The sequence below is a fragment of the Pan troglodytes genome, chromosome 1 (genome assembly GCF_028858775.2).
Source record: "Pan troglodytes isolate AG18354 chromosome 1, NHGRI_mPanTro3-v2.0_pri, whole genome shotgun sequence".
Classification (NCBI taxonomy): Eukaryota; Metazoa; Chordata; class Mammalia; order Primates; family Hominidae; genus Pan; species Pan troglodytes.
Window position 1 is genome coordinate 108387043 of NC_072398.2, and position 72089 is coordinate 108459131.

At 42.6% G+C, this 72089-nt stretch overlaps 1 protein-coding gene across 1 annotated transcript; it reads right to left on the bottom strand.

Annotated features, from left to right (window-relative positions):
• Window positions 1-2246: 2246 nt before the first annotated feature.
• LOC104004057 (leucine-rich repeats and immunoglobulin-like domains protein 2) lies at window positions 2247-46997 on the bottom strand. The gene is given in 18 exon segments (XM_063808499.1): window positions 2247-3491; window positions 6067-6357; window positions 9155-9304; window positions 10729-11178; window positions 12846-13127; window positions 15768-15817; window positions 16426-16533; window positions 19654-19722; window positions 19860-19931; window positions 21366-21446; window positions 23762-23905; window positions 24110-24253; window positions 25394-25537; window positions 25667-25810; window positions 26585-26719; window positions 26870-26944; window positions 28773-28838; window positions 46524-46997. Coding segments are annotated over 18 exon segments (2754 nt in total). The 5' UTR covers window positions 46763-46997; the 3' UTR covers window positions 2247-3381.
• Between the last annotated feature and the right edge of the window lie 25092 nt (window positions 46998-72089).

The following is a 72089-nucleotide window of genomic DNA, read 5'->3' on the forward strand; positions in this document are numbered from 1 at the left end:
CCTGCACTCTGCCATGAAAATGACAGACTTAAACCAATCCATACCTAAACTATAGATCCTTGAGGGAGAAATGGATGTGCGTTGTATAATACTGAGATTGGGGAGTTCTTTGTTGAGCAGCACTGTTTCAGCAAAAAGGTGACTAATACAGTGACTCAACACAAGGATTTCATGAGACTGGCTACTACACATACGGTTTCCAAGAAAGGATATGAAATAAGACCTTACTAGCTAGTATTCTAAGAAATGTAAAGCAAAATGAGATGGTGTTACATTATTTGTATACTAGCTAGATATAGAACTAAAATATAACTATCCAATTATTTACAAATTAAATAAGAAAAAAATAAAAGGAGAATTTCTAGTGCTTTTGAGGCTAAGATAATAAAATTAGAAAGTCCTTTTATCCCAGGAAAGTCGTCTTTAGTCCATTCCTGCTGCTATAGCAAAATAGCTTAGACTGGGTAATTTGTAAATAATAGAAATTTATTTCTCACAGTTCTGAAGGCTGGACCAAGATCAAGGTGCTGGCAGATTCAGTGTCTGGAAGAGCTTGCTCTCTGCTCCCAAGATGGCTCCTTGTTGCCACAGATGCTGTGTCCTCACATGGCTGGAGGGACAGAGGACAAAAGGGACCAGAGCAATCCTTTCAACCTCTTTTTTAAGAGCATTAATCCCATTCATGAGAGTGGAGTGTTCATACCTTATCACTTCCTAAGACATATTCCTAAAAGGCCCCACCCTGTAGTACTATAACACTCGGTATTAAGTACTAATGTATGAATTTTGAAGGCATACATACATTCAACCATAGCATAATTCAAAAAAGGAGAATGATAAAGGCAGAAAGCTCTTCATTAAGGCATTATTTATAACAGTCTAATATCAGAAACAGCATAACTATGCAATAGTAGAATATTTTAAGTAATCTATGGTCCTACTAATATTATAAAATATTGTACACTCATTAGAATAATAACTATGAACTTTCCCTAAAAACATGGACAAATATTTACTAAGTGAAAGAAGGAGAATATAAACATATACCTAAGCTGTAATCGTAATTATGTAAATAGATATTTAATATATATAGATAATGACTAAAGGGAATTTGGAGAAATTTAAACATTTGTGCTGTAGCAGTGGTTATATGGGTGAATATTTTTCTTCTGAAATCTAACGCAAAAAAATTGTTCTTTTGACAATAAGTATAATTTTTAAAACAACAAGGAAATTTCTCTTCTCAAGAATATACCCATGTGTGTAAGAAAGAGTTGGTGTTTGGATTAAAAGATGCATTTTTTAAAGAGTGGGAAAAAAATGCAACACATTTTTAATATTGAAGATCCCTGGGTATTCTGAGTAATCTATATAACTTTCTGTATTTTTCAAATGTTTTTACAATGAATGTGCTATAAACTTTTGAAAAAAGTTATTTTAAAAATACATGAACGTATTTTCTAGCGTCACTTCTGAGACCCCACAGCTCACCTAGTTAGTGCTATCATTTCTTGAATCCAGTGAGCTGCCTGTAGACAGAGTTCCTCTCCACAACTCGGTAGCCCATAATTTGATTTGAGACAAAGCTAAATACAGCCCCAACTTTGGTAGGAAGGATGGGAATCTGACTCTCCCTGCCTTTTCTTCCCCCCCATCAGAGGCAACAGGATATTCTTTTCAAGACAGGTGGCCTGTGAGCCTTGTCTAAGATCAAACTGGACCTTGAAATTTTTCCTGATAACATTTTGAGCTCTGGAGCAGTGTGGTCCTACCAATAAATCAAGTGTTGGAGGAGTCTAGACTAGGGGCTTTTTAGACAGTTCTGCTAAACCTTCAACTGTTTTGTTATCCTCCCCTCCCCACCCCTACTTTGTACTAGTATGTAGGGGAACCAATCCAAGAGATAACAGACAGATGACAGGTTCCCCCAAGAACACAGACTCCCCACAGTCTCACCAATACCCAGGCATGCCAGGTTCTTCCTGAGTTAAATGCCTAGGAGGCCTGAAAGAATAAATTCATCCTGGAGAAGTCTTGTGGGTCGTAGCTTTAGAAATTCAGGGAACATATCTCTGGGGCCATCCAATGGAGAACACAGCCTGTATCAGAACCTTAGCAGAGACTTTGGGCCTTTTGGGGTCTCAAATTTATCATCTCTGAAACAAGTACAACGAAATTAACATTGCCACATGTGGGCACTATAAAGCCTTTTTCAAATAAAAAAACGTCAGTGATAGTGCTAATAATAACAGTGATTATGTCATTTAATAAAACGGTCTCATTTGAAAGCTAAAAAGGAGCTTCAGGGTGGCAAGCACTCTAATTATAGTATGTCTGCCTTGTTTAAATCTTGATACATAAGTACATGGTACAGGGCCTGAGGCAATGCCATCTCCAAAGAGCCCTTTTCCATGATCTTAAAACAGTCACAAGGGAGTGTCTAGCTCCTGATGGCTACTGTCTTGAGGCTTTTCTAGTGTTCTGGGAGTCAGGAAGCTTCTCCCTCCTTGAAGCTATTGGTAGAGCCCAGTTGCTGGCAAAACTGAAAAACGAGGAGGTAGAATACCCTAAAACAGGAGATGTCTGAGATACAGGCAGCTAATAGGGCTGTAAGGTTTTGTTGGGATGCTTCCCTTCCTGATGAAGGGTCCTGTCTCTGGATTAATGGTGATACTGGCATGTCACATCTCTAGGAAGACAACATCGTGTTCCATGACCACGTAGGGTATACATCTGCATTCAGCCGGGATTGCTCCTAAACCTTCCTAGACTCCATCTCTGGCTCTGGGGTTACCTGTGGGTGGGGCGATGCAGACACACAAGAAAACCACCTCTACAAATTCTTCCTGTAGTTGGTTGATTGTATTCTAAGACCTTCGTTGGGATGGGCGAGGGACGGGGCTTGGTATGGCGTCCTCTAAGCTCTCTGCCCTCTGCCGTCATCATTCATCTGAGCCAGCGAGAGAGGGGTCGGGGAGACGCGAGGGTGGTCCAGGGGGCGTGCAACCTGGGCCGATTCTGCCCCAGCACACTGGTTGTCGGGAGCCCCGCCTCCGCTCGCGGTTGACAGCTCAGCTGGTGCCGAGCAACTCGTGCCAGCCAGTCGTGTCTCAGCCTGGAGAGTGCGCGCACCGCCGCCCGGGCAGCCGCTGGCTCCAGCTCACGAAACAGCCCCGGGCGCCGCGCCGCTCTGAGTCCAGCCTCCTACTGAGAACAGTCCCTCCCTTGTGCGGGTCGCACGGCTAGCCGCAGGTTCGGCCACGTCAAATCCATTTTCTAAAAAAGCAGGGAGCAGAGCTCTCTCTTCGCCGCCGACGCAGAAAGGAGCTGGGGAGGAAAAAGCTGCTGCTTTTTGCGCTGGAGATTCGTGGGCAAGGCTTCTCATTTTCCCAGTTTCAAGGAGACTCGCTTGAACCCGGAAAGCGGAGGTTGCAGTGAGCCGAGACCGTGCCACTGCACTCCAGCCTGGGCGACAGAGCGAGACTCTGTATCTCAAAAAAAAAAAAAAAAAAAAAAAAAGTGAGCCTAACTCAGATACTTGCAGGAATGGTTCTGGCAGGAGTAAATGATCTAATGTGGGACATGAAGTAGTAAATGCAAAATTAATTAATAAGTCTCTGCCCAGATTTCATCCTGAAGAGTTTCATGCGCCCTCACTACCATCTTGAATGTTCCAAGTCCTACTAAAATTAAAATCAAAAGCATGATCCTGTAACCTGTGGGACATAATCTAACGTGGGACATTAGATTATTCACTCCTGCCAGAACCATCCCCGGGAGTATCACAGTATACTTTGCCTTCCTCTGTAAACCTGTAGTTCTCACCTCCTACCCTGTCTCTTTTTTTTTTTGAGACGGAGTCTCACCCTGATGTCCAGGCTGGAGTGCAATCACTCAATCTCAGCTCACTGCAAGCTCCGCCTCCTGGGTTCAAGTGATTCTCCTGCCTCAGCCTCCCAAGTAGCTGGGATTACAGGCGCCCACCACCACGCCCAGCTAATTTTTAATTTTTTTAGAAGAGATGGGGTTTCACCATGTTGGCCAGGCTGGTCTCGAACTCCTTACCTCATGATCCACCCGCGTCAGCCTCCCAAAGTGCTGGGATTACAGGCGTGAGCCACCATGCCCAGCATGACCTCCTACCCTATTCCAGTGCTCTTCCATGTCAGGCTGACAGAAGGATGAAAGCTGATGAAAAGCTTGGATGGACAGGAAGACACACATGCTCAGCATTACTCTTCATGATTTAGAAAGAGTTTTGTTTCAAATGCCAAGTGGTTATCAAATGCCTAATCTACACAATATAATGTATATTTCTTTTCCTGGGCCATGTGAGACAGGGGACACAAGCCCAAAACTGCGTTCTCACTTATGACCTTGATCATACCTCATAGAAAAAAACACCCGCCAAGTGAAGCTGAAATTAAATGTTTACCTGCTAGAACAGCAACAAAACAAAACATTTAAAACTCTTCTCAGCCAGGCATGGTGGCTCACGCCTGTAATCCCAGCACTTTGGGAGGCCAAGGCAGGCAGATCACGAGGTCAGCAGTTCGAGACCAGCCTGGACAACATGGTGAAACCCCATCTTATAAAGATACAAAAAATTAGCCGGTTGTGGTGGCACATGCCTGTAATCCCAGCTACTCAGGAGGCTGAGGCAGGAAAATCGCTTGAACCTGGGGAGGCAGAGGTTGCAGTGAGTTGACATCACGCCACTGGACTCCAGCCTGGGCAACAGGGCTAGACTCCATCTCAAATAAAAAAAAAAAAACTTCTCGGTAGGCCGGGCACGGTGGCTCATGCCTGTAATCCCAGCACTTTGGGAGGCCAAGGTGGGTGGCTCACCTGAGGTCGGGAGTTTGAGACCAGCCTGACCAACATGGAGAAACCCCATCTCTACTAAAAATAGAATATCAGCTGGGCATGGTGGCACATGCCTGTAATCCCAGCTACTCAGGAGGCTGAGACAGGAGAATTGCTTGAACCCGGGAGGCGGAGGTCCTGGTGAGCCGAGATGACATCATTGCACTCCAGCTTGGGAAACAAGAGCGAACCTCCATTTCCAAAAAAACAAACAAAAAAAATCTTCTCAGTAAAAACCATCACCAAATTATGCCCAAATTTTATTATTACTATTTTTTGGAGACAGAGTCTCACTCTGTTGCCCAGGCTGGAGTGCAGTGGCACGATCTCAGCTCACTGCAACCTCCATCTCGAGCTTAAGTGATTCTCGTGCCTCAGCTTCCCGAGTAGGTGGGACTACAGGCATGCACCACCATGTTAGGCTAATTTTTGTATTTTTAGTGGAGACAGGGTTTCCCTATGTTGGCCAGGCTGGTCTCAAACTCCTGACCTCAAATGATCCACCTGCTTTGGCCTCCGAAAGTGCTAAGATTACAGGCGTGAGCCACTGTGCCCGGCCCCCCATATTTTATTCTTTTATTTAAATAAAGATCGGAGAAAAATTAATACCCTATATGATACCGGGTGCAGTGGCTCACACCTGTAATCTCAGCACTTTGGGAGGCCAAGGCAGGCAATCACATGAGGTCAGGAATTCATGACCAGCCTGGCCAACATGGTTAAACCCCACCTCTACTAAAAATACAAAAATTAGCTGGGTGTGGTGGTGCACGCCTGTAGTCCCAGCTTCTTGGGAGGCTGAGGCATGAGAATTGCTTGAACCAGGGAGGCAGAGGTTGGCATGAGCCAAGATTGCGCCACTACATTCCAACCTGGATGACACAGTGATACTCTGTCTCAAATAAACAAATAAATAGCCTGTATGAAACCTTTTAAAAGCTTTTTGTGTATGGCCTCTGAATTTTCAGTAGTGTGATCCTGTTACCCCCACAAAAGTTGTTTCCATCCTATAGATGAAGACTTCTTTGTAACTCTAGTATGCAGAAATCTCTGGCTATAGTTTATACCATTTAACAATGGCCAGTTACTCCTATATACCCATCTGCTTGCTTCCTGTCAAATGAGAGCACTACCTATATGATAGAAGGAAGAGTCAATTAGACAAAAGTAAAAACAAAATAACAAAAATACATCCCTTACCACCGCTCATCTGTGTGGAGGGAAGTTTCTTCTCACTTATCCTCTCATGGTTGGTGGGAAAGGCAGATGGCTCTCTGTTGGCTGACAGTATCAGGCTCTCTAGGGCAGTAGTATCCTGGGGAGGATGTACTAAATATGTCTCTTTAGGCATTTGGACCATGAGGCTGGACAGTGTCTGATCAAGAACGTCCTCCTCAGCAATATAGGTGTATGGACAGTATTCTCGGGTCCTGGAGTAGATGTTGGCATTGTCATAACAATCTGAGCAAATCACCCGGGTACCAGTGCCACCTAATAACAAGAAAAAGAATCTAAATATCTTTCTGTTAAGGAATTATTTTTTGCCAATCATCAGTTTTCTTCAAAAGTTGTCATCATCATTGCTAGCATGTATTGAGCACTTACTTTATAAAGTAGGTGAAGTTTCAAGCCATTTCTGTGAATTGATTCATTAATCCTCACAACATCCCTATGAGGTAGGTATTATTATTATCCCCACTTTACAGATAGGGTAAACTAAAGCACAGAGAAGTTAAGTAACTTAACCAAAGTCATACCGCTGCCGGGTGCGGTGGCTCATGCCTGTAATCCCAGCACTTTGGGAGGCCGAGGCGGGCAGATCACAAGGTAAGGAGATCTAGACCATCCTGGCTAACACGGTGAAACCCCGTCTCTACTAAAAATACAAAAAATTAGCCAAGCGTGGTGGCGTGCGCCAGTAGTCCCAGCTACTCGGGAGGCTGAGGCAGGAAGATGGCGTGAACCCAGGAGGCGGAGCTTGCAGTGAGCCGAGATCACGCCACTGCACTCCAGCCTGGGCGACACAGCGAGACTCTGTCTCCAAAAAAAAAAAAACAAAGTCATACTGCCAGAGTGAGGAGCAGAAACAGCCATTCTGGCTCCAGAGCCCATGCTCTTGAAAACTACACTGAACCATCTCTGTCTATCGTGGATAGACAGATCATGCCCAAATTAAGGGAGCAAGATAAGGCTGGTACTGTGCTACAAGACACATGCTTGGCTTAAGCAAACTAAGTCAGAGAATAAGGAGTTATGATGACTTCACTTCATGAAAAACCATGTTACTTTCATGAGTCAAGAGGTTAAGTAACACCAATTGCTACAAGCATCCCTAGGGAAAGCTTCTGACAATGAGAAGTCCTGCCTGACAAGTACACGGTTGACAGAAGTATAGGTTTAACAATGAACTCCCTGGATTATTATGTGCTTTGAAAACTGAATGATGAAGGAGAGAAGAGAGAATGAGAAATAAAGAGTGAGTTACTTATTCAAAATCATGCAACAGGCCAGGAGCAGTGGCTCATGCCTGTAAGCCCAGCACTTGGGGAGGCCGAGGCAGGTGGATCACCTGAGGTCCGAAGTTTGAGACCAGCCTGGCCAATATGGTGAAACCCCATCTCTACTAAAAATACAAAATAAGCCGGGCATGGTGACAGATGCCTGTAATCCCAGCTACTCAGGAGGCTGAGGCAGGAGAATCGCTTGAACCCGGGAGGCAAAGGTTACAGTGAGCTGAGATGGTGCCATTGCACTCCAGCCTGGGTGACAAGAATGAAACTCCGTCTCAAAAAAACCAAAAAACAAACAAACAAAAAAATCATGCAACAGAATGTTAGAATTGGAAGACAGTGAAAAGTAATTTAGTTTAACCCAGAAAGCAGTGTTATTTCCCACATACTTCAAAGAACAGACTTTTAAGTATTCTTTTAAAAGTCAGAAATGCCGGCCAGGTGCGGTGGCTCATGCCTGTAATCCCAGCACTTTGGGAGGCTGAGGCAGGCAGATCACAAGGTCAGCAGTTCAAGACCAGCCTGACCAACATGGTGAAACCCCCGTCTCTACTAAAAATATAAAAATTAGCCGGGTATGGTGGCACGCACCTGTAATCCCAGCTACTTAGGAGGCTGAGGCAGAGGAATCGCTTGAACCTGGGAGGTGGAGGTTGCAGTGAGCTGAGATCGTGCCACTGCACTCCAGCCTGGGTAACAGAATGAGATGCTTTCTCAAAAACAAAAAAAGAGTCAGAACTACTATATTTTTCATGAAAAGCCAAAATCCAATTTATCAATTAGATAAAGTTCTGTTGACACCCAGCCTAAAAAAGTCTCTGAAGAAATGGAACAAATCTTCCATTTGTATAGTATTTGAAGTACCACACAGATTTGCTGAAAAGATCTGTGAGAATCTTGGGGGAAGTGCTTTACAAATTATTGTCTCTTTATTTAAAAATTAGAAAAGTAAAGCTCAGATCTTAAGTAACTAGCTTCATGGTCACAGAGCTGGAAAAAGGAAGAAGTATCAATTAAACCCAATTCTTCTGTCCCTTAATTCATTCAGTTCTGTCACTCCCTATGGGAGCGAGGCTATGAAAAGGGTGGAGGGAGAAGAACTCTGTGTATGGGTACGCATCTCTACGTGTTGGGATGTCAGGTTCATTTAATTAGAGAACTCTTTACATCTCTCTGATGTTCTCCAGTATATGCTGAGAACCATTGCTACCATTTGTTGATTTCTTTTAGAGGTGGGGAGTCTTGCTATGTTGTCCAGGCTAGAGTACAGTGGCTATTCATAGGTGCACTCACAGCACAATACAGCCTCGAACTCCTGGCCTCAAGTAATCCTGCTTTAGCCTCGTGGGTAGATGGGACTACAGGCATGCCACCATGCCTGGCTCCTAGCTACCTTTTAAACTTTACTGAATGTCTACCTGTCAGGAAGAGAAACCAGCCTCCCTTGGATGTGGTCTGAAGGATGCCCACGCCTGAAAAGGGTAAGAAAGAGATACCTGAAAAAAGTTTGCAGAATATCCCTTTCCTATAATTACACAAGTTTGGGAGCCTCTGATGTGTACTCTGATCTCTTGTTTAATGTGTTTCTCCACTCTGTAAGATGATTTTCATATCCTTTTAAGACTTTAGTCAATTTTCATCCTATTTTGCATGTGGCTAAATGCTTTCATTAGGTATCTTACTTTAAAATATTGCTTCAGATTAATGGAGAAACTACACACTGAAAAGTAAACTCAATACAATAGGCTAAAATTGTAACCATAAACAACAGTCATTACCGTCAGTGCCTTTGTGTATATATCCATTGGCAGGAGGCATAAGTTGCTGATGACTGCCTGCCTCAGAGTTGCTGTAGCCTTCCTGTGGCTCAGACAGCATTCCTTGGGAAGACAAGTAGCTGGGAATGTCTGCAGGCAGATTGAGCTCCTCTGTAAAAGAGACATTTTTAACTCTCAAAGGTAGGCAGTTGAAGCCAACACTCAGAAGACTATTTTGCAAATGTGTTCCACTTTGATACTATTAGCAAGAAAAACTGTACGTACCTAGGACCGCAACAGCTCTTGGTACTTCCCCTAAAACTATTTCTCACTAGAATTCTTCTCAAAGCTTCACTTTAAAAGTTTCATTGAAAGAAACAAAACCTAAAGGTTGAAATCTTATCTACTGCCACGCTTTCATAATCTATCTGCCTAGATTTCTTTTCTTGCAGGATTCCAGGGTGAGAGGTGTAAAAGACTGACCTCAATGATCCAGTTTGATATTCAAGGGAAAAAAAGAGACTGATCTCAATCACAAGGGCTCCACTCTTCCTTACAGCAAAATTATGATGAAAAGGAGCCTTAGACATTAAAGAGAATGCATCTGTCATGCGTTTTTAGAAGTAAAGTTCGGCCGGGCGTGGTGGCTCACACTTGTAATCCCAGCCCTCTGGGAGGCCAAGGTGGGTGGATCACAAGGTCAAAAGATTGAGACCATCCTGGTCAACATGGTGAAACCCCGTCTCAACTAAAAATACAAAAATTAGCTGGGCATGGTGGCACACGCCTGTAGTCCCAGCTACTCGGGAGGCTGAGTCAGGAGAATCGCTTGAACCCGGGAAGTGGAAGTTGCATTGAGCCAAGATCATGCCGCTGCACTCCAGCCTGGCAACAGAGCGAGATTCTATCTCAAAAAAAAAAAAAAAAAAAAAAAGTATTTACAAATTCTTAAAATTGGTCAGACGCAGTGGCTCATGCCTGTAATCCCAGCACTTTGAGAGGCCAAGGTGGACAAACTGCTAGAGCCCAGGAGTTTGAGACCAGCTTGGGCAACATGGCAAAACCCGACTCTACTAAAAATATAAAAACTTAGTCAGGCGCGGTGGCACATGCCTATAGTCCCCGCTTCTCAGAAGGCCGAGATGGGAGAATCACCTGAGCCTGGGAAGTCAACGCTGCAGTGAGCCATGAATGTACCGATACACTCTGACCTGGGCATTACAGTAACACCCTATCTCAAATAAACAAAATTCTTTCCTCAGAGAGGTTCTGTTATGAACCTATTCCTCAAAGAGGTTCTGTTATATCAAAGAAGTTGAACATTTTAACAACAAAAACTCCCTTCTATCACATATCAGGTAATGTATCACAGCTCTTCAGTTTTTTGAGGGGGAAGATGAGGTCTCGCTATGTTGCCCAGGTGGGCCTTGAACCCCTGGGCTCAAGCAGTCCTCCCACACCTCATCCTCCTGAGTAGCTGGGAGTACAGGCATGTGCTACTATGACCAGCTCTCAGTTTTTTATATTGTACAATTAATCCTATACTACATTCTTGACTGAAGTACAAGCCATAGGTGTCATGTGGGTACACTTACCTGTGTTTGTGATACTATAGTCTTCATTTTTCCTTCTCATGTGGTAAATAACAATGACCCAGATCAAAGAAGTGCCAACAACACAGCAGACCACAACAATGATGACAATGCCAACTGTGGTCCAGCCATCATCTTCATGCCCAATGCTACTCTGGGAAGAGTCACAATTGGGGGATGAAATGACATTTAGGTAAATGTGGCCACGTTCTGTCCCAAGGGTGTTAGACATAATGCAGATATATTTCCCAGCATCTTCTAGCCCGGCATCTACAATGATGAGAAGCTGATTGGCTGCAGCAAAGAAATGTCGTTCTGTCACCAGCAAAGGCCCATCATCTTTAGTCCAGTTGAGACGAGGGGCAGGACTCCCTCCAGCTATGCACTGTAACACCGCAGTTTCACCTCGGGTTACTGTCTTATCCTCCAGGGGTCTAATAAATGAGGGTGTCTCTAATAGGAAAACATTTAAAAAAAAAAAATGAAAAGTTAGGCAATTTTATTCCCTAATTCCTACTGAATTAGACCAATGGGGGTATAATAAAATGAGTAATTTTATATACTCATGGGAGGATTAGAAGTTAATGTTTCAGAACAAAATCCTGAAAAAAGCCTCAATCTTTTCTCGATAATTCCAGCTTAGGCAAGCTATCCTAAGAAAGAAATTCAGGGCAGCTGCAATAGCTGGAGGGGGTGAGCAGGGGTGACCCATTAAAAAAGATTAAAAATAACTAAAAAAAAAAAAGAAATTCAAAGATTTATACGCAAAGATGTTTACTGCAAAATGTGTAACTTTAAAGAATAAAGAAAAATATTTTTAAATCTAGCAGAAAAATGATGAAGTAAATTATAGTCACATGATCTTTTACAAAGACTTTAATAACAAGGCAACTTGTGGTACAATATTAAATGAAAAAAATGTAGGTATATTTGACTACATAAAAGTGAGAGGGGAAAGTCTAGAATATGCTAAAATCCTTAAGTATTTGAGTGACTTTCCTCCCCTTTTCCTAATTTTCTGTATATCTTAACATTTTAAGACAATAAATGACTTATTTTTCTAAGACTGAGGCAGGCGGATCATGAGGTCAGGAGTTCGAGACCAGCCTGACCAACATGGTGAAACCCCGTCTCTAAAAAAAATACAAAAATTAGCTGGGCGCAGTGGTACATGCCTGTAGTACCAGCTACTCAGGAGGCTGAGGCAGGAGAATCACTTGAACCCGGGAAGTGGAGGTTGCTCTGAGCCGAGATTGCGCCACTGCATTCCAGCCTGGGCAACAGAATGAGACTCTGTCTCAAAATAAATAAATAAATAAATAAATAAATAAATAAATAAATAAATAAATGACTTCTTATTTTTCTGGTTATACAAGTAAACAATACAAACCAACAAACTTAAAAAAAATAATAATAATAACTGACATCTAGGAAAATAGAGAACTGGAAAGTAGAATTTACCCTGGATTTCAGTTCCATGAAGAAAAGTATTGTAATAAGGAAGAAAAAACAAAACAAACAAACAACAACAACAACAACAAAAAACCCAGGCTAGCAGGGGAAAATTTTTAGGAAAAAAAGGCATTTTACCAGAAATAGGGTTAAGAAGAACACACTGAAAAGGAAAGCAGAAACTCTAACCAGAAAACACATCTTTTTTTTTTTTTTGGTATTAAATTTTTTTTGAAAATGAACTAGGAGCAAACAGTTAAATAATCTTAGGTTCCTATCAAGCAATAAGTGAAGCAGCATCAAATGGCTGGGATACTCCTAAAAGAACAGTGGAACTCTCAATGCAAACTCACTGAATAGTAAACACACCTACATGAAACAGAAACCTTACAGAGAGGGACTTAAAAAGATAAGCTGATAAAGGAATTTGAACTTTCAATTATTGTGACAAGGATGCCTACCTAATTTTGCCCTATGTATTTTCCCACATTTCAGTTATCTGACCCACTAATTCCTAGACTGACATAACCTTGCATAAAACTGTGAAATAAGATAAAGATCTGAGAATCACAGAGGTAATCTCAAACTTATTTTTCTTGCTCATTAAGACCAAGAGTAGCTCCCAAAGACTCCAACAAAAGCAGGGACCCACGGAGCAGTAAACGTACCTAACACTGTTAGGGAAGCATTTGCTGAGAGACCTCCTGCTGTATTTTGTGCCATGCAGCTATAGATTCCCATATCTTCTATTTTCACATTGGCAATAAAGAAGACGTCATCCTCGGGCATGATGTGCATGCGTCTTTCTCGAGCCGCAGGAAAGTCAGTACCACCATCTTTCTGCCAGGAAATCTGAGGTGCAGGGTGTCCCTCTGCAGCACATTCTAATCTGGCCATGGCACCAGTGCGAATAGTCAGATCCATTGGCGTTTTCAGAAAAGATGGCATCTCTGTTTCCAGAAAAATCACCAAGAAAAAGTGGGCAAGGGAACAAAGACACATATATGCATACAAATAGGCATGAAAGAATCTAGTAGGCAAGACACCCCCTAATGTTCCATTTCTTTGTGAAGACAGGCTCTCTGACTGAGAGTGAATATAGTTTTATAAATTTAAAAAAACAAAAACAAACTTTAGAGATAGGGTCTTGCTCTGCTGTCCAGGCGGGAGTACACTGGCGCAATCATAGCTCACTGCAGCTTCAAATTCCTGGCCTCAAGCTATCCTCCCACCTTGGCCTCCCAAAGTGCTGGGACTACAAGCCTGAGCCACAGCACCCAGCCAAGAGTGAATATGGTTTTGAGAACACCTTTTCTTCCAGAACCTCAGAGTATTTGGAGCACACTGATGACTCTGTCTTCTAGGATGCATGATACACTTAATCATCAGCTGGAACTAGGGAAAGCAGAAGGCCACAAACCTTCTTTGAACTTCGTATTTTAGAACCTGGTATTTACTATGACTCTCTCACTTATGAAGCTAAATGATGCTTCCCTGGGAGGCTGAGGCAGGAGAATCACTTGAAACTAGGAGGCGAAGGTTGCAGTGAGCTGAGATCACACCACTGCACTCCAGCCTGCATGACAGAGTGAGAGTCCATCTCAAAAATGTTCCCAAACCAACATCTACAAAGCTATCAAGGAAACTGCATGCTAAAAAAAACTTATGCCTTCAAAAGTATCATTAAATAAGATCTCATTCCACAGAAATTTCAATTTTAACTCTTTTTTTTTTTTTTTTGAGACAGAGTCTCGCTCTGTTGCCCAGGCTGGAGTGCAGTGGCGCAATCTCGGCCCACTGCAACCTCTGCCTCCCGGGTTCAAGCGATTCTCCTGCCTCAGCCTCCCAAATAGCTGGGACTACAAGTGCGTGCCACCATGCCCAGCTAATTTTTGTATTTTTAGTAGAGACGGGGTTTCACCATATTGGCCAGGATGGTCTTGATCTCTTGACCTCGTGATCCACCTGCCTTGGCCTCCCAGAGTGCTGGGATTACAGGCGTGAGCCACCACGCCTGGCAAAGTTTCAATTTTAAGAATGAAAAAAATTGACTTACATTGTTCAACTGTTCAAAGTTGACATATTGTTATTAAACAAGAGGGGCACTGGCAAAGATTACTATGCTTTTATAATGCTTTAACAAGTTTCATTGAGTAATTTTTTCTCTAACAGTTGGTTTGAACAAACTGCTATTGCAGGAACTTTAATGCAACTGTGTTGTGAGACAGGAACTTGCTGTGTTGCCCAGACTGGTCTCTAACTCCTGGACTCAGAGGATCCTCCCACCTGAGCTTTCTGAGTATCTGGGATTACAGGCATGAGCCACCACACCTGGCTCTAATGCAACTTTTTTACTGAGAATTGTTGGTTGCTTTTGGTTACTTTAAAAGTCATATTTATAATACTTTTTAGGTCAACATTTATTAAAATCTCTCTATACTTTTTGGTATTCCCCACAAGGCTTTGCATCAATAATAGGAGGTGTATGAAAAACTTGCATATAAATTTTAAAATACTTTCCATTAAAGTTATATAATTATAGTAGAAAATTAGAAAGTACCACTAAACCAAGAAGGAGAGAAAGCTCCTCAAATCCTCACTACTCAAAGACAACCACTAGCAATATTTTAGTATAATCTATCCACACATTTGTTGAGAGAATACCGTATACTCTGTTAAGTACTTGTGGTCAGGATTTGGTTAGTATATGAAGAATGGAAAGAAGCAAAAGACATAGAAGTGAAGGAAGCTACTGTGAATTAAGTTTCGTCTGTGGCCAGGCACTGGGCTAAATACTTTATTTATTTATTTATTTATTTTTTGAGACAGAGTCTTGCTCTGTCACCCAGGCTGGAGTGCAGTGGTGAGATCTCAGCTCACCGCAACCTCCACCTCCCGGGTTCAAGCAATTCTCCTGCCTCAGCCACCTGAGTAGCTGGGATTACAGGCACATGCCACCACGCCTGGTTAATTTTTGTATTTTTAGTAGAGACAGGGTTTCACCATCTTGGCCAGGCTGGTCTCGAACTCATGACCTCGTGATCTGCCCGCCTCGGCCTCCCAAAGTACTGGGATTACAGACATGAGCCACCGCGCCCGGCTGAGGTAGGCATTTTCAATTCCATTTTCTAGAAATGGAAACTGAGATTTTGGAGGCATTCAGTATCACGTCTAAAATAGATGGTAGAGTTAGGATATGAGCCCAGGTCTTTTGAGTCCAGCTTATATTATACCTAAGAAAATATAAATTGGACGAGGTCACTCCTCTTTTCTAAAGATACAAAAATTAGCTGGGTGTGGTGGTGGGCGCCTGTAATCCCAGCTATTCAGGAGGCTGAGGCAGAACTGCTTGAACCCGGAAAGCAGAGGCTGCAGTGAGCTGAGATCGTGCCACTGCACTCCAGCCTATGTGACAGAGGGAGACTCCATCTCAAAAAAAAAAAACTTTTATTTTGCCATGATGTGTAATCTTATGGAGGCTGAAGAGACATCTAGGGGCTGTCTGGATATCTCCAAAGCCCATCTGAGTGTAGATAAAATACTTAGTCTATTTCCAATTGTTCTTTTTCCTTTTCAACCCAAGTCATTACTTTTGGGAGTCCCCAAGTCCCCTGAGAGATCCCCAGGAAGGGTGGGGGGCCTACAGTCCCAGTGACAAAGAGTCCAGAATGAGAAGGAAAAAGTCTAGCAGTGGGTGGACAGATGGATGGAGGATGTAAGAATTTGAAGGGAGTCATATCAAAGGGCTCAAGGGAACTGGAAGGAACATTAAAGGTGGTAAGAGGAGGAATAAGGAGCAGTAGCAATGGGAAGAAAGACAGCTTACAGGATGCGGTCTGGGGAGATCTTAAGTATTCCAAACAGGTCAATAAAGGTCCAACAAGGAGGAGGTGGACAGAACCAGTGGTGGAGCAATATAGTTAGCAGGGGCTCAAACAGAGGGGATTCAGATGCCAGAGAAATTGCCATGGGAGAAGTAGGATCCATTAGAGACAACAGAGTAGCCTCACAGAGTTTCAAGGACTTTTAGTCCAGGGAGTCAGGGAATAAACCCCACTCAGGAAAGAGAGCCAGGAAGAAGACCTTCAAGCCCAGGAGGTACCTTTCAAAAGAAGTCTGGCCTCTAGCCCAACTCCAGAGAATATATTCACAATCTTGAGAATCGAAATCTTTCCTTACCAGCTTCAACAGATGTTTGTCCGGAGCAATGGTTCGTTAGTCTGACTCACCATTGGATCCCCGATCTATCAGTCAGGAGTGAAGACAATGGCTTCAAAGGTGCACACTTGGGGTCCTGGGTGAGAGGTCTGGGGGTCCAATGATGAATCTGATCCTATCGGAGTCACAGCACCGTAACTGTTAAATAAAAAATTACTCAGTGATACTTGTTAAAGCATGGTAAGGTAGACGTTATTCAGGATCATCTCAATAGATATAGGGACCACGGCAATGTGATGTTGCAGCTGGGGAGAGAGACTGGGTTCGACTCAGTGAGGGAGAGACAGTAGGGAAACAGCAAGGGCAAGTATAGCCAAGGAGCAAGGTGGGTTTGCTTTCATCCCACTCAGTGGATGTGAAATTACTAAAAAATAACATCCAGAGTAAGGAAGACTCTGGCTAAACCCTAACAGGATTCTTGCTGAAGACAGGCCAGGGTGATCAGACATCACCTGGGAATGGTCTACAATGAGGAAGAGTTCTTGCTAAACTGGTTTTACAGGGTTTGTGCTAAAATTGGATTTTACACAGCTAGGCCTAGGAGAAGGTTTAAGGGCTTGCCTACGGGTTGGTTAAGCAAAGAATCTTTGTGACAACTCTCAAATTACTAAATGACTCTCTGAAGATTGAGACTGCAATATTTGCTTTGACCTACTGTTTAAATTTTATGTTAAACTGAGTTCTTGTAACAGTTAAAACTTTCTTGCCAGCTCTCAGGTTATCACTGGCAAAAAAAAAAAGGATGGGGGCGGAGTATACTAATTTGTAGTAAGTCACAACTTATAATTAAACTAAGCCTATGAGAAATAACTCAAAATATCTCAACAGATCAAAATATCTACTTTAAAAATCTGGCAGAAAATAACTAATGATGATTTTCATAACATTTTAATTTTAGTTTTTATTGTTAACATTACTCAGCTTCTACTCTGTGCCAAGCTCTGTGCTGAGCATTTTCTCAAAACCCTCCAGTTTCCTAATGCACACAAGAAAGCAAAAATCCTAATTCCTCGTGGTCTATTATGATCTGCCTCCTAACTCTCTCTTTAAAAAGAAAAATATGAACATAATTTTATTGTTGGACCTATTAAAACTGTAAATTCGATATGCTTTTCAAGAACAACAAAAAAGGTAGGTTAGAACAAAGCAGTTTGGGGTAAAAAAAAAAATATCTTGACAGGCCAGGCGCGGTGGCTCATGCCTGTAATCCCAGCACTTTGGGAGGCCGAGGCGGGCGGATCACGAGGTCAGGAGATTGAGACCATCCTGGCTAACACAGTGAAACCTCATCTCTACTAAAAATACAAAAAAATTAACCGGGCGTGGTGGGGGGCGCCTGTAGTCCCAGCTACTCAGGGGGCTGAGGCAGGAGAATCACTTGAACCCGGGAGGCAGAGGTTGCAGTGAGCTGAGATGGCACCACTGGACTCCTGCCTGGGCAAGAGCGAGATTGCATCTCAAAAAAAAAATTAAATTAAAAAAAAAATACTGGAACAAATGAAGAGAACGACTAATGAGAAATAAGATGATTAATATCAAAAAAATTGTAGATATTTAATTATTCTACTCTGCTTAACTCTCTAAACTCATTTTACTTCCTACTCCTTGTGCCTGGAAAGCCATTCACCCAGTGTTCACATGGTTTGCCGTTTCATTAAGGTCCTGGTTCAAATGCTGTATCTTCAAAAGAGTTTCCCCTCACTGCTTTATCTAAAATAGCAATCCCCACCACTCTTCATACATTTGACTTAGTTTTTTTTTCTTCAGTTGTTACCTGATGAGATATTATATATCTACTGGTCTATTATTTATCTTCCTCACTAGGATTTACTGTAATATCCTATCAGTACAGAGACTCTGTCTTGTGCACTAATGTTTTCATCATCCAGAACAGTATCCTACATAGCAGATTATGAATAAATATTTGAGTAAACAAGTTATCTCACTTTATCTTCACATAACCCTGAGGGAGGTGCTATTCCCATTCTGGGAACAGAAACTGAGTCGTAGGCTAACAGTTTGCCCATTATCACACAGTTGTAAGGAATGGAGTAAGGATTTGAACCTAGGCAGTTTGAAAACTCACACATTTCCAGTGCATCTCAAATTATCCATGGTAAGGACCAGTCTTTTAAATTTCCAATCCACAGCAGACTAATACTTTTATAAACTACAACAAAAGTGTCACAGTAATGTCAAATTGTTCTAAAAGTTTCTAAAGGCTTATTCTGCATTTCTATCCTTATCTTCTCATCAACCAGTTCTGCTCCACAGAGTATCCTTTGAGTAGCTTCCCAGGCAAGGCAAAATAATTTCTATAATCTAGTGGTTCTTACCCCTGACTGCATATTTGAATCAATAGAGTTTAAAAATAATACCAGGTGGGACGGGTGGCTCACGCCTGTAATCCCAACACTTTGGGAGGCTGAAGCAGACAGATCACCTGAGGTCAGGAGTTCGAGACCAGCTGGCCAACATGGCGAAACCCTGTCTCTACTAAAAATACAAACATTAGCCGGGTGTGGTGGCAGGCGCCTGTAATCCCAGCTACTCAGGAGGCTGAGGTGAGAACCGCTTGAACCCAGGAGGCAGAGGTTGCAGTGGGCCGAGATCGCACCACTGTACTCCAGCCTAGGGGATAGAGTAAGACTGTCTCCAAAAAAGTATAAAAATATATAAATATAAATAATACCAATGCCCAACTAACCTCCAATCCCCTAGGGAAATCTCGAAACCAGTAAGAACAATTTTTAAAACTCATCAATGAAAAAGGGTATAAAATGATACATACACACACTTGTCTATTTTGACATTTTAGTAGTTTGAACAGGTTAGAGAACCGTCTCTGACAATTATACTAACTGTTAAATCACCTCGGAAACTATAAAACAAAATCACATAATACCTTTATTGTAACCCACACAAGGTGTTAAGAACTGGTAACACATGTTTCTGATAATCCAAAAAGGAACAGTAGGGTATACATAAAGCATAAGGAGCAGTGCTGAGGTCTCCTAATTATAAGCATTGGTAGAACAGGCAAAACAGAAGGTCTTGGTGCCACACACTCTGGGCTTTTCAATGTTGGCTATTTTAAAATTACCTCCAGCCGCTTAAATAACTGAGTATTAATACTTTCTTTTTTCCTGCCTGAACTGTGTGCTTTTGGAAATAACTTGGGTCACTCCCATCACACTTTAAGCACAACAAGCAGGAACAATGATCCAACTGGTGATTTTAAAAAGACAAGTTACTTACAGTTCTTTTAAATGAGTCTGAGAAAAAGCATTTTCTTGGATAGACATTATAGCATTATTGTTCAAATCTCTGAAATAAAGAGAAATGAAACATTATCAGTCACCATTTCTATATCAAGTTACATAAACACTTTACATGGTCATGAAAACCTCTGCTAATAGCAAAGATTATTTATAGAGTAAGCAAAATGTATGCAAAATACTTACAGATGCTCAAGGGATTCAAGACCAATGAATGCTTTCTTTGTAATTGACTTAATCTGGTTTCCTTGTAAGATTCTGAAATATAAACAGATCTTTCTAAGAAAGCTCTCCACTAAACAAAATTAAATTCATTAAACATTTACCTATAAAAAGTGAAAATAAGCCTAGCGTACTTTTTTATATACTTAACAGCTTTACTGAGGTACAATTGATATACTAAAAACTACACATATTTAATGTGTACAATTTGATGAGAACGTGCATTTTTAAGAAAGTTATGAAATTTAATTATTAATCAATGCAAAACATAGCATAAAAGTGTCTATCAAGATGTTAAAGCTCAATGAGGTGAACAACCATCTTGACCACTGATAAACTGGTAATTTTCAGATGTTAAATTCATTATATTCCTCATGTCTCCATTCAGAGCAAAAGATTGTCAGATGAAAGAAATTCAGACAAGTGTGAACCTTTGGAGAAATTCTTCTCATGGGAAAAGATCTAAAATCTTATGTGAGAGAATGCTCTACTTCTGCTAGATAAATTACTCATAAATCTCCTACAATTAAACAAACTACAAATTAAACAGATTACCAACACATTACTCTACTTTCTCAATGCATTCCTTTTACTTGAATAGAAATTCTACTTCCATAAATAACTTCTCTTTAAGTGTCCACAGGAATGCTTTTTCAATAAAAAGTGCCCCGACAACAACAACAAAAAAACACAAAAACAAAAAAACTAGCTGGGCATGGGGGCTCATGCCTATAATCCCAGCACTTTGGGAGGCCAAGGTGGGAGGATCACTTGAGCCCAGGAGTTCAACACCAGCCTGGGCAATATAGTGAGACTCTGTCTCTACAAAAAAAAAATTTTAATTAGCTAGGCATGGTGATACACACCTTTAGTCCTAGCTCCTTAGGAGGCCAAGGTGGGAGATCACTTGAGCCTAGGAGGTTGAAGCTGCTGTGAGCTGTGATTGCACCACAGCACTCCAGCCTGGGTGACAGAGCAAGACCCTGTCTCAAAAAAAAAAAAAAGAAAAAGAAAAAAACCAGCCAAGTTCAGTGGCTCATACCTATAATCTGGGCACTTTGGGAGGCTGAAGCAGGCAGATCACGAGGTCAGGAGTTCAAGACCAGCCTGGCCAAGATGGTGAAACCCTGTCTCTACTAAAAATACAAAAATTAGCTGGGCGTGGTGGCATGCGCTTGTAATCCAAGCTACTCAGGAGGCTGAGGCAGGAGAATTGCTTGAACCAGGACCTAGGAGGCAGAGGTTGTAGTGAGCCGAGATCGCGCCACTGCATCCCAGCCTGGGATACAGAGTGAGACTCAGTCTCAAAAAAAACGAACAAACAAACAAACAAAGAAACCCCACAGAGCTCCCAGAGTGTCAGAAAGCTCAGACTTTGTAGCCATATGAAATAAACATAATTCAATCATATTTACAGCCAGTTCTTGAAAACATGCCTATGTAGACATACATAAATATTATAATACATACAGTTTAGTGAGACTTGTGAGTCCAGCAAAGGCTTCACTAGCATCTTCTATGGCCCATGAAATTTCATTGTTTCTTAAGTCTCTACAAAAATGTCAGAGAAAGACAGGTTCTATTAGTCAATACAACCATCACAACATTGAGCAGTATCCTGGTATGGTGATGTCAAGGTGCACATGCTAATTCTGACCCTTACTTTAACAGTTATTTATGATGAAGGCTCAACTCTGCTTCTTAAGAAATATCTGTAATAAACACGTAAGAACTGATTCTTATAAGCTAAGAATTAAGCTGGCCTTGGTAAATAAAGCAACCTGCTAAAAGTATTACTCTTCCAAGCAAAGAGCCCTTCATTATGTTAGCATATTAAAAATTATAAACAGGGTCCTGAAAAGAGCAGGAGGGTTTCAAGATGCAGGGTATATGGCTTATAAATCTGATTTCAGATTAACGGGATTTCTGGGTGACCCAAGCCTTCCTCTGGGACCTTGAACTTACAATGGCTGACAGAGAGTAATATCAATACAGTTTCATTGCTCAAGAGCAATTAAAGATGCCCCATGGGAAGCAAAAATGATAAACCCATGTGTTAGCGTGTCATCAGATTTTCTTTCAAAGGGAAAGTATGGATCTCCTAAAATTCACTGTTCCATTCTCAGAGGAAATGCAATTGTACCACATCATGTTATGATAAAAGAATTATTTCCATATAATTAAAAATATTTAATCGCTTTTGCTTCCTTAAGTCATCTCATAATAAAGCACAAAGCTTTCTACTTTATAAGGGATATGTAGAGTTGTGTGATTAGCAGTAAAGAGGAGATCCCTGTTTTCACTTAGCTTTCTTTAAGTGAAAAGCTAATAAAGCTCATTTTATTTTACTAAGGAATAAATAATGAAAGAACCAATGGCTCAACTCTTCAGGATTTTCCCCCTCCTCCACAGCACAGCATAAATAGAAACCATTCAACAAATTAAGAACTGTATCTACCCTGGCAAGAGCATGAGGCTAAAGCCAGAATTCCCCAGATTTGATCCTAACTCTGTCTTAACTATCTCTGTGGCACTACACAACCATTTACTTCTGCTATTACTTCCCTAAACTTTAATTCTAAAAGTAATAATCAGTGGTATACTAAAATAACCTATTTGCCATCCCTTCAACTGCCAAAAGGCTGCAGCTACATCTAAGTTTCTGAGATTGCATTGATCCAGTTTCACTTCTGATAATATAGGAAAAGGAAAAATACAATCACTTTTAATTTTTCAAGGCCAAATCTAAAGGAATTTTTTAAAAAATCAAATACACACCTGTGCATGTATATACCCTTCACAAAATTATCTTGTTTTCCCTCTCATTGATGGTTAGGTCTCCAAGTTGGGAACCTGCCTCTTCTCTGAACCATTTCAACTCGAAACCTAATGACCACAAAGTCCTCTATTCAGGAAGCTTAAGAATCTACAAATTCTACTAATTACTCTTTGTTTTCTTTTATTCTGCTCTGTGTTTGAGATTACTATAGTTCATTAAAATACCTCTTCATTTAATAAAATTATATTCTAAAATTAGATATATTTATATATAAATATATAAAGTTCATAAAAACACATTCTTATATTCTGTAAATTGAATAACTTACAGAACCACAGAATTTTAGCGTGGAAACTGCCTTTAGCAACCATCTAATCCTATATCCTTCCTTCGCCGTATAAAGGAGAAAAAAAAATGATGGCCAGGAAAAGCTAAGTGATTTTGTTCTTCTGTTAGTATGATAAAATGGACATGAGCTTTAGCATCAAACAGACCTGGGATCTGATTCTGGCCCAACATTTACAAGCTATGTGACTTAGAGAAAATTATTTAAATTTCTCTGAACCTCAGCCTCCTAATATGGAAAACAGCAGTATCATCCTAGTATTTGAAAGTACCTGGCACATATCAGATAATAAGTATTAGTTTCTTCTGTCCAAAGTCATGTAGCAAACCAGTAACAGTGAACTGGTCTCCTACCACGGCAGTTCCCACTACACATCCTGCATCCTTTCGAATGAGAACTAGTAGCTCTGGTGTATTGTCAAAGTCAAAGGAACAAGAAAATGACTGCTCTCCTGACACTAGCAACTGTGTTTTATTCCACAGCAACTAACACAATAAGACATGCTTTGATGCTTATGGGATTAACTCAGAATTAAACTACAAACTGAATTGCCTATGACAGGCTTGGGATTTTTATGGGGATGGAGACAAATAAGACTGTCTTGCTCTGAGGCATAGGACAGAAGAACCACAAAATGTTAGCATACAGAATTTGCAGACTGATTAGTTGTTTTAATTAATTTGCTTTATTGTACTAAAAAAATCAGTAACAACAACCAAAAAGGAGAATGGATATACTTACAATGTCTGAAGATTGGAAAGAAATCTAAATACACCATCAGCAATATGAGTGACTCTGTTGTCTCCTAAATTCAATCTCTCCAATAAGCTCAGACCCACAAAGGCAGATTCATCCAGGCGGGTCAGCTGGTTATAGGACAAATCACTGAAAACAAGAAATGTGGAAGGTAAGGAATTCATTGTATTTGGTTCAACTTACAATTCTTATTATATCTACATGGTAAATTTAGAGCTTTCTACAAATTTCTAGTAAAGAGGGATGTTACATCTCATTACTGCCCATGGGAATGATTTATTCCAATCTGCTCTAGTCTTAACTGCCTCCAGTGAAATGCTATCCAACACTTACAGTTCAGATAGTCTTTGGCAGAACTCCCATGCATCAGGGCTGATTCTTTCAATAGCATTCTGGCTCACATAGAGCTGCTGTAACATTCGCAAGCCATACAACCACCCCTTGTTCACTCGTGTAAGGTTGTTGTGTTCCAGTTCTCTGCAGAATTAGAGAAAGAGAAGAAAATACGTTCCAAAACAAGGCAGTTCAATAACTAGCTTTAAATCTTAAGTTTTTCCCAGAGAAGCATATACCTTTGTTCAACCCAACTGAGCTGACCAATTCTATTCAATAAAAATGAATATCTTATTTAAGATTTAGTGCTTGGCCGGGCACAGTGGCTCACGCCTGTAATCCTAGCACTTTGGGAGGCCGAGGTGGGCGGATCACAAGGTCAAAAGATCAAGACCACCCTGACCAACATGGTAAAACCCCATCTCTACTAAAAATACAAAAATTAACTGGGCACGGTGGCGCGCGCCTGTAGTCCCAGCTACTCGGGAGGCTGAGGCAGGAGAATCGCTTGAACCCATGAGGCAGAGGTTACAGTGAGCCGAGACTGTGCCACTGCACTCCAGCCTGGCAACAGAGCAAGACTCTATCTCAACAACGACAACAAAAAAAGAGATTTAGTGCTAGAAGGTAGTAAGACTGTCTAAAATAGGAGCTCTACAAAACCAACAGGCCAAGTGGTATAGTATACCTGTTTGGATAAATTCTGATAATTTTCATTAGCCAAAACATTAAGAATATAAACTTTTTGGCCGGGCACGGTGGCTCATGCCTGTAATCACAGCACTTTGGGAGGCCAAGGTGGGTGGATCATGAGGTCAGGAGTTTGAGACCAGCCTGACCAACATGGTGAAACCCCATCTCTACTAAAAATACAAAAATCAGCCAGGCCTGGTGGCACACACCTGTAATCCCAGCTACTCAGGAGGCTGAGACAGGAGAGTCACTTGAACCTGGGAGGCAGAGGTTGCAGGAGCTGAGATCACACCATTGCACTCCAGCCTGGGCAACAGAGTGAGACTCCATCTCAAAAAAAAAAAAAAAAAAATATATATATATATATATATATATATAAACTTTTTAGATGAGAAGTTTGTAAGAATTATTTCAAAACTGATCAGTTAGCTAACAAAACTTTAAAGGTTTTATGTACACTTACTTCACATCAGTGACCAGGGAATGAATGAATGTATCTCTATAATCAGAACAACTACCCTAGCCATTCGACACTGAAAAGTCCCAAACAGACTACTTTCCTAATAATCACCTCTAGTCCCGAGTACTTACAGTTCTTCCATGTTATTCAAGCCAAAAAATGCTCCATCCTTAAGTTTGCTAATTCCATTCCGCTGCATTTTCAAAGATCTTAAGGAGTCAAGCCCTTGGAATGTAAGACCTTCCACAATTTTAATTCTGTTTCTTTTAAGTTCCCTTTAACAAAAATAGTTTCACAGTCAGGAAATTGGTTTGCTAAAATGTTCTAACAGTAATTAAATTAAAAAGAAAAAGACCCTGTAAGAAAAAACTATCTTCTTATAATCCGTCTATTTTGTTACTCACAAGAATTGGAGGTGAGGCAGCTTGAAGATCTTAGGTGGAATCATGCTAATTCGGTTACGGTTTTACTTTACCACTAATAAGGAACTTGATAAATTATCGAAGCAACCAGCCTCCAAGGTGGTTATTCTGTTATTACTTAAATTCCTAAAATAAACAAGATAATAGCAAAAGAAAAAATTTAGTAAAATAAAAATTCTACCACTAGAAAGCTGCCAAAAATCTATGTCTAAGCCCCCAGGTCTATCACTTAATGCCCATCCACAACTTTATAAATCATTTAACTGCTCTGTTTCTTCATCTACAAAATTAAGAGGCTACCTACTTCATTTAGGTTGTTACAAAACAGCATGTGTGAATATGCTTTGTAAACTGGAAAACACTGGCACACATGCTAATTATCATTATATACAGTAAGCCATTGTTTAACAAATCTCTATTTACCTTTTAGAAAGCTTGGTTCAAAAAAAAACAAACAAAATTGAATCTCAAAATTACCCTTGATATCTACCAATATTTTCTGACAATAGTGCGATCTTTCTTTAGGGGGCTTGTGGGGTGAGTGGCAAAGCCAACCACCCAACACACCAACTCTAGGTTTGTCTCACATATGCATATAAAAAGCACAATAAATAACCAAATATTTTTGGATAGGTACTGATGAATAATAAACATGTGCTTTATTTTATTTTATTTTTATTTATTTATTATTATTATACTTTAAGTTTTAGGGTACATGTGCACAATGTGCAGGTTAGTTACATATGTATACATGTGCCATGCTGGTGCGCTGCACCCACTAACTCGTCATCTAGCATTAGGTATATCTCCCAGTGCTATCCCTGCCCCCTCCCCCCACCCCACAACAGTCCCCATAAACATGTGCTTTAAAGTAAATCTAATTTAATCTGTGTTACTTACAGGTATTTAAGCTGCATGCGAGGAAATGAAGATGTCTTGATTTCTGATATTATATTTGAGCTGAGGTCTAAACTCCCCAGAGCAGGGTAAAACTGGAGCGCCTGTGCATTTATTTCTGGGATTATATTATGGACTCTGTAAAACAAAGATTATAATGAAGCTGCTGCCACTGATCCACCCCAGGCCACAAAAATGTTAATTAGAATCAACAATATATGTGCTTTAAAAAAAAAAATGTATACTTTTCATAATTTAAGTAAAAAACCTGAAAACTTACTAACTTACAATGAAAGTAGAGTAATATTAGATGTAGGTTCTCCAAAATACGGGATTTCTGTTAGTTCATTGTAATTCATTTTCCTAGGCAAGAGGAAAAACAGATTTAAATGTTTAGTGAGGGAAATATTACCTCTTGGATTCTACCTTCTGGCTAACACATATTCTTTAGAATAAGTGCCAAATTTGAAAAAGAATATGACTCAGAATGAGTTAGATGAAAATAAAAATGTATTTATTGAGAAATTAGAGGTTTTAATGAGAAATGTATTTTCTTTCTTTTTTTTTTTTTCTTTTTTTTTTGAGACAGAGTTTCATTCTTTTTGCCCAGGCTGGAATGCAATGGTGCAATCTTGGCTCACTGCAACCTCTGCCTCCTGGGTTCAAGTGATTCTCCTACCTCAGTCTCCTGAGTATCTGGGATTACAGGCATGCACCACCACACCCGGCTAATTTTGTATTTTTAGTAGAGACAGGTTTCACCATGTTGGCCAAGCTGATCTCAAACTCCTGACCTCAGGTGATCTGCCCACCTTGGCCTCCCAAAGTACTGGGATTACCGGCGTGAGCCACCATGCCTGGCCAAGAAATGTATTTTCATAGTGTTGATCTACTGTTGATATTAATATCAGAAAGGTTACGAAGTATTTTGCACATTAAATATTGTTAGTTCAAGCAAAGTTCTTTGAATAAGTTGGGGTTATGGCAGCTAATTTGAGTCCTTAAACAAAGAAGGCATAATCAGTCCATCCAGATCTCTCTTTCTCTAAATATATATAAACACACACACACAAATGTATATATATTTTTTCTAAAGCTATACAAATGTTAGAGAGTGTTACTTGAGACCACAGATGAAATTTATCAGCCCACCCAGAGATGGAACCTATCACTAATTTTACAGATAACGTAACATGTTGCATCTGATCCCAGCAGCCCTTTAAACAGTTTGTCTCAAATGTTTTAGTAGCAAATCTAATACAATCACATTTCATTAACCTGGTTTTTAGTCACTGAACAACCTCAACAATCTAGAACACAGAAAAGAAACCAGAAGTAAAGACCTTCAGGAAACCAACCAAAGTTACAAAGTCCATGCAATAAAGCTCATGCACTTCCCACTGAAGCATTTTCAGGCCTTTCCTCAGTGCCTACTCTTTCAGCTAACAAACTTGTCAACTGTGTACTCATCCACAACGTATTAGAAGCAGTGAATCTGGGGCCAGGAGGAGAGAATGCAGAGACAATTAGCATGAAGAAGTTATCCCTGTTAGCAAAGAATTAAAAAGGAAAGTAAATCTCAGGGTTCTGATGGTGTTAATTGTAGAGGCAAATAGGCCTATATACCTTAATGGTTGTGCCTCTAGGAATGTAACAACGCAAAAACTAATATTAATAATATCTTAGAAAACTCCTTCCAAAATTACATAATACATCTCAGTATTAAAGGAAAAACTTTAGTTAAGAGAAAAACTTAATTCTATCAATCATTACATTCTCATACAATATCAAGAATACTCTATTTCATATAAATCTACTTTAGACATGATGCTTCCAATCTTAGATAACATGTCAAGACATTTAAAAAGGTTATACAACAGAGTTTCACTGGCTGAAAACTTGACCAAAATCAAAACACATTTACTCTGAAGAGGCGTAAATCTTACTTTTAGCCCCAGGAAGGTAAAATATTTCCCCCACAGCCTGCAACTTGAAATCACCAACCCAATGCCAAGACAGTCTGATAATAACAAAGCCAAAGAAAACATTTTAGGTTTTCAAATAATTTCTTTTAACTAATTTTTTCCTTCAATTTTTTTATGGCATCTCTGGATTAAACATCCCACAAATCACAATTTATTAAGTTCCCTCAGGAATTTAACATAACTTTAAATAAATAAAAATAACTTACACTTCCTGTAATGTTTGTGATTCCAAGCTGATGTTCCAGTTAGACAACTGATTATGACTCAAATCCCTGAAAGAGGACAAAATATCATTCTTAGTTTAGTCCTGGAAAGTAGACCTAAAGGAAAAAAAAGAAACTAAATAGAAATACAAAAAGTCCTCTTGGCCAGGTACAGTGGCTCATGCCTGTAATCCTGGCACTTGGGGAGGCTGAGGCAGGCGGATCACCTGAGGTCAGGAGTTCAAGACTCACCTGGCAAACACCATCTCTACTAAAAATACAAATATTTGCCAGGTGTGGCAGATCACCTGAGGTCAGGAGTTCAAGACTCACCTGGTGAAACCCCATCTCTACTAAAAATACAAATATCAGCCAGGTGTGGTGGCACACGCCTGTAATCCCAGCTACTCAGGAGGCTGAGGCAGGAGAATTACTTGAACCCGGGAGGCAGAGGTTGCAGTGAGCCAAGTTCACGTCACTGTACTCCAGCGTAGGTGACAGAGCGAGACTGTCTCAAAAAAAAAAAAAAATTTTTTTTGTTTTCTTTTTGAGACGGAGTCTCGCTCTGTTGCCCAGGCTGGAGTACAGTGGTGCAATCTCGGCTCACTGCAAGCTCCGCCTCCCAGGTTCACGCCATTCTCCTGCCTCAGCCTCCCAAGTAGCTGGGACTACAGGCGCCCGCCATCATGCCCGGCTAATTTTTTTCTATTTTTAGTAGAGACGGGGTTTCACCGTGTTAGCCAGGATGGTCTCGATCTCCTGACCTCGTGATCTGCCCATCTCAGCCTCTCAAAATGCTGGGTATACAGGCGTGAGACACCACACCCAGCCAAAAAAATTTTTTTAATTAAAAAAAAAAAAGTCCTCTTAAATGTCAATTTGAGTAGTATAGACAAGAATGTTTATAAAGGATGAATAAAAATGTATCTGAATTTCAAAATAGCTATTTTACTTTACGTGTGTGTATTTATATATGTGTGTGTAGCTTCTGAGTTTGGGAATATATTCACATGGTCCAATAATCAAAAAGTGTAAAAAGTCTCCCACTTTTGTTTCCAGCCACCCAATTCCCCTTCCCAGTAACAACAAATGAAAATATGCCATTTATTGTGCAGACTTCTGGATATTTTATGCATGTACAGCAAATTTTTACAGAAATGACACAACAATTTACACATTTTGCCCCTTGCTTTTTTCACTCAATAATACATCTTAGATCATTCCATTGCAGTATTTAAAGAGTTTCTTTATTCCCTGTAGTGACTATGTATTATGCCTTAACTGTAAATACATCTGAAGATATATTTTACAAGTCAAAATGGTGAGCTTCTAAATTAAAATTGAAGTTGACCACATCCTTGATAGGGATGTGGTCTTCCTTTAAAAAAAAAAAAGGCCAGGCATGGTGGCTCACGCCTGTAATCCCAGCACTTTGGGAGGCCAAGGCGGGTGGATCACCCGGGGTCAGGAGTTCAAGACCAGCCTGGCCAACATAGTGAAATCCATCTCTACTAAAAATACAAAAAAAATTAGCCAGGCATGGTGGCATGCACCTGTAATCCCAGCTACTCGGGAGGCTGAGGCAGGAGAATCACTTGAACCCTTGAGGCGGAGGTTGTAGTGAGGTTGTAGTGAGCCAAGATTGCACCACTGCACTCCAGCCTCGGTGACAAAGCAAGACTCTGTCTCCAAAAAAAAAAAAAAAAAGCAATCCACCTTCAGGAAGAGGAAATTAATCTCACCCCAAATTATGTTAATAATAATGACGGCATTGGTGGCCAGCATTTATAAAGGCAGGCAGGCATTCTTCTATGCACCTGACACATATTAACTGGCTAAATCCACACAACAATCTTATGAGGCAAATACTTTTAAAATACTTTCCTAATATGGAAACAGGCATAGAAAGATCACTGATTGGCCAATCTAAGGTCACACAACTAATAAAAGTTATAAATTTGAAATTTCATCTCACTTCTAGCAAGTACTTTATTAGATACAGTAGAGATTTCACTGAAATTAGTCAAGTCTAAATAGTTAAATAGGCTTTAAAAATTCACCTTGATGCTTCTGGCATCTTTACAAGGCTGAGGTGGAATGCAGCCCACACAAGCTGTCTGCCTAAAAGATGTGCTGTATGTTACAATATGGCTAGCAACAGGGACACATTACAGAAACATTACAGATCACTTTATCTCACTATGCCACCATAGGCAGTTGACAGATGCATGCAGGTTTGAATAATGTCTCTATCACATTAGAACAATTTGTTCTCAGCTAGATTCATGCCGGCCTATCTGTAAAAGCTAGCCACTTTCATTTAAGAGCTTAATTTACACCATATCATAACTAAAGCTGTGTGTTAAACCATCACTTTTCCACAACAGTTCTAAAATATTCCAAGATGTCTGGCACAAGGTATCAGCTCAAGGACACTCATGAATGGAGGAGGGTGTCAGAAAATATAAAAGATAAAAATATGAATTCACTACACATAAAAATCTCATATTCAGATACTTCATCCAATTCACTCTTGCTACTAAACAACAAACACATACACTTGTATAAAAATATAAGTGAAAAGATTTTTTTGTTGTTGTTTTGTGGTGTTTTGACTCAAGGAGAAATTCAACTGTTCTAATTTAAGTTAGATATTCTATATTCTACTCCAAGCTGGTTAGTCTGGCAAATGAAGAGCTAATATCATCTGTGTAGCAGGCTAGCATAATATGATCTAATTTTGTATCTGGTGACTACTATAACTTAGCAGTTTTCCCCTTCCAGATTAAGGGCTTTCATTTTAATCCTAACAGTGTTCATAATGCCTTTCCCAACCCTAAATCTTCCTGGCAATGTAACTCTTGACTGTATTCATCCCCTAGAGTTCTCCTATGATTGTCAATAATCATTGACCCACATAATCATTTTTAAAGAAAATAATTATTAAAGAAATCTAAAGCAATAAAAGGAAACTCAATTTATACGTTATAAATAACTTAGTATTTGGTATTAGTGAAAACTGTCCAGTGTCCTCTGTTTTGGGAAAGAGTAATTTTCTCCTATCTTTGAAGAACCTATAGGCTTTTCAATGCAACCCAAAGGATACCTGAAATGCTTTGCAGCCTCTGTACCGGATAATGTTGTTGAAAGGATATATGCTTTCAAACAGCCTCATAGGTCAGAGCCCCATATAATGAGGCTCTCTGGACCCTCTAAAACAAACCCACATTTATTAAGATTGAAAAACACTAAAGGTGAACTGAAATATACTCCCAAAGCAGTACTATCATAGAAAGCAACTAATATACATCAGCATCAGTACAACTGTTTTAAGTTATCAAGTGTCTAACTAGAATTACATGGATTGATCTGATCAGTCATGCATACAATAAACACTTATTGGACCATGTGCCAGGCAGTGGACTAAGCGCTAGGGTTGTAAGCACTGTCAACTTTAGTAACGTTTTTCTTTTTCCGAAAGCAACACTTAACAATTCTCAGAGGTGCAGTCACTCCAAAACTGTAAGAAAATTCAACATCAACTCTATTATTCTCCTTTACTGCAAATGGGTAAATTAGCTTTTACGCCTAATTTCACTCTGGAATTTGATCAAATAACACGTGCACACAGGAGTGCACAGGCATACTCGTGTTCCCCGTAAGCATGCCTTTCCTATTTCTTTTTTTAAAAGTACCTCCCAAAAGACAGAAGACTAAAATATGAAGACTTCGGGGCCAGGCGCAGTGGCTCACACCTGTAATCCCAGCACTTTGGGAGGCCGAGGTGGGTGGATCGCCTGAGGTCAGGAGTTCGAGACAAGCCTGGCCAGCATGGTGAAACCCCGTCTCTACTAAAAATACAAAAATTAGCCAGGCATGGTGGCAGGCACCTGTAATCCCAGCTACTCGGGAGGCTGAGGCAGGAGAATCGCTTGAACCCAGGAGGTGGAGGTTGCAGTGAGCTGCGATCGTGCCACTGCACTCCAGCCTGGATGACTGAGCTAGACTCTATCCCCCAAAAAATTAAAAAATTAAAAATAAACAAATAAATGAAGACTTCAAATATCAGATTTTAAACTCTTGGAATATGGATTTGGATGATTTTAAAAATTGAAGTCTCTCACTGTCCTTCCCAATGTCCATTAATTCCAGGTGGTTTGCATAATTTTTTTTTAAAAAAGCAGGAGTCCTGAAATGGAGAACTCTCTTTCAAATATCCCTAAAATGTACTTAAGAACTTGAAGTAATCTAAAGCTCTGTTGCCTAGGCTGAAATGCAGTGGTGACATCACACCTCACTGCAGCCTTCACCTCCCAGGCTCAAGCAATGCTCCTAGCTCAGTCTCCTTACAGCTGGGACCACAGGCAAATGCCACCAAGCCCAGCTAATTTATTCTGTTTTGTAGAAATGGGGTCTCCCTATGTTGCCCAGGCTGTAAACCTAATGCTTAATAAACTTAACCTAAAGTCTAGCTCTGTAACAGTCCTCCCTTTATTTTCTAACACCACTAATATCTGAATATTTATAGATATGATGACAGAGGAGTAAAGGTCTCTCAGAGGGCCTGATCTCAATGTTGTAAACTCAGTTCCCACTCATGCTAATCTACAAGGACGTAGCTGTAATAAATGATGAATTATTAATGTCCTTGATATCATGTGGAGCCAGAGGTGCCATTAATGTAGTCGTTAAGTACCATCAGGGGTAAATTATTTATAGGATGTACAAAGCAATCACAACAGTTCGAAGAGAAAATCAAGTTCAGCAAGCTAATTGCAACAAAGTCCTACAGCAACAGAAATGGAGGGGTTTTCTTCTGCACAGTCACACATACATCAGAATCATCAACAATTTTGTTTTCAAGAATATGCAGCAATAATAGGCTGAACCAGGAACTTCAGCAACTTCTGACAAAGAGGCCCTTTGTAAAAGTTAAAGCATAAGAAAATATTGTATCTAATATTTTGGGTATGACAGTGCTTCATTTAGCCTGCATAATTTACGCTTCCTTTTGTGAATGGAAATCCTTGCCTTGTTAAGAGTGTACCTAGCATAATTTAGTTTTAAAGATAATACTCGGCCGGGCACAGTGTCTCACGCCTGTAATCACAGCACTTTGGGAGACCGAGGCGCGTGGATCACCTGAGGTCAGGAGTTCAAGACCAGCCTGGCCAACATGGTGAAACCCCATTTCTACTAAAAATACAAAAAATTAGCCAGGCGTGGTGGCGTGTGGCTGTAATCCCAGCTACTCAGAGGCTGAGATAGGAGAATCGCTTGAACAGGAGGCGGAAGTTGCCATGAGCCAAGATGGTGCCACTGCACACCAGCCTGAGCAACAAGAGTGAAACTATCTCAAAAAAAAAAAAAAAAAAAAAAAAAAAACCTCAGGGTTACCATTATAATCAATTACCATATTGTGATTTAACGTGCTTATGATCTTGAATATTCTTGGAGTAAACTGAACACAAGAATTCTAAAACAACTCTGAAAATTGTCTGCTCTTGTAAGTTGGCTTTTCCTCTACAACTAACAGCTTTACACTAAAAGCTCTCACTTCTTGGAACTTTCAGTCTTCCTTTCTGTAACAGGCTACTTAACTTTTTACAAAATTTGTTTCTAATCAATTGCCATAGGCTAGGAGACCCCACCTCCTGTTAGAACTATCTGAATTAGGAGTAAATGAGATCTGAGTCTTTTCCGTGAATAAATGCTTCCTGGAAGCATTTTTGCTTTGTGGTTGAACTAGAAATGGCTAGCTATATTGGATAAACATTAGGTAAAGATCTTCAGGATAGACCGGGCACAGTGGTTCACGCCTGTAATCCCAGCACTTTGGGAAGCCAAGGCGGGCGGATCACCTGAGGTCAGAAGTGCAGTGCGGGACCAGCCTGACCAACATGGGGAAACCCCGTCTCTACTAAAAATACAAAATTAGCCAGGCATGGTGGCGCATGCCTGTTAATCCCAGGTACTTGGGAGGCCGAAGCAGGAGAATCACTTGAACCCGGGAGGCGGAAGTTGCGGTGAGCAGAGATCCCACCATTGCACTCCAGCCTGGGCAACAAGAATGAAACTCTGTCTCAAAAAAACAAACAAACAAAAAAACATGAATTTAGTTACAAGTTGATTTACACCACACTTCACTACTGTTCCTCTGTTAATGGTTTAACTTTAAAACTGCTAATCACCCACTAGTTATTCTGGCAATTATTCTGCCAGTTATTTGTTACAAATAATGTAATTACAGTCTTTTTTGGGAAAGGCTGAGGAAGGCAAAAGGAGAAGAGATAGAGAATACAAATACCTTAAAAAACTGGTTTACAACAAAGTAAAGTTCAATTAACTATTCCATTCTCCAGGTTTTTCTGCCAAACATGAAATCAATAATTTGGATAGAGTGTAATTACTTAAATTGCTTTTATTTTTTATTTGCACCAACTGAATATTGTAACATTTTTCATGACTGAAATAATACAGAATAAATGTGTTGAGTCATTTTCTCTAGCATAGGAAATATAAGAATGCTTTCAGAGTATTTCTAAAAAACATTTTGCTAAGCCTTTACTTAATATGATGTGATCTTTTCTCAACTGGTTAAATGCCAGTTTTCCATCAGGATTGAAAGACCTTTAAAGAATAAAGCATATAAAATGTCATCCATCTAAGATGAAGGAAATGTATTTTCTAGCATTAGGAAACAAAGTGATTATCTTAATATACAAGTAATCCTTTGATTACTCATGTGCTGATTTTATTTGTTTTACATTGGAAAATGCAAAACATTTTTAATATAATGAAACATAATTAGGACATTAATCTCTACAAAAATAAACGGGTCCTTCAAAGCAGAAAATAATTTTAAAGAATTAAGTATGCCGGGCGCGGTGGCTCATGCCTGTAATCCCAGTACTTTGGGAGGCCGAGGCGGGCGGATCACAAGGTCAGGAGATCGAGACCATCTTGGCTAACACGGTGAAACCCCGTCTCTACTAAAAATATAAAAAATCAGCCGGGCATGGTGGCGGGTGCCTGTAGTCCCAGCTACTCGAGAGGCTGAGGCAGGAGAATGGCGTGAACCTGGGAGGCAGAGGTTGCAGTGAGCCGAGATTGCGCCACTGCACTCTAGCCTGGGTGACAGAACGAGACTCTGTCTCAGGAAAAAAAAAAAAAAAAAAAGAATTAAGTAAAGCACAGATTTCCTCAACTAACATTCAATAAGCAAAAATTGCTTATGGTTCAGTGGTTCTCCATCACGGCTGCACATTAGCCTCACTAGGGAAGATTAATATTGATAGTTAAGTCCCACCCCAGACCAAACAAATCAGAGAATCACCGGGATAAGGCCAATATTATTATTATTATTATTATTATTATTATACTTTAAGTTCTAGGGTACATGTGCACAATGTGAAGGTTTGTTACATATGTATACATGTGCCACACTGGTGTGCTGCATCCATTAACTCGTCATTTACATTAGGTATATCTCCTAATGCTATCCCTCCCCCCTCCCCCCACCCCACAACAGGCCCTGGCATTTGATGTTCCCCATCCTGTGTCCAAGTGTTCTCAACAATGGTATTTTGTAAAAGCTCTCCAAGCAACAGTCTAAGGTACAGGTGGGGCTGAGAACGTTACCAGTCCAGAAATCCATCTAATAACCCAAAGCCTGATGGGCAGAGGATGTTCTGAGTTCACATGAGATCTGGTGGCTTAAAAGTGTGCAGCTGGCCGGGCACAGTGGCTCACATCTGTAATCCCAGCACTTTGGATAGCCAGGGCAGGTGGATCACCTGAGGTCTGGAGTTCGAGACCAGCCTGGCCAACATGGAGAAACCCCGTCCCTACTAAAAATACAAAAATTAGCCGGGTGTGGTGGCACGTGCCTGTAATCCCAGCTACTCGGGAGGCTGAGGCAGGAGAATCGCTTAAACCCAGGAGGCAGAGGTTGCAGTGAGCCAAGATGGCACCACTGCACTCAAGCCTGGGCAACAGAACAAGACTCCGTCTCAAAAAAAAAAAAAAAAAAGTGAGCAGCCAGGTGTGGTGGCTCATGCCTGTAATCCCAGCTCTTTGGGAGGCTGAGGTGGGCAGATTACTAGAGTTCAGGAGTTCCAGACCTGGGAGACTCCATATCAAAAAAAAAAAAAAAAAAAAAAGTGTGCAGTAGCCAAGCATGGTGCCTCATATCTATAATGCCAGTAATTAGAAGGCTGAAGCAGGCAGACTGCTTGAGATTCAGAGTTCAAGACCAGCCCGGGCAACATGGTGAGACCCTGTCTCTATAAAATCTACACAAAATTAGCCAGGCATGGTGGCACACATCTGTAGTCCCAGCTACTTGGAAGGCTGAGGTGGGAGGATCCTCAAAGCCCAGGGAGGTTGAGGCTGCACTGAGCCATGATTGCAACACTGAACTCCAGCCTGGGCGTGGTGGCTCATGCCTGTAATCCCATCACTTTGGGAAGCCAAGGTGGGTGGATCACCTGAGGTCAGGAGTTTGAGACCAGTCTGGCCAACATGGCAAAACCCCATCTCTACTAAAAATATAAAATCATTAGTCAGGCATGGTGGCAAGCACCTGTAATCCCAGCTACTCAGGAGGCTGAGGCAGGAGAATTGCTTGAAACTGGGAGGTGGAGGTTGCAGTGAGCTGAGATCTCACCACTGCACTCCAGCCTGGGCAACAGAGAGAGACTTTGTCTCAAATAAATAAATAAATAAGAGACCCTGTCTCTAAATAAATAAATAATAGCGTGACACCTCCCCTACACAACTCTCTCTCTCACTCCTGCTTTTGCCATGTGAATTGCCTGCTCCCGCTTTGCCTTTGGCCACGAGTAAAAGCTCCCTGAGGCCTCACCAGAAGCCAAGCTGATGCCAGTGCCACACTTCCTGTACAGCCTACAGAACTGTGAGCCAGTTAAACTTCTTTTCTTTATAAATTACCCAGTCTGATTTAATTGTATATAGCAGTGCAAGAGACTAATACACCAGGGTATAATTGTGTAACAACCAAGCCCAGGTGATCTGTATCAGATCTGTATTAGATCAGATTTCTTTAGGCTCTCTTGTTGCAGATTTTCTTGTTCAGATATCTTATAAACTAACAAAAATGTCTTGAAGATATCACTAGATTTTAAAGGCTCACATTTGCTGTTTACCACTTCCCCAGATATACCAGGATAAAGAAGACAAAATATGTTAAAATCCTTAATACAGTGAAAGCATCGTATATGCTTTGAAATGACTGTTGCAAGTGAAACAGTTCATTGTAACAGTATCATGCAAGCCAGGGGCAAAGTATATTGGATTCTGGAAACATAGCAGCTTTTCCCACGCCTCATCCCCAATTTGGTTTAGGGATTTACTACGTCTTTTATTTACTTAATTTTTTTACTTGGCCACTAATATCCAGTTAAGGTGTTTCTTTTGCAAACTAAAACTGCTGTTTCTGCTACTGTCTAAAAAAGATAATCTTTCTATTACATGAGATTATGTGAGAGACATCCATAATACTTTTGAAGTATCTCAACTTTAGAAATGGGTGGCTGGAGGCCGAGCACAGTGGCTCACGCCTGTAATCCAGCACTTAGGGAGGCTGAGGTGGGCGGATCACCTGAGGTCAGGAGTTTGAGACCAGCCGGGCCAACATGGTAAAACCCCATCTCTACTAAAAATACAAAAATCAGTCAGGCATCGTGGCGGGTGCCTGTAATCCCAGCTACTCGGGAGGCTGAGGCAGGAGAATTGCTTGAACCCAGGAGACAGAGGCTGCACTGAGCTGAAATCACCCCACTGCATTCCAGCCAATCACGAGGTCAAGAGATCGAGACTATCCTGGCCAATATGGTGAAACCCCGTCTCTACTAAAAATACAAAAATTAGCTGGGTATGGTGGCACGTGCCTGTAGTCCCAGCTACTTGGGCGACAGAGCAGGACTCTGTCTCAAAAAATTAAAAAAAAAAATAGAAATGGGTGACCAGTATACAGTTTCAGACCACTAAAAACACCTCCATCTACAGCTGTCAGCCATCATGACACTGCATGCAACTACTTATTCATTAATATTTAGTAACTATCTAATGGAGGCTGCAAGGCTCTATAAAAACAAAGATAAGGAAAAAATGAAAGATTACTTGTGGATACGTTTTTCCGAATTTTGAGGCAATTAGACGAAACATCCCAGATGCAGAGTCAGATGGGAACCAGAGTTAGTAATAACTTTTTGGGCCAGGCGCAGTGGCTCATGCGTGGAATCCCAGCACTTTGGGAGGCCAAGGTAGGCAGATCACGAGGTCAGGAGTTTGAGGCCAGCCTGGCCAACATGGTGAAACCTCGTCTCTAGTAAAAATACAAAAATTAGCCAGGCGTGTGGTGCATGCCTGTAATCCCAGCTACTCAGGAGGCTGAGGCAGGAGAACCCCTTGAACCCAGGAAGCAGAGGTTGCAGTGAGCCAACATTGCGCCATTGCACTCCAGCCTGGGCAACAAGAGCAAAATTCCGTCTCAAAAAAAAAAAAAAACAAAACTTTCAGTGTTCCCATATTTAGAATTTTTCTTTGTTTAAAAAGATGATTTTGAAATAATTAGCTGAGATAATGCCCTGATTCATTCACAACATTTACTATGGATAATGAGGTACCTTGAAAAGAAACCACATAGTAAGGTAGTTAAAAGACCAGAAGCAGGCCGGGCACAGTGGCTCACGCCTGTAATCCCAGCACTTTGGGAGGCCGAGACGGGTGGATCATGAGGTCAGGAGACCAAGACCATCCTGGCTAACACGGTGAAACCGCGTCCTACTGAAAATACAAAAAATTAGCCGGGCGTGGTGGTAGGTGCCTGTAGTCCCAGCTACTCCAGAGGCTGAGGCAGGAGAATGGCGTGAACCTGGAAGGCGGAGCTTGCAGTGAGCCGAGATTGCGCCACTGCACTCCAGCCTGGGCAACAGAGCGAGACTCTGTCTCCAAAAAAATAAATAAATAAAAAAGACCAGAAGCAAATGAGAATGGGTTGCTTTAACTTGTTTTAAAATTTCTCCTGATAGGCTGGGGGCAGTGGCTCACGCCTGTAATCCCAGCACTTTGGAAGGCCAAAGTGGGCCAATCATGAGGTCAGGAGTTGGAGACCAGCCTGGCCAACATGGTGAAACCCCGTCTCTACTAAAAATACAAAAATTAGCTGGGTGAGGTGGTACGTGCCTGTAGTCCCAGCTACTTGGGAGGCTGAGGCAGGAGAATCGCTTGAACCTGGGAGGCGGAGGTTGCAGTGAGCCGAGATTGTGCCACTGCACTCCAGCCTGGCGACAGAGCAAGATTCCGTCTCAAAAAAAAAAAAAAAAAAAAAAATTCGGGCCAGGTGCAGTGGTTCACACCTGTAATCCCAGCACTTTGGGAGACTGAGGCAGGCGGATCACGAGGTAAGGAGTTCGAGATCAGTCTGGCCAACATGGTGAAGCCCCGTCTTGACTAAAAATACAAAAATTAGCTAGGCATGGTGGTGGGCGCCTGTAATCCCAGCTACTTGGGAGGCTGAAGCAGAATCGCTTGAACTCAGGTGGCAGTGAGCCGAGATTGTGCCACTCCACTCTAGCCTGGGCAACAGAGCAAGACTCCGCCTCAAAAAAAAAAAAAAAAAAAAGATTTCTCCTGATTTCCCTCCAAAGGTATAACCTTTCTTTTTTCTTTTCTTTTTTTTTTTTTTTTTTTTTTTTTGAGATGGAGTCTTGCTCTGTTGCTAGAGTGCAGTGGTCTCAGCTCACTACAACCTCTGCCTCCCGGGCTCAAGCAATTCTCCTGCCTCAGCCTCCAGAGTAACTGGGATTACAGGCACCCGCCACCACGGCTGGCTAATTTTTGTATTTTTAGTAGACATGGGGTTTCACCATCTTAGCCAGGCTGATCTCGAACTCCTGACCTCGTGATGTACCTGCCTCTGCCTCCCAAAGTGCTGGGATTACAGGTGTGAGCACTGTGCCCGGCCATCTGTACCTTTTTTAAAGGGGCTCATTTTCTTTCTCTTTTTTTTTTTTTTTTAAATAGGATCTTGCTCTATCTCCCAGGCTGGAATACAGCGGCACGATTTCGGCTCATTACAACCTCTGCCTCCCAGGCTCAAGCAATCCTCCTACCTCAGCCCCCCAAGTAACTGGGACTAGAGGTGTGTACCAGCATACCTGGCTAACTGTTGCACTTTTTTTGACAGACAGTGGGTTGTGCCACGTTGCCCAGCCTAATCTTGAACTCCTAGGCTCCAGTGATCAGCCGGCCTCAGCTTCCGAAAGTGCTGGGATTACAGGCGTGAGCCACTGCACCAGGTCACAGGGCTCATTTTCAATTTACCAACTTGTGGTTTAAAGCTATTAAAGTAGATTACTTTTACATTTCAGCTAGATTATCCAACCGCAAGTTACAAAGTTATCTCAAAAAATTTTGCCTCCTCTGGCCGGTTGTGGTGGCTCACAACTGTAATCCCAACACTTTGGGAGGCCGAAGTGGGCAGATCACCTGAGGTTGGGAGTTCGAGACCAGCCTGACCAACATGAAGAAACCCCATCTCTACTAAAAATACAAAATTAGCTGGGCGTGGTGGTGCATGCCTGTAATCCCAGCTACTCGGGAGGCTGAGGCAGGAGAAGCGTTTGAACCTGGGAGGCGGAGGTTGCAGTGAGCTGAGACTGGACCATTGCACTCCAGCCTAGGCAACAAGAATGAAACTATTCCATCTCAAAAAAAAAAAAAAAAAAAAAAGTAGAAAGGAACTGCAAATGATCTGCCCCTTTAGGAAGGAAATATGAAATACAGGCAAAGCTATGAAGTTTTTGCTTGACATCACACAAGTCATTGCTAGTGAGCTCATACTCTTTTAAGGGATCAAGACTAAATCCATGGGAGGCCGAGGTGGATGGATCACCTGAGGTCAGGAGTTCAAGACCAGCCTGGCCAACATGGTGAAACCCCGTCTCTACTAAAAATACAAAAATTAGCCTGGCGTGGTGGTGGGCACCGGTAATCCCAGCTACTTGGGAGACTAAGGCAGGAGAATCGCTCAAACCCAGGAGGCGGGGGTTGCAGCGAACCAAGATCCCACCACTACACTCCAGCCTGGGCAACACAGCAAGACTCCATCTGAAAAAAAAAAAAAGACTAAATCCACATGTTAATAGTAAAAACATAAAGACACATGCACACGTATGTTTACTGTGGCACTATTCACAATAGCAAAGACTTTGAACCAACCCAAATGTCCATCAGTGATAGACTGGATTAAGAAAATGTGGCACATATACACCATGGAATACTATGCAGCCATAAAAAAGGATGAGTTCATATCCTTTGAAGGGACATGGATGAAGCTGGAAACCATCATTCTCAGCAAACTATTGCAAGGACAAAAAACCAAACACCACATGTTCTCACTCATAGGTGGGAAATGAACAATAAGAACACATGGACACAGGAAGGGGAACATCACACATCGGAGCCTGTCATGGGGTGGAGGGAGGGGGGAGGGATAGCATTAGGAGATATACCTAATGTAAATGACGAGTTAATGGGTGCAGCACACCAACATGGCACATGTATACATATGTAACAAACCTGCAAGTTGTGCACATGTACCCTAGAACTTAAAGTAGAATAAATAAATAAATAAATAGTGAAAACATTTTGCCAGGGTTACTAAAATAGCTACAGAGGTTGAAGCTCAAGTCACACATGGAAAGACTTCCCTAGAGCTATTCAACATAAGCTTATGTCCTCTATGCTAAAAAACGAATCTGTTCACAACTATTATAAAGAAACAAATGCAAACAAATTTTAAACAATTATAATGAAAATAGAAAGAACTAAAAAACTATAGGTAACTAAGTATATATATAATTCAATAAATTAATCAAGTACAGCACTGGTTCCCAATACTGATCCAAGACAAAATTTTTAGCAGCTGGCCAGGCACAGTGGCTAATGCCTGTAATCCTAGCACTTTGGGAGGCCAAGGTGGGCGGATCACCTGAGGTCAGGAGTTCGAGACCAGCCTGGCCAACATGGCAAAACCCCTTCTCTACTAAAAATACAAAAATTAGCTGGGCATGGTGGAGGGCGCCTATAATCCCTACTTAGGAAGCTGAGGCAGGAGAATCACTTGAACCCAGGCGACAGAGGTTGCAGTGAGCCGAGATCAGGCTGCTTCACTCCAGCCTGGGCGAAGGTGAGAAACTCCATCTCAAAAAAAAAAAGAAAAAAAATTTAACAGTCTACAGTGAAATAAAACAGTAAGGAAAAGGTTACTTTTATTTCATAAAGCTAAATCTATATAATCTATAGAAGCGTCCTTAACCCTAAAAATACATACTTCTTAATGTTTTGGTACTATCGTGAAATGACCAAGACAACACATCACTGGGGGAAAGGGGTTCTAACAAAGTTACTTTGCAAAATAAGAAGTTGAGTCATAAACCTAGCCTTTCAATGCTGTGTATGTGTGTGTAATCAGAACAACGTGAAACAGAGCTCTATACCCACAGAGAACCCAGTCAAGCTCTGAATGATCAAATACTATTCTAGAGAGTTTCTCACACAGAGAAGCATAAAGACAGTATCTGAGTATGTTTCCAAAAATCAGTATTAATGAATTTTGTCCATAATCATTTTGATGGTCACAAGTTTGAGCATATATTTGAATCCCTAATATATTTAAAGCATTACATGTATTTCAACATTCAAAATTACATAAAGAAACCCAAATGTACTGGGTGGTTTTATAGCTAAAGGCAACTGCTGAAGAATGTTTCATTTCTCAATTTAAAATAGTACGGTACTATCTTTTAATATTCTAAGAGTTCTACCAATGTAAGACTTCCATCCAATTACATTTCTACAACTGAATTGTTCTCTAAGTCATTTCACTTCAACTGAAAATGTCATTTCATTATAGGACATTAAAAATTCTGAATGTCACTTGGCTCTAGGCAATTGGTCTTGATTAAACAAAAATCAAACCTTAACACAAAAATATATCTTACATAAAATTACTTCTAAATGTTTACCAACCAACGGAGAATCTTAAATGTAGGCCCGGCTGTGGCCAAGCGCAGTGGCTCGTGCCTGTAATCCTAGCACTTTGGGAGGCCAAGGTGGGCAGATCACCTGAGGTCAGGAGTTCAAGACCAGCCTGGCCAACATGGTGAAACCCCGTCTCTACTGAAAATACAAAAATTAGGTGGGCATACTGGCTCAAGTCTGTAAACCCAGCTACCTGGGAGTCTGAGGCAGGAGAATCACTGGAACCCAGGAGGCAGAGGCTGCACTGAGCTGAGATCGTGCCACTGCACTCCAGCCTGGGTGACAGAGCAAGACTCTCTCTTAAATAAAAAAATTTAAAAAAAAGTAGGCCAGGCCGGGCTTGGTGGCTCATGCTTGTAACCCCAGCACTTTGGGAGGCTGAGGTGGGTGGATCACCTGACATCAGGAGTTTAAGACCAGACTGGCCAACATGGTGAAACCCCACCTCTACTAAAAATATGAAAAATTAGCCAGGCATGGTAGCGCACGCCTGTAATCCCAGCTACTTGGGAGGCTGAAGCAGGAGAATCGCTTGAACCTGGGAAGCAGAGGTTGCAGTGAGCCGAGGTCACACCATTGCACTCCAGCCTGGGCAACAAGAGCGCGACTCCATCTCAAAAAAAAAAAAAAAAAAAAAGTATAGGCCACATTCATTTCAATTACAGCTAAATGAAGCTGTTTTGTCAAATCTGTGCCAGACTTATTGTTATAATCAGATAGCTCTTCCAAGAATGTCTTAGAAAAAGGCACTTGCTGCATAACAAAGAGGCTGTGCTAGGTTTAACTGACACTACACTGCACACTGATAGTTGTTTTTAAATTTGGGTCAATAAAACCAGAAGTGACTACAGGTGTCACTACCATGAAAGAGAAAGCATCTTACTACACTGCAGTTCTATGTTTACTAAAAGATTTGATTATTTATGTTAATTTTTTCAATGACTACGAGGTAGCTTTCTTTCCTATCTGTGCTAACCTATTTGCAAATATATAAATACTTCTTAACCTCCGCAACACCTCTTATTTGTATTCTATTTCCAATAAAAATCCAAGCAGCCTCTCATATTTTAATTGCACTTCAACCTATTTTTTTAGTGATGACTCCTTTTTTTTTTTTTGAGACAGAGTTTCACTCTTGTTGCCCAGGCTGGAGTGCAATGGCACGATCTCGGATCACCCCAACCTCGCCCTCCCGGGTTCAAGTGATTCTCCTGCCTCAGGGTGTAGCTAGTATTACAAGCACGCGCCACCACACCCAGCTAACTTTGCATTTTTAGTAGAGATGGGGTTTCTCCATGTTGGTCAGGTTGGTCTCGAACTCCCAACCTTAGGTGATCCGCCCGCCTCAGCCTCCCAGAGTGCTGGGATTACAAGCGTGAGCCACCGCACCCGGCCCCTCTTCCTCCCCGACCCCCGCTCCCCCCAGACGGAGTCTCGCTCTGTTTTCAGGCTGGAGTGCAGTGGCGTGATCTCAGCTCACTGCAACCTCCACCTCCCGGGTTCAAGCGATTCTCCTGCCTCAGCCTCCCGAGTAGCTGGGACTACAGGCGCGCACCACCACACCCAGCTAATTTTTTTGTATTTTTAGTAGAGACAGGGTTTCACCATGTTGGCCAGGATGGTCTCGATCTCTTGACCTCGTGATCGGCCCGCCTCGGCCTCCCAAAGTGCTGGGATTACAGGCGTGAGCCACTGCGCCTGGCCCAGTGATGACTCTTTCTTAACGACTCCATCAGAAATCTGTCAGTTAATAAACGTGCTGCTCAGTTAGTGACGAGAAATAACTGTATGTTAGTGGTTAAGAAGCCCCATAATTGCAGCATTTAATACCTGCTGTTGTTCCTAATACCACCAGGCTGACTCAGACTAAGGAGCCCTCCAAGTTCCACTGTCTAATAAAGACCTGTCAAAGTGAAAACTCAACAGTGGAAACTCCAGAATTCATTCAACCGTTGTACCTGCTTTACATACATAAATAAGCAGAACTGATTTTTGGGTTCTTTGCCACAAGAAGATGCGCTGAAAACAAAGCATCAAATGGTTCTGCAAAAAATACTCCTCCTCTTTACAGTGAAGTTTAAATTAGATCAAGAATGCTACTTACAAAGATATTCTGAATTACAGGATCTCCTGATTCATCATAATGAACTTTTCAACCCTGTTAAGTATCAAAACTGCAACACAAAATCAGCCAACATGCGAACTAAGGACTAAAGACAGTTCATAGGTCTTTGGCGATTGTGATTATAAAATCACGTGCCTGAGGACCACTAAGTCTGAGGTACACACCAAATAATGCAGCTCAAAATAAGCAGAAAGCACTGTTCCGTGCTCAACCCACCCCCCGCCCCACCAACCATCCAAAGTCAATGCTGGTGCCCAGGACCCGTGAGTCCTTACCATTAAATATGCCGGCCCCATTTCCTCCCCAGTTGAGGAAATCACAGACTCCTTGGCCCCAAGAATCTTAACCCTCGTCTTCATACAATTCTCCAGAAACCTTAACACCGGCTTTTTCAGGCTCCCACCACCTAAAACAAAGTTCATAAAATCCTGACGGCAGTTTCCTTCAGAGCTTAGGCTCTCGACCACACCCTCCGACCAGGCCTGTCTCCCTCCTGCCTGCCCCCTGTAGAGGGAAGGCTCCCCCTCCTTTTGGTCACTCTGCCTGGCCGCTCTACTCACAGGATAGCGGTGTCGGGGGGCAGCAAGCCCGACAGCGCCCTCCAGCTCGGTGCGGGCAATTTCCTGCGACTGCAGTCCAGGAGAGGAATACGGCAGGAGCAGGGCGCGGGGCAGAGACCTGCTCCGGCGGCGGGCAACAGGAGGAGAGCGGTCTGGGCAATGAAGAGTAACCGAGAAAGCAATCTAGATCGACAACCCAGCAACTGCTATTCCGGGACGCCTAGGGGCGCCGGCGCCATTTTCCCCCTGGACCTGGACGTGGCCTAGAAGAGCTGCCTGCTAGAAAAGGAGGATCGGCGGAGAAGCTCAGCAGAGATGCTCGGCGGCTGCACTGTCTCCCGAAGCCCCGGCTGCAGGCTGTACCATCTAAAGGCATGCAAGGAGCAGACGCAGCGCGACAGCGGGGTCGACGGCCTGGGACACACGGCCTGACGGACACTTCTCGTCCGCCCCTCCCCACGGCGCAACGTCCTCACGCACAGGGGCCAGCCAATCGGTGCCATAAGATGAGGTTGCGCCCGGGGCGGAACTCAGTGAGGGGGCGGGGCCAGACGCAGCCGAGTTTCTTGAGGAGAAGGACTTTAAAGCGTTCAGGGATTTTAGCTGCCGCTGTGGAGTTCCGCCGCTGTTCTTCCGCTGGAGGGCGCAGTAGTTCCTTAAGAGGGAATGGTGCGGCGAATAGCTGTGAGTTCAAAGTCCTGACTACAGGTATATCTACTGTAGTAGAAAAGGATCTTTTATTTGCTCTAGGCTTTAAGAAAGGGGAGTGGCAGAAGGGCTGCCTTCCAAGTCGCACACACGAATGGGTCACGGGAGCTTCTATCCTGGCTTTGGCCAGATCGGCCTCCAGAGCCGAGCTCGAGCCTCTTCTGCCCCCTGCTGCTTGGCTGTAGCCCCTGCTCTTCTGCAAGTAGGCGGCAACTACCATTTGCATAAGATCAATATCACTCTCTGTTAATGGCCTTGTAAGCTCCTGAAGGCAGAGGCCCTGTTTCTTCATCGGTGCACCTCCACCTTTTGTTCTAGCTTGGAGTTCAATAAATTTTGGTGGGACTGCACCTGCATGTCTATATAAGGGAAATACCCTTCTCTTTGGAGGGATGCTGTCAAGGTCACTCTCAGAAAAGCAAGCGAGACAAGAGGGTGTTGAGCAGTCAACAAAGCAAAGACTGGAGGTGAGGAAATTTATTTCTCCTAAAGCAGAGGCTATGGAAAACTTACTAGGAACAGTGAAGTCTGGCCATCTTATGCTCATTCAGCCATCCAAAGTTGTAAATAAGACTTTGAGAATAATAGTGATGGTTCACTTATATGTAGTGAACTTTTCAAAGGGCGTTTGCATCTGTTATCTTGTTTGCTCCTTCAGTGACTGTGACATTGGCAAGACAATTATTGCTGATGATGCAACAAGCCCCAAGAGGTTAAACCAGGTTACTCTTGAGGCAGAGGCAGGTTCGACATTAACATGGGTTTTCTGACATAAATTGAAAATCTGAGCAGGTTAAAAAGAATGATAATGCCTAGGTTAGGGTTCTCATAGAAAGTAACTGAAAGCAATCTTTCCCATGGCAGATTATGGAGTCGTAATTATGTTTTTAAAAACCTTTTTTTTTTTAATATTGAAGTATATATTGGAAACAAGGCCATATCCAATGCTACAGTCCAAACCAAACTTTTAAAGCCAAGACAGCGGAATGAAACTTACTCTTAGCCTTCTTCCCTTAGCTGTTGAGCAGACTTAACAAACTCTGGTAAGAAATCCGGCATAGGCAAGAACCTTACAAAAAAAAAAAGGAGGCAGTTTAGTTCCTTTCTACATTATAGTTTCAGAGCTTTCCTATGAAACTATACCAAATGGGGCCATTAGAAATTAATGCTCTCTAACCTGTATCCTCCGCAGTAAGTGGCTCACTGCAATCTCCGCCTGCCTATTCAAGCGATTCTCCTGCCTCAGCCTGCCGAGTAGCTGGGACTACAGGTGTGCACCACCATGCCCGGCTAATTTTTGTATTTTTAGTAGAGACGGGGTTTTGCCTTTTTGGCCAGGCTGGTCTCGAACTCCTGACCTCAGGTGATCCACCCACCTCGGGCTCTCAAAGTGCTGGGATTACAGGCATGAGCCACTGTGACTGGCCACAAATACACATTTTTTTTGTTTTTTGTTTTTTGTTTTTTTTTGAGACAAAATTTCATTATTGTTGCCCAGGCTGGAGTGCAATGGCACGATCTCGGCTCACCGCAACCTCCGCCTCCTGGATTCAAGCGATTCTCCTGCCTCAGCCTCCTGAGTAGCTGGGATTACAGTCATGCGCCACCACGCCCAGCTAATTTTGTATTTTTAGTAGAGATGGGGTTTCTCCATGTTGGTCAGGCTGGTCTCGAACTCCCAACCTTAGGTGATCCGCCCACCTCGGCCTCCCAGAGTGCTGGGATTTCAAGCATGAGCCACCACACCCAGCCGCAAATATGTGTTTTTAACAGAATTTAATGATTTATTTCTGAATAACAATGGAATATAGAGCTTTTATATTCATTGCCCTAAATTGTCTAATTAATTCGTGGGTGCTAAAGTACCTGGGCTGAGATTTTAGAGTTCAGTGGAATCCATAAGCACAGAATACCCCAGCTCCAGATTACTTAAAAAAAAAAAAACTACTCACTTGATATCCCTTGTTCCACACCTTAACATAAACCCCAATCCCTTACAATTTAGCTGCCCTATATCTCCTTACCTCGGGACTTTACTCTTTGCAAAGTCATAGCTAACTAACCTGATCAATTCTATTCTTTCAAACTAGAAGTCTCAGGATTGCCTGTGCTTTCCCCCCATTCTTTCCTGTCACATCTAATCACTAGACTCTCTTGATTCCCCCTCAGGAATGTCTCAGATCTTTCCCCAGCTCTCCATCCCCACTGCTACTTAGTTCAGACCTTCATCTCATATGACTACTATTTCAATAACCTTTGAACCCATCTCCTGTCCTCCAGTCTCTCCTGTCTCCAAGTCTCTAAGCTGTCACTAGAATTATCTTTCCAAAGCATAATGTTACAGATATGTTTTCTCATTTTATATCTCCATTGCTAAGAGCAGTGTCTGGAATATAGGCAATGCTGAATAAATATTTATTGTTGACTAAATTACTGTTAATTTGGCCGGATGCAGTGGCTCATGCCTGTAATCCCAGCACTTTTGGAGGCCGAGGCGGGCAGATTACTTGAACTCAGGAGTTCGAGACAAGCCTGGCTAACATGGCAAAATCCCGTCTTTATTAAAAATACAAAGATTAGGCTTGGTGCTGCACGCCTGTAATCCCAGCTGGGGAGGCTGAGGCACGAGGATTGCTTGAACCTGAGAGGCGGAGGTTGCAGTGAGCCGAGATTGCACCACTGCACCCCAGCATGGGCAACAGAGAAAGACTCCATTTCAAAAAAAAAAAAAAATTACTGTTAATTTCACTGCTTCTCTGTAAATATGCCCAAATCTAGTGAGAATGCATTTTTGTCTCCTTCCGTCTCTTCCTTTCCCTGTTTCCTTTTCCCACTAAAGCAAAGAAGGAATAATGATAACAATTGTAACTACTATTTATTGAAGTGAAACCTAAAGCCAGAAAAAATAGATAAATTGTACTTCATCAAAATTAAAAACAGTTCATTAAAGGACACTATCTACAGAGTGAAAAGGTACGCCATGTGATGGAAGATTTGCAAATCATATATCAGATAAGGGATTAGTATCCAGAAAAACATAAAGAACTCCTACAACTTAACAACAAAAAAGCAACCTAATTTAAAAATAGGCAGAGGACTTGAATTCCTCCAAAGATACACAAATGACCAATAAGCACAAGTAAAAGATGCTCAAGATCACTAATCATCAAGGAAATCCAAATTAAAACCACAATGTGATACTACTTCACAACTAGTAGGATGGGTATTATATATATATTATATGTATATGTATATGTATATGTATAGAAACCAGAAAATAACAAGTTTGGTGACGATGTAGAGAAACTTGTAATTCTTGTACATTCCTGGTAGGAATATAAAATGGTGTAGCTGGCTAGGTATGGTGGATCACACCTGTAATCCCAGCACTTTGGGAGGCCAAGGCGGCAGATCACCGAGGTCAGGAGTTTGAGAGCAGCCTGGTCAACATGGTGAAACCCCATCACTGCTAAAAATACAAAAATTAGCTGGGCCTCGTGGTGCATGCCTATAATCCCAGCTACTCAGGAGGCTGAGGCAGAATTGCTTGAACTCAGGAGGCGGAGGTTGCAGTGAGCTGAGACCGCGCCATTGCACTTCAGCCTGGGCAACAGAGCAAGACTCCATCTCAAAAAGAAAGGAGAGGAGAGGAGAGGAGGGGGAGCAGAGGGGAAGGGAGGGGAGGGGAGGGGAAGGGAAGGGAGGGGAGGCTGTGGAAAATAGGACAGCATTTCCTCAAAAAATTAAACATAAAATAATTGAAACGACTTGAAGAAATATGGGTATACCCATGTTCCATAGCAGTATTATTCACAATAGCCAAAATATGGAAGCAACCCAAGTGTCTTATCAATGGATGAATAAACAAGTAAAATTTGGTATGTATGTGTGTATGTATATATATATATACATACACACATACATACATATATTTCAGCCTTTGAAAGGAAGGGAATCCTGGCCGGGCACGGTGGCTCACACCTGTAATCCCAGCACTTTGGGAGGCCAAGGCGGGTGGATCACCTCAGGTCAGGAGTTTGAGACCAGCCTGGCCAACATGGTGAAACCCCATCACTGCTAAAAATACAAAAATTAGCTGGGCCTCGTGGTGCATGCCTATAATCCCAGCTACTCAGGAGGCTGAGGCAGAAGAATTGCTTGAACTCAGGAGGCGGAGGTTGCAGTGAGCTGAGATCACGCCATTGCACTTCAGCCTGGGCAACAGAGCAAGACTCCATCTCAAAAAGAAAGAAGAGGAGAGGAGAGGGGAGTGGAGGGGAAGGGCGGGGAGGGGAGGGGAGGCTGTGGAAAATGGTACAGCATTTCCTCAAAAAATTAAACATAAAATAATTGAAACGGCTTGAAGAAATATGGGTATACCCATGTTCCATAGCAGTATTATTCACAATAGCCAAAACGTGGAAGCAACCCAAGTGTCTTATCAATGGATGAATAAACAAGCAAAATTTGGTATATATGTGTGTGTATGTATATATATATATGTATATGATTCAGCCTTTGAAAGGAAGGGAATCCTGGCCGGGCATGGTGGCTCACACCTGTAATCCCAGTGCTTTGGGAGGCCGAGGTGGGTGGATCACCTCAGGTCAGGAGTTCGAGACCAGCCTGGCAAACATGGTGAAACCCCGTCTCTACTAAAAATACAGAAAATTAGCCGGGCGTGGTGGCACATGCCTGTAATCCCAGGTATTCGGGAGGCTGAGGCAGGAGAATCGCTTGAACCTGGGAAGCGGAGTTTGCAGTAAGCCGAGATTGCGCCATTGCACTCCAGCCTGGGCAACAAGAGCGAAACGCCATCTCAAAAATAAAAAAGGAAGGGAATCCTGATACTTGCTACAACATAAATAAACCTTGAAAACATTATGCTAAGTGAAATAAATCAATTATAAAAGGACAAATAGTGTGATTGCACTTATATGAGGTACTTAGAGTAGTCAGATTCATACAGACAGAAAATAGATTGGTGATTGTCTGGGCTGGGAGGGGCTAGGAGGAGGAGAGAATGGGGAGTTATTGTTTAATGCATAGTGAGTTTCAGTTTGGGAAAATGAAAAAAGTTCTGGAGATAGATGGTGGCAATGGTTGCACAATAATGTGAATGTACTTATTACCACAGAACTGTATACTTAAAAATAGTTCCAAATTGTTACATTTTATGTTATATATTTTTTACCACAATTTTTAAAGAAAAATCTCCAGAAATTTAGAACTCATCTTTGAGTCTTTTCTTTCCTTTCCCTTTATTCTCCATCTACTCCTTACCTTACTGCAACCCATCAGCAAATCCAAAATATATTTTTAAACTGACTACTTCTTTCCATCTCTCTTACCTCCACACCAATCCAAGACACAATAATCTCTCATCTATACAACCTTAGTAGCCTCGTAACTGAACTCTTCTTTCTATCTTGTTCCCATCAAAACCGCCCACACAGCAAACGGGCCTATAAATGGCCTCTTTAATAGGTAAACTAGAAAGTGCTAGCAATCCACTACATTATCAGAGTAAAGGAGAAAAAGCATAACTATTTTAGTATATGAAAAAATATGACTTTTTATATGATATATGTGATATGTCATATATATATATAGCATATATTTGTACATCCTGAAATAGTATGGTTTTTCCTCTTTAACACATATGTACTATTTGATATATAATATATATCACATATATATATGGAAAATATGTAAATATGTAATGTATGATATATAATCACCAAGATTTGGCCAGGTGTGGTGGCTCACACCTGTAATCCCAGCACTTTGGGAGGCCGAGGCGGGTGGATCACCTGAGGTCAGGAGTTCAAGACCAGCCTGGCCAACATGGTGAAACCCCATCTCTACTACAAATACAAAAATTAGCTGGGCGTGGTGGCAGGCATCTGTAATCCCAGCTACTCAGGAGGCTGAGGCAGGAGAATCATTTGAACCTGGGAGGCGGAGGTTGCAGTGAGCCGAGATCGCACCATTGCATTCCAGCCTGGGCAACAGGGTGAGACTCCATCTCAAAAAAAAAACAAAAAACAAAAAACAAACAAACAAACAAAAACTCTTAGCCAACTTGGAATAGAATGAACTTCTTCTTGCTAATAAAAGGTGTTTACCAAAACCTACAGCAACTTTTACTTAACAGTGAAACATTAAAAAAACTCCTTTTACATTAGGATCAAGACAACGATACCTATCATTGCTTCTACTGGACACTATTCTAGAGTTCCTAACCAGTACAAGATAAGAAAAAGATATTAAAGATATAAAATCATAAGGGAGCAAACAAAACTGCCCTTACTTACACAGGATATGATTCTCTGCAGAAAAAAACCCAAAAGAATCTCAAGTAAACTATTTAAACTAACAAAAAATTCAACAAGGATGTGACTACAAGATCAATATACTAAAATCAATTTTATCATAATAAATCAGCAATTATAAAATACTTTTAAGATGGCATATGCAATAGCAATAAAAACTAAAAGATACGTAGATCAAACAAAGAAATACAAGAGAAAAAGTATATAGAGAACATTATAAAACTTTATTGGAAAGCATAAAAGAGGATCTAGCTGCCTCTGCCTCCTGCCTCCTGCCTCCTGCCTCCTGCCTCTGCCTCTCCCCACGGTCTCCCTCTCCCTCTCTCTCCACGGTCTCCCTCTGATGCCAAGCCGAAGCTGGACTGTACTGCCGCCATCTCAGCTCACTGCAACCTCCCTGCCTGATTCTCCTGCCTCAGCCTGCCTAGTGATTGGGATTGCAGGCGTGCACCGCCACGCCTGACTGGTTTTTGTATTTTTTTGTTGGAGACGTGGTTTCGCTGTGTTGGCCGGGCTGGTCTCCAGCTCCTAACCGCAAGTGATCTGCCAGCCTCGGCCTCCCGAGGTGCCGGGATTGCAGACGGAGTCTGGTTCACTCAGTGCTCAATGTTGCCCAGGCTGGAGTGCAGTGGCGTGATCTCAGCTCGCTACAACCTCCACCTCCCAGCCGCCTGCCTTGGCCTCCCAAAGTGCTGAGATTGCAGCCTCTGCCCGGCTGCCACCCCGTCTGGGAAGTGAGGAGCGTCTCTGCCTGGCCGCCCATCGTCTGGGATGTGAGGAGCCCCTCTGCCCGGCTGCCCAGTCTGGGAAGTGAGGAGCGCCTCTTCCCCGCCGCCATCCGTCTAGGAAGTGAGGAGCATCTCTGCCCGGCTGCCCATCATCTGAGATGTGGGGAGCGCGTCTGCCCCGCCGCCCTGTCTGGGATGTGAGGAGTGCCTCTGCCCGGCCACGACCCCGTCTGGGAGGTGAGGAGCGCCTCTGCCCGGCCGCCCCGTCTGAGAAGTGAGGAGCCCCTCCGCCTGGCAGCCGCCCCGTCTGAGAAGTGAGGAGCCCCTCCGCCCGGCAACCGCCCCGTCTGGGATGTGAGGAGCGTCTCCGCCCGGCAGCTGCCCCGTCTGGGAGGGAGGTGGGGGGCAGCCCCCACCCGGCCGCCTCCCCATCCAGGAGGTGGGGGGCGCCTCTGCCCGGCCGCCCCTTCTGGGAAGTGAGGAGCCCCTCTGCCCGGCCGCCACCCCGTCTGGGAGGTGTACCCAACAGCTCATTGAGAACAGGCCATGATGACGATGGCAGTTTTGTTGAATAGAAAAGGGGGAAATGTGGGGAAAAGATAGAGAAATCAGATTGTTGCTGTGTCTGTGTAGAAAGAAGTAGACATAGGAGATTCCATTTTGTTCTGTACTAAGAAAAATTCTTCTGCCTTGGGATGCTGTTAATCTATAACCTTACCCCCAACCCCGTGCTCTCTGAAACATGTGCTGTGCCCACTCAGGGTTAAATGGATTAAGGGCGGTGCAAGATGTGCTTTGTTAAACAGATGCTTGAAGGCAGCATGCTCCTTAAGAGTCATCACCACTCCCTAATCTCAAGTACCCAGGGACACAAACACTGTGGAAGGCCGCAGGGTCCTCTGCCTAGGAAAAACAGAGACCCTTGTTCACTTGTTTATCTGCTGACCTTCCCTCCACTATTGTCCTATGACCCTGCCAAATCCCCCTCCACGAGAAACACCCAAGAATGATCAATAAATACTAAAAAATAAATAAATAAATAAATAAATAAAAATAAATAAATAAAAGAGGATCTAAATAGATGGAGAAAAATACTATGCTCTCAGACTGAAAGAATCAATATTATAATCCAGGCAAAATGGCTCATGCCTGTAATCCCAGCACTTTGGGAGGCTGAAGCAGGTAGATTACTTGATGTCAGCAGTTCAACATCAGCTTGGCGAACATGGTGAAATCTCGTCTCTACTAAAAATGCAAAAATTGGCTGAGTGTGGTGGCAGGTCCCTGTAATCTCAGCTACTCCGGAGGCTGAGGCAGGAGAATCAATCAAACCCAGGAGGCATACATTGCAGCAAGCCAAGACTGTGCCACGGCACTCCAGCGTGGGCAACAGAGTGAGACTCTGTCTCAAAAAAAAAAAAAAATCACTATTATAAAGATGATGACCAGGTGTGGTGGTGTGGGCCTGTAATCTCAATTATTTGGAAGGCTGAGGCAGGGGGATTGCTTGAGCCTAGGAGTTCAAGGCCAGCTTAAGCAACACAGCAAGGCCCTTTCTCTAAAAATAAAAATAAATTAAAAATAAACAAATAAAAGATGTCAATTCTCTCAGACTGATTTATAGATTGAATGCATTCCCAGTAAAAATCCCAAATGTGCATGGTGTTCTAAGGTGAAAATAATCACAAAGACACTCTCAGGGTTAAAAAAGTAGAAATGGCCAGGCACAGTGGCTCACGCCTGTAATCCCAGCACTTTGGGAGGCCGAGGCGGGCAGATCACGAGGTCAGGAATTCTAGACCAGCCGGCCAACATGGTGAAACCCCGTCTCTACTAAAAATACAAAAATCAGCCGGTGTGGTGGCGCAGGCTTGTAATCCCAGCTACTTGGGAGGCTGAGGCGGGAGAATTGCTTGAAATCGGGAGGCGGAGATTGCAGTGAGCTGAGAGCATGCCACTGCACTCCAGCCTGGGCAACAGAGCAAGAAGCCATCTCAAAAAAAAAAAAAGGTAGATGTAGTAGGATCACAGATAAATCTAAAAACAGTGGCAAATGGGAAAAAAGCAAACTGCTAACAAATATGTACAATATATCTAAAATATACAATGTTCAAAATATGTGGAAAATACTAGGTAGAGCCAGGCATGATGGCTCACACCTGTAATCCCAGCACTTTGGGAGGCTGAGGCGGGCGGATCACCTGAGGTCGGGAGTTCGAGACCAGCCTGACCAACATGGAGAAACCCTATCTCTACTCAAAATACAAAATTAGCCAGGCATGGTGGCGCATGCCTGTCATCCCAGCTACTAAGGAGGATGAGGCAGGAGAATCGCTTGAACGTGGGAGGCAGAGGTTGCGGTGAGCCAAGATCGCGCCATTGCACTCCAGCCTGGGCAACAAGAGGGAAACTCTGTCTCAAAGAAAAAAAAGAAAGAAACGAAAATACTATGTAGGAAATATGTAGTAAAAACATGCACAGGAATGACAAATGCCAAATTCAAAAATGTGACCTCTGTGGAGAAAAGGTGAGGAATGAGTTAATGTGTGAATGTATGGGTACATGCTTTCTATTAACTTAGTAGGAGAAAAAAATCAACCTCTACCACGTGGACCTCCAGAGAGGGAAGCAAAACCCCATGAAAGACGCTTTTTATATTCCTGTAGGCTTTTGTTTGTTTGTTTGTTTGAGATGGAGTCTTGCTCTGTCGCCCAGGCTGGAGTGCAGTGGCACAATCTCGGCTCACTGCAACCTCTGCCTCCTGGGTTCAAGCGATTCTCCTGCCTCAGCCTCCCGAGTAGCTGGGACTACAGGCACATGCCACCATGCCCGGCTAATTTTTTTGTATTTTTAGTAGAGACGGGGTTTCACCATGTTAGCCAGGATGGTCTCAATCTCCTGACCTCATGATCCACCTGCCTCAGCCTACTAAAGTGCTGCGATTACAGGCGTGAGCCACCGCACCCAGCTGCTCCTGTAGGCTTTTAAACAGTTCTATTTACAATTCAGTTTTGGCCTGGCATGTTGGCTCATGCCTATAATCCCAGCACTTTGGGAGGCTGAGGCAGGTGGATCACCTGAGGTCAAGAGTTCATAACCAGCCTGACCAACATGGTGAAACCCTATCTCTACTAAATACAAAAAAAATTAGCCGGGTGTGGTGGCCCGTGCCTGTAGTCCCAGCTACTTGAGAGGGTGAGGCAGGAGAATCGCTTGAACCCAGGAGGCAGAGATTGCAGTGAGCCAAGTTTGAGACGTTGCTCTCTAGCCTGGGCAACAAGAGTGAAACTCCATCTCAAAAAAAAAAAAAGAAAAGAAAAAAAATCAGTTTTAAGTTTCCTTCCTTACATTGTAACTTTTTTCAAGTCACCCTCAAACATACAGCGTAAGTTCTTAAACTTCATCAAGTATCAGAATCACTTGGAGGGCTTGTGAAGGGTGCAGTGGCTCATGCCTGTGGCTCACGCCCATAATCCCAACACTTTGGGAGGCCGAGATGGGTGGATCACTTGAGCTCAGGAGTTCAAGACCAGCCTGGGCAACAAGGTGAAACCGTGCCTGTACTAAAATACAGAAAATTAGCCAGGTGTGGTGGTGCACGCCTGTAGTGTCAGCTACTCAGGAGGCTAAGGCAGGAGAATCACTTGAACCCAAAAAATGGAGGTTGCAGTGAGTCAAGATGGCACCACCGCACTCCAGCCTGGGTGATAGAGCCAGACTCTGTCTCAAAATAATAATAATAATAATAACAACCATAAAAGAATCACTCGGAGGGCTTGTTAATATATGGATTGTTGAGCTGGCCCCCAGACTTTCTGATTCAGTAAGTCTAAAGTGGGACCTGAAAATTTGCATTTCTAACAAGTTCCCAGGTATTGCTGAAGTGGCTGGTCCATGGATTATGCTTAAAAACCACACTGTGAGACCTACAGTAAAGTCTGTCTACATAACACAGGTGTTTTTGTGGTTGTGAGGAATTAAGAGGCAGTGAATGAAAGCCTGCCATTTTCTACATTCTCTTTGGGCTGAGGCCAGCACAGAAGCTCATAATTCTAGGTGGTGAATAGGAGTATTGACAGTGCAGCAGGTGGGAGCCACATGTCAGGAGAATTAGTGTGATATGAACCCCCTCTTCCAAATACATGCCTGAAGAAGTAAGTACAATGTAACTGGTGGAGAAAATCAAACCATGCCCCTCATGCCCCCACCCTAGTCCCCATCCTCAGCACAAACTTGATTTATACCCTGAAGGTGTGGGGAGGAGGGGATTGAAAATGCTGACCTCCATCCCATACCCAGCAAACCATCTTGTCCCTGGGCTGCTTGAGCTTCTGAGCTAACCTGCAGCGAGTCCCATTTTTGCATTTTCAGCTAGCTGGGCTACTCCCCAGACCTGCCCCTTTATCCTTCCAAGGTTGGGAGGAAACCTTGCTGTCACTCTGGATGAGACGTTTGTATTGGTTTAATGGGCTCTTGGTGGGAACTTCAGAGTTTGATTATTCTCAGCAATCAGCAGAGGCAGTCATGCATTTCTGGGCCCTCCAGCCTCACTCTGTTCACCAGCTTTCCAGGCTGGGAATGTACCCACAAACCCTTGAGCTGACTGAAAGCCCAGGGAACTTGTGTGCGTGCCTGCATGAATGCATATGTGTGCATGCCCAAGAGGGAGCTGAAGGCCAGTGCACAGAAGGCCAGAGGCCCCAGGCTGGTCATTATCTCCAAGCCAGAAACTTCCTGTCCCTGAATAGGACCCTGGCACAATGCCAAACAGCCAGACTCTCACCCTATATAATGAAGTTCTCACTGATTATCCTGATGATGGCCCAGGAGACCTGGGCCTAGGGAGGTTCATCTGCTGTCAACCCTGGTTCCTATTTCCACTCCACTGTGGAAATTAGGATGTCCCTGTGGCTCCCCCATCATCTCACTTCCCCAGCATAATGCCTATCCCCAAGGGACCCTGATCCTGGAGCTGAACTGAAATGACAGCAACAGTTTATTAACTGGACTAATGAGAGGCCTGGGCAGGGAGAGAAAGAGAAGCTGGAAGAGTGAGAAGGAAAGGGATGAAGAGAGGAACACTGTATAGCACAGGAAGACAGAACTAGATTTAAGACCAGAGCCAGCGGCTCACTTTCTGAGTGTTTGGGGAGAGGCCGGGGAGGGACTTAGAAGATGGTTTTACAAACTTCATATTCTGTATAGGAAACATGCTATTTTTTCATCAGCAGCAAATTAGAACAGCCTCATTTCCTGATTGTGTTCCAGGCACTTTACTGTTTTACATGTACTCAGTTAATCTTCGTAAGATTCCTATGAGATGAGAATATTCATTTTACTGATGAAAAAGCTGAGGTCCAAAGAGCTTTGCCCAAAATCATACTCATCATAAGGAATAGGCCAGGCACAGTGGCTCACGCCTGTAATCCCAGCACTTTGGGAGGCCAAGGTGAGCAGATCACAAGGTCAGGAGTTCGAGACCAGCCTGGCCAACATGATGAAACCCTGTCTCTACTAAAGATACAAAAAAGTAGCTGGGCATGGTGGCATGTGCCTGTAATCCCAGCTACTCGGAGGCCGAGGCAGAAGAATCTCTTGAATCCAGAAGGCAGAGGTTTCAGTAAGCCGAGATCACGCCATTGCACTCCAGCCTGGGTGACAGGGCAAGACTCCATCTCTAAATAAATAAATAAATAAAATAAGTAATAGAGCTAAGATTTGAACCTAGACAATCTGATTCCAGAGCCCAAACTCTTTTTTTTTTTTTTTTTTTGAGACAGAGTCTTGCTCTGTCGCCCAGGCTGGAGTATGGTGGCGGGATCTCGGCTCACTGCAAGCTCCGCCTCCCAGGTTCACGCCATTCTCCTGCCTCAGCCTCTCCCAGTAGCTGGGACTACAGGTGCCTGCCACCATGCCCAGCTAATTTTTTTGTATTTTTAGTAGAGACAGGGTTTCACCGTGTTGTCAATCTCCTGACCTGCCCACCTCGGCCTCCCAAAGTGCTAGGATTATAAGTGTGAGCCACTGCGCCCGGCCCAGAGCCCGAACTCTTAACCACTGCTACTGTGGGGAGTGATAGGAAATGAGGCTTACTGCATAAATAAATATAGCACTTGCATTCCTCTATGTCCAACCCTATGAGGCAGGTATATTTATTTTCCCTATTTTACAGATGAGGAAACTTAGTCTAAGAGAGGTGAAGTCATTTGCCTAAAGCCACATGATTAGAAAGTGTCAGAGCAGAGATACGATACCCATCTACCTGCACTTCATCCACTACAGCTGCACTTCTTGCCTTGATTGTCTTATAAGGAATTTTCCCTTTACTCTGAGCTCCTGCAGGCATCCTGCGTGAGAGAAGGCTAGCTGCAGGAATGGTGAGACGTTTTATTTTTCCATGAAAGAAGCTTTAGTTTGACGTAGGGGGATAGGATTGCCATGGGATTTAGCCTGTGGAACGTAACCCCTAACCAAGTGTTGGGGGCAAGTTGCTAGGACATGGAGCTGGAAGTTTGTTACATGCAATTGTGAGGATTCCTTCCGAGCAACCCAAATCCAGTTCACTGCCTGATCTAGGCAGAGGCATGAGGGAGTTGTTAATAGCATGACATTTTCCTCAACATTTTAAGGTTTAAATTTTTTTTCCTGTCAATAAGGCTAACAGGGTAATCTGCACTGGCAGCTGCATCCTTCCTGTTTGTCCTCCTGAAGCAGTTCCAGCTGACCAGCCGCTGGGAACCTGCTGCTTAAGCAGCTGGTAATGAACTGCAAAACAGAACAAGAAGAACCAGGCAGGCAGGGGTCAGCACCCTCCCGGGACAGTAAACTGGCCTTGCAGAGAGGAGCCAAGGAAGAAGAACACAGGAGTACAGCTGATGTATGCATATCTAGCTATTCTCTGCTCTGGGCTTATTTCACTTTTGCAAAAAATAGTAAATGCTTGTAAACAAGCTATACAGAAGAATATTAAATAAAAAGTGAAACTTCCCCTCCCAGACACCCCACCCACGAGGTATAGCCATGGTTAATTTAATCATTTGTTTATCTTTTTGTACCTTCTCTGTGTAAATCTTGGTATAAATGTGAGCTTAATTTTTTGTTTTTTATTATCTAATACAAAGTGGGATTTATATGTTGATCTTCAATTTGATAACTAGCTCTTTAAATTTCTTTTTTTTTTTTGAAGATAGGGTCTCACTCTGTCACCTAGGCTGGAGTGCAGTGGCATGATCATAGTTCATTGCAGCCTCGACCTCCAGAGCTCAAGCGATTCTCTCACCTCAGCTTCCCAAGTAGCTGGGGCTACAGGCCTGAGACTGCAGGCACATCCCACTACACCTTGATAATTTTTTTTTTGTTTTTAATTTTTAGTAAAGTCTTGCTATTTTTTTAATAGAGTTTTGTTGGTCTTGCTGTGTTGCCCAGGTGGTCTTGAACTTCTGGCTTTAAGTGATCCTCCCATCTCAGCCTCCCAAAGTGCTAGAATTACAGGCATAAGCCACATCACCCAGCCCCGCTTCAAAATTTTTAGCAATTTACACTTCCAACAATAGTGTATAAACCTAGCCAACAGTGACTCGTTTTTTAGTTAAAAACAAATCAAAACATGCTAGTATGTCAACTGAACAAATATTTCCCTCACTCCCTTTCCTTCTGTCCTTTCCTCTGTTTTCTATTACATTTCCAACCTCTGACCCATGCTTATTACACAGAATTCCAGAAATTTGTCAGTAGGTGAGAAACAGGGGAGGGAGAGTTTATGGCTAATCAACAAAGATACACAAAGGTGCAATATTACTCTGTAAAAGGTGATAGCAGCTTTTACATATATATTTACAAGACTTCATAGGTACAGCTCATTAGCTGGCAAATAAAAATGTACAAGCAAGACACCTTGCTAGGTGTGGGATCTCATTTGATCCTTAGATAATAGTGCAATTAGGAAAAGCACGCATTATCTCCCCATTTTACATATGATTAAAAAGAAATTCAACAAATGTGCCTGTAAGGTCACAGTGCTAGTCAAATATGGAACTCTGAGTCAATATTCTCTTCCCTACATTATATTCACCATTTTTATATGTGTGTAAAATATAAGTATGTATATAAACTCTAAAGTGCACAATATGTAATCCGTAAGCACATTTGTCACACCCTTTTTTATACCTGTGGCTATATACTAAATGTAATCTTGGTGTGTGCAATACAGTATATATAAAACATGGAAGATGGTACAGGAGGCACTAAGAGGTAGTTAAAAAAAAAAAAAACCCACCTAAATGTGACCTGGCAGGCCCTGACAAATACACAGGTGGGTCAGGGACTAAAGAGTGCTGGGAAATTGTTGAATTCTAAATGAGATCTCTTCTAGTCATGGTTCTGGAACAAACAATTTATAACAGGGGTTAAGTGCATGGAGTTTTGAAGTCAGGTACATATGGGTTCAAGTTCTGTCTTAGCCACATACTAGATACATGATCTTGGACAACTAAGTTAAGTTGGACAACTAAGTTAAGAAATAGGCTGGGCGCAATGGCTCATGCCTGTAATCCCAGCACTTTGGGAGGCCGAGGCAGTCGGATCACGAGGTCAGGAGTTCGAGACCAGCCTGGCTAACATGGTGAAACCCCGTCTCTACTAAAAGTACGAAAATTAGCTGGGCGTGGTGGTGCACACCTGTAATCCCAGCTACTCAGGAGGCTGAGGCAGGAGAATCACTTGAACAGAGGAGTCGGAGGTTGCCATGGCTGAGATTGCACCACTGCACTCCAGCCTGGGTGACAAAGTGAGACTCCATCTCAAAAATAATAATAATAATAATAATATTCTGTGTTTCACAAGATGAAATGAGACAATGTATGTAAAACATCTTGCAATGTGCTTGAAACATAATTCTCAATAAGAGTTATTATTATTTGTATTATATGTTTGACTTTATCATTCTTATTTAGTTTCAACATAGTTCAGCTGTACGTAAAACTAAGCATATGACTGCAGAAGTGGCAATCATGAAAGATTAACGCAATGGTTCTCAGCTCTGTCTGCTCATTAGAATCACCTGGCGAGCTCAAAACAAAATGCTTATATCTAGGCCAGTGAAGTCAGAATCTCTGAAGGCATTGAGAATCAATGGATTAAACAGAGGCTTTGAGTGTGAAGTTTTCAGGGCTACTAAAGAAGAGTAAGATTATGTGAAAATCAAGGCTTTTAGTGAGTCCTCTGAATTTTCATTATGACTGTAGAGGATGGTTGTTGGTTGATCCCTTTCCACTTTCCCAGGAGTCCTGTTTTACATTTGGACATCTTGAGTCCTGGAAAAGTTGATTCTTTCCCTGATTTCAGGGGTCAAGGAAGAAATCCCTAAAGGCAAAGGTAATATTGCATTTTATCCACCGCTATTATGATTGGTGCATATGGCCAAAGCTTTGTAATCAGGGTGATTCTCAGGACTATTGGAAACACTGGGACAAAAATGCTGTCTTTCTTGCTGAGCATAAAGAGAAGGCAGGTAGGTAGCCCATCTTGGGATTGCAAAGGAGGTCAGCTTTAGTATAAAGACAGCAGAGAAGAAAGAAAGACATTGTTTTGGGGCTACATCAAGCCTCATCTAAAGCCAGTTGCCTCTGGACTTTCCAGCATAATGAAGTGCAAATTCCTTATTCAAGTTTATTTTTCTGTTAGTTGAAACTGAAAGCATCCAAATAGAATAATAACCTTCCTTATATAGGTTGTAAGAACAATGAAGAGGGAAGCATGCCTGGTGTTTCTATTTTACAAGAAAATAGCAAGTATTTTGCCGGAGCCTCTTCCTGCCCCTTCTAAAACCAGTAGCCCAAGCAAATAAAGCAAAAGCAAATAAACAATAAACAGAGCAGTAACTCCTCTTCTTTCAAAGTCATAACCAGTTTGAGCTCAGGGTCTCTTTGGACTTGTGGTGAAAGTCTCAGGTTCTCCATGTTAAGCTGATAAGGTGGAGTCACACCAGCATCCTCACCACAGCTCTGACCCTGTCATTCTGTTCATACACTTTCCACGGCTCCTGAACAGCCATCAAGGCCTCTCATAATCTGGCTCTGTCCTCACCTCCCACTGTAACACACTATTCTCTCTTCACGTGATTTGCTTTTCTCCAAAATATGAAATGCTTTCGTGTTTCATTCTCCCGTGCCCTTTGTACATACAGTTCCCTTTGCCTGCTATATCCTTTCCCCCTTCTCTATGTGGCAATCTCACCTATCCAGCAACGTCCAGCTCAAATGCCACTTTCTCTGCTTTCCCCAAGCAGGGCTAGGGGGACTTTCTTGGTCCTTTCTTTTTTCTTTTTTCAGACGGAGTCTCACTCTGTTGCCCAGGCTGAAGTGCATTAGCATGATCATGGCTCACTGCAGCCTTGACCTCCCCGGGCTCACAGGATGCTCCCACCTCAGCCTCCCGAGTAGCTGGGACTACAGGTGCACACCACCACGCCAGGCTAATTTTTTCTTTTCTTTTTTTTCTTTTTTTTTTTTTTGTAGGGACAGGGTTTCTGTATGTTGCCCAGGCTGGTCTCAAACTCCTGGGTTTAAGCGATCCATCCACCTTGGCCTCCCAAAGTGCTAGGATTATAGGTGTGAGCCACCACACCTGGCCTCCTTGGTCCTCTTACGGTACTTTGTATACACCTTGTGGTAGGGTCAATGTGTTTTGGTACCCATCTCCCCACCAGTCCATGAATGCCTCAACAGCAGGGCCTCTATCTTTTTCATTTCAGTACCCTAGAGAGGCAGTATAAAGTGGTGGTTAAGTAAACTGGTTCTGGAAGAGCCTAGAATAAAATCCCAACTCTATCACTCATTAACTCTGTAACTTAAGGTAAAATACTTCTCTTTGACTCAATTTCATCATCTGTAAAATGAAGATTAAAAATAATAGCTGGCTGGGCACGGTGATTCACGCCTGTAATCCCAGCACTTTGGGAGGCCAAGGCAGGCAGATCACCTGAGGTCGGGAGTTCCAGATCAGCCTGACCAACGTGGAGAAACCCTGTCTCTACTAAAAATACAAAATTAGCCGGGCATGGTGGCGCATGCCTGTAATCCCAGCAACTCAGGAGGCTGAGGCAGGAGAATCGCTTGAACCTGGGAGGTGAAGGTTGCGGTGAGCCGAGATCGTGCCATTGCACTCCAGCCTGGGCAACAAGAGTGAAACTCCATCTCAATAATAATAGTAATAGTGTACATGACTGTTAGAATTAAACAAACAATATACTCCATGTAAAGACGTCTAACTGAGTGCCTTGTACAGGTTAACTATGGTGATGATGATAATGATGATTACAGTGACAATTACTATGAAGACAACCATTCGTTTCCATTCTAGTGCCTTGCATGTTCTAAGCGAAGTACATGTTGAAGATGAACAAAAACCAGATTTGTTTTTTCTTTTTTTTTTTTTTTTTTGAGACGGAGTTCGCTCTGTCGCCCAGGCTGGAGTGCAGTGGTGTGATCTCGGCTCACTGCAAGCTCCGCCTCCTGGGTTCACGCCATTCTCCTGCCTCAACCTCCCGAGTAGCTGGGACTACAGGCGCCCGCCACCACACCCGGCTAATTTTTTGTATTTTTAGTAGAGACGGGGTTTCACCGTGTTAGCCAGGATGGTCTCGATCTCCTGACCTCGTGATCCGCCCGCCTCGGCCTCCCAAAGTGCTGGGATTACAGGCGTGAGCCACCTCACCCGTCCCCTTTTTTCTTTTTTGGGACGGAGTCTCACTCGGTTGCCCAGGCTGGAGTGCAGTGGCGCCATCCCGGCTCACTGCAGCCTTCGCCTCCTGGATTCAAGCAATTATCCTGCCTCAGCCTCTTGAGTAGCTGGGATTACAGGCATGCGCCATCATGCCCGACTAATTTTTGTATTTTAGTAGAGACAGGGTTTCCCCATGTTGGCCAGGATGATCTCAAACTCCTGACCTCAAGCGATCTGCCCGCCTTGGCCTCCCAAAGTGCTGGGTCACAGGCATGAGCCATCCCACGAAGCCTATCATTTTTTCCTTTTATTTATTTATTTTTTTGAGATGGAGCCTTGCTCTGTTGCCCAGGCTGGAGTGTGATGGCGTGATCGCTGCTCACTGCGACCTCTGCCTTCTGGGTTCAAGTGATTATCCTGCTTCAGCCTCCTGAGTAGCTGGGACTACAGGCGTACACACCACCATGTCCAGCTAATTGTATTTTTAGTAGAGACAGGGTTTCACCATATTGGCTAGGCTGGTCTTGAACCCCTGACCTCGTGATCCGACCGCCTTCGCCTCCCAAAGTCTTGAGATTACAGGCATGAGCCACCACGCCCGGCCCTCATTTTTTTTTTTTTTTTTTTTTTTGACAGAGTCTCGCTCCCTCACCCAGGCTGGAGTGCAATGGTGTGATCTCGGTTCACTGCAACCTCCACCCCCTGGGTCCAGGCAATTCTCCTGCCTCAGCCTCCCAAGTAGCTGGGATTACAGGCACCCACCACCATGACCAACTAATTTTTTGTATTTGTTTAGTAGAGACGGGGTTTTGCTATGTTGACCAGGCTGGTCTCGAACTCCTGACCTCAGGTGATCCACCCACCTTGGCCTCCCAAAGTCCTGAGATTACAGGCATGAGCCACTGCACCCGGCCGCCTGGCCCTCATTTTTTATAACAGATTTAAACAGCACAAAAAAGGAAAATTAAGTCATCCCTTCCACAGTCCTAACTTCAAAGGGTACTGCTTAGAATTTCCTGTATTTCCTTTCACACATTTTCTTTTTCTTTAATTTCAACTTTATTGAAGTATAACTGACGTAACATAAACTGCATATATTTTAAGTGTACAACTTGGTGAGTTTCAACATATGCATATACTCGTGAAACCATAACCACAGTCAAGATTAAAAATGCACTATCCACCAGGTGCGGTGGCTCATGCCTGTAATCCCAGCACTTTGGGAGGCCGAGGCGGGCAGATCACGAGGTCAGGAGTTTGAGACCAGCCTGGCCAATATGGTGAAACCCCGTCTCTACCAAAAATACAAAAATTAGCCGGACGTGGTGTCAGGTCCCTGTAATCCCAGCTACTCTGGAGGCTGAGGCAGAAGAATCACTTGAACCAGGGAGGCAGAGGTTGCAGTGAGCTGAGATCGCACCATTGCACTCCAGCCTGGGCAACAAGAGCAAGACTCTGTCTCAAAAAAAAAAAAAAAATGCACCATCCATCACCCATCATTCCTCATGCTCCTCTGTAATCCATCCCTCACTCCCCCACCCACCAACCCTGTTTGCAGACCACCACTGATCTGCCTTGTCACTATAGATTAGTTTTACATTAAACTCTTATATAAATAAAATAGTACAGCATGTACTCTTTTTTCTTGGCTTCTTCCACACAGTATAAGGTTTCTGAGATCTGTCTACATTGTTATGTGTATCAATAGTTGATTCCTTTTCATACTTTTGTATTTCCATGGTATGGATGTACCTTAATTTGTCTACCCATGCATTATTGATGGACATTTGAGTCATTTCCAGTTGTTTATGACAAATAAAACTGTTCTGAATGTTTATGTACAAGTCTGTGTACACATACAAACCAATCTGATTTGAATAACTGTTAAAACAACAAGAGCAACAGCTGTGAGTGACTGAGGAGAGGACCTGGGTAGAGTGATAGTGGCAACATGGGAGCTGTTTCCTTTTCAATGTGTGAGTAGCAAACATTTTAATAAAGTTGTAAACATCCAGTTATCCAAATGTTTACAAATAGGAATTATTGCTGAGCATGATGACTCACGCCTGTAATCCCAGCTCTTAGGGAGGTAGAGGCGGGAGGGTAACTTGAGCCCAGGAATTCGAGACCTGCCTGGGCAATATAGCGAGACCCTGTTCTCCACAAAAAGGAAAAAAAAAAAGAGACAAATAGGAATTACTGAGTTCATTGCAAACTTAGATTTCACCAATCCAAGTGCCCATCTAGTATAGGCCCAATGGGTATGTCACCACTTCTGGAAGGAATCTGGAGAGGCCACCAGCCATATTTTCCTTGCAAACTTAGAAACATTGGAAATAGCTGGGCACGGTAGCTCACGCCTGTAATCCCAACACTTTGGGAGGCCGAGGCAGGTGGATCACCTGAGGTCGGGAGTTCAAGATCAGCCTGACCAACATGGAGAAACCCCATCTCTACTAAAAATACAAAAAAATTAGCTGGGCGTGGTGGCGCATGCCTGTAATTCCAGCTACTAGGGAGGCTGAGGCAGGAGAATCACTTGAACCTGGGAGGTGGAGGTTGTGAGCTGAGATTGCGCCATTGCACTCCAGCCTGGGCAACAAGAGCGAAATTCTGTCTCAAAAAAAAAAAGAAAAGAAAAAGAAACATTGGAAATAAACTCCCTGAGGACAGGAACTTAGGTCACTGCTCTATCCCAGTACCTAGTGACCTGACACATATACACACAAATTATTCTTTTCTAAGCACTTCATTCCCTTTTTGGACAGTTCCAACGATTATAAACTTACATGGAGCAGATAAGTGATCTATCTTTTTGCCCTAATTATGCCCTCAGGAACCATATTTTCTAAATAAGACTTTAAAAATATTTTAAAATAGCTCCACTCCCTTTACTTCTCTAAGTTAAACAGACCCAGAGTCTTTAACCGTTTGTGTTAAGGCACCGTTTAACTTAGGAAAGTACTGACCAGGTCTTCTTTCTTCTGAAAGGCAGTGTGCTTAGTGACTAAGCATATGGGTGGAAAAGTCTGCCAGATCTGTGTTCAAATCCTGAGTATTGTGGTATGGTTTGTGGCAAATTCTTAATTTTATTATGCCTTAGTTTCTTCGTTTGTGGAGTGAGGATAGTAATAGCTGCCATACAAGATTGTTGCTAGAGTTAAATGAGAACACTTTTTGTTGTTGTTGTTGTTGTTGTTGTTGTTGTTTATTGAGACGGAGTCTCGCTTTGTCACCAGGTTTGAGTGCAGTGGTGTGATCTCGGCTCACTGCAACCTCCGCTTCCCGGGTTCAAGCGATTCTCCTGCCTCAGCCTCCCGAGTAGCTGGGACTACAGCATGCACCACCATGCCCAGCTAATTTTTGTATTTTTAGTAGAGACGGGGTTTCACCATGTTGGCCAGGATGGTCTTCATCTCCTGATTTTGTGATCCGCCTGCCTCGGCCTCCCAAAGTGCTGGGATTATGGGCCTGAGACACCGCATCCGGCCTGAGAAAATGTATTTAAAGCCTCCTGCACAGTGTTCTTAGCATTAAATATCTCCCAGGTTTTTTTCATTTGTATAAATTTAAGAAATACAGTTTAAGGAGTGTGGTTTTGTTACATGGTTATATTTTGTAGTGGTGAAGCCTGGGCTTTTTTTTTTTTGACAGAGTTTTGCTCTTGTTGCCCAGGCTGGCGTGCAATGGCGCGATCTCGGCTCACCGCAACCTCTGCTTCCCAGGTTCAAGCGATTCTCCTGCCTCAGCCTCCTGAGTAGCTGGGATTACAGGCATGTGCCACCAAGCCCAGGTAATTTTGTATTTTTAGTAGAGATGGGGCTTCTCCATGTTAGTCAGGCTGGTCTTGAACTCCCAATCTCAAGTGATCTGCCTGCCTTGGCCTCCCAAAGTGCTGGGATTACAGGGGTGAGCCACTGCGCCCGGCCAAAGTCTGGGCTTTTAGTGTATCTATCACCTGAATAATGTGTACATTGTACCCATTAAGTAATTTCTCAACCCTCAACCCCTCCCACCATTCTGAAGCTCCGTCATTCCACACTCTATGTATAGGTGTACACATTATTTAGCTCCCACTTGTAAGTGAGAATATGTGTTATTTGACTTTCTGTGTGTGAGTTGTTTTACTTAAGATAATGGCCTCCAGCTCCATCCACATTGCTGCAAAAGACATGATTTCATTTGTTTTTATGGCTGAATAGTATCCCGTTGAGTATATATACCACATTTTCTTTATCCAATTATGGTTGATGGATACTTAGGTTGATTCCATATGTTTGATATTGTGAATAGTGCTGAGATAATCATATGAGTGCAGGTGTCCTTTTGATATAATGATTTATGTTCCCTTGGGTAGGTACCCAGTAGCGGGATTACTGGATAGAATGGTAGTTATTTTTAGTTTTTTGAGAAATCTCCATACTCTTTTCCATAGAGGTTGTAGTAATTTACATTCTCACCAATGGTTTTTAACCTATTGGATTACTGACATTTAAATAAATAATAGCATGTTAATATCTAGTGAGGCTTCAGAATATTAACTGAGTATTCATAGGCAAATTACTCACCCTCTGTGCCTCATTTTCTTCATCTATGAAAATGGAATAATAACAGTACCAACTTCATAAGATTATGACAATTAAATAAGTTCATGTATGTAAAATACATAGAACAGTATGGTACATGCAAATGTTACATAATTACTTGTTTTATTAGTTATTAGCCAAAGGTATTGGTGTGTATATCAGACCCTGGAGAGGGAGGGGGTTTACAGTGGAGAGACAGAAACACTGCAAAAGTGAATCTGACCATCATTTCTTTCCCAACGCCTCCTTGCTAATTCCATTTTCGGGCACCTCTTCCTTTTCCCTTGGCCTCCCCAGAAACTCAATTCCCCTCAATTTTGTTACACAAGCAACTGACTTCTCTACCCCCTATTCAACCCCAGGCCTTCTTTGCAGAGCTAGCTTTGTGACTGTGCCCTGCTATCCTGTGAGCATTTTCCCCAGATCCAACCCCTCAGGACCACTTCGAGCTCTCTTTTCCTTTTGCCTCCCCCAATAGCTTCTGGGAAGAGCAGGGAATAAGACAGAGATTTATTTCCCCACCAAACAGAATTTTGTCATCTCTCTTAGAAGAAGAAGAAGCAACAATCAATTCTTACATTAAATGGCAATTTTAATTATTTTGACTCATAAACATTTTAAAAACATATTTTAACCACAGTTAAAAATACATATTTTAAACATATTTAAACATATCCTCCATATTATGAAATTTCAGTGGTGCGTTACCTAGGTCTTGATGTTTTAATGAGTGAAGTCTGTGAAAATGAGGTTCTAAATGCTAATCAGGGTTTCCTAATTCTGAGAAAGAAGTCAGGAAGGATGTCGTTAGCTCATCTGACCACAAATGTAACACTGATTCTGCCTAGGAGAGGAAGAAAATAAAGCAAAACGTGAGCAGTGCTGCTTTCTCAGCCTCAATTAACATGAGAACACCATCTCCTCCACTCTCTCCCAAGGACTTGACAAGAGAGGCAGAAGCCCTTGTTCTTGAACAATTCAGAGGGTTGGTAGGAAGGTCTCCAGGGAGATACTGGACCTCCTGCCACTAACTGCAGTTGGGCTCTCAAGTGATTAATGGAAAAATAAAAGATGAGACTATATTTATATCCCAAACTGTGGAGTATGTCATACCAGTGACACCTGATTATACGGCTAAGTGTTCCAAAATTCATCAGCCTGAGACTACAGAATCAGGTTACATTTTCTCTTTTTTTTTTTTTTTTTTTGGGACAGAGTCTTGTTCTGTCTCCCAGTCTGGATGGAGTGCAGTGGCGCCATCTTGGCTCACTGCAACCTCTGCCTCCTGGGTTCAAGCCATTCTCTTGCCTCAGCCTCCCAAGTAGCTGGGATTACAGGCATGAGCCACCACGTCAGGCTAATTTTTGTGTTTTTTTTTTTTTTTTAGTAGAGACAGGGTTTCACTGTGTTGGCCAGGCTGGTCTCGAACTCCTGACCTCAAGCGATCCACCCACCTAGGCCTCCCAAAGTGTTGGGATTACAGGCGTG